The sequence below is a fragment of the Sminthopsis crassicaudata genome, chromosome 1 (assembly GCF_048593235.1).
Source record: "Sminthopsis crassicaudata isolate SCR6 chromosome 1, ASM4859323v1, whole genome shotgun sequence".
NCBI classification, from domain to species: Eukaryota; Metazoa; Chordata; class Mammalia; order Dasyuromorphia; family Dasyuridae; genus Sminthopsis; species Sminthopsis crassicaudata.
The window spans coordinates 385,316,622-385,388,710 of NC_133617.1; the positions used below are offsets into that span (position 1 = coordinate 385,316,622).

Sequence of the window (72,089 nt, forward strand, 5' to 3'; positions counted from 1 at the left end):
AGCAGCAGTCACTATCTTTAACCTGGCCCTCTTCACCCTGGCTCCCTAGCCTGGGTGGCCAAGAAAAGATGGGTAGCCAAAAGAGGTAAGGATTTTGGTAGTGAACATGTGGGTCTTCTGACCAGTAGGTATAATAAAGGCTTTTAAGATTACAGGTGGCTGTTCTTGAGCGTGCTACTGGTTATTAAAGTATAGATTCAAGAGATCATGGCCAGAGACCTTTGAAGGCCTCAGAGGAGGAGAGCCAGGTAGAGTTCACACTGCAAAGGTCAGTGGTCAAAGGTACTCTGTTGGGACTAGGACAGACTAGTAATTGTAACTGCCAGGAGGGCATGTTACATTTCCTGAAATATTTTCCCTCATTGGATGCTGAAGGAAAATACTGAAATATAATTTCTTAGCCCACTGCCTCTTTTCAACATTAAGGTGATTCAAGACAATTACAAGAAGTTTGTGATGGAAATCGTCATGTACAACCAGAAAGAGAACAATGGAGACTGAATGTGGATCATAACATAATATTTTCACTTTTTTTTTGGTTGTTTGCTTCTTCTTTTTTTTTTTTTCTTGTTGTTGTTATTGTTTTTTCCATTTTGGTTTGATTTTTCTTGCACAACATAACAAATATGGATACATGTTTACAAGAATTGCACATGTTTAACCTATATGGGATTGTTTGCTGTCTTGAGGAAGGGGGAGTGAGGAGGAGAGGAAGAAAAACTTGGAACACAAGGTGGTGAATGTTAAAATCTATCTTTGCATATATCTGGAAAAATAAAATATTATTTAAAAAAAAAAGAAAAATTCCTTAGTCCTCTTGTTATTAGCCAAAATAACCAGGTAGATTGAGGTTTTTTAGTTGCTCACTTTTTCCAACTCTTCATGAGCCCATTTGGGGCTTTCTTGAGAAAAATATTGGAATAGTTTTGCCATTCCCTTCTCCATGTCTTTTGCAGATGAGGAAACTGAGGCAAACAGGGTTAAGTGAGTTGCCTAAGGTGACATAGTGTTTGAGGCTGCATTTCACCTCAAGTCTTCTGATTCCAGGCTTGGCTTTCTATCTACTGTGAAACTTAGCTGCCCTGAGACCCTCATTTAAACTGATAGACCCTAAGTGAAGGATGAGGAACTTTCACATTGAGACCACTGGGCAAGCTGCCTCCTTTAGCTCCCACTATGCTGAGCCTATCACCCCAGGCCTGGTGTTGAAATAATCCTTGTGGGGTCTGCCAAGTGTTTTTCCATTCCCAATTAATCTGAGCAAAGTCCTTTTCCTGAAAAGCAAGTCCCACCCCGATCCTCCCTTCCCTTGCCCCGCCCCCCCAGTATAATTAACCACCTAAGAGACCCTCCCTTCTGTGCTCCAAGCTGGTAACAAACCAACACTTTGTTCATAAACCAAGGCTCAGGTTTAACCCAAGTTAAATCATTCTTTCCTAACAGCAAACATAGAGTCATAACAATTTTTTTTAATTTTTAAATTTTTATTTATATTTTAACCCAACACCGAATAAATGTCATGCACAAGTTAACAAATTCACAGGTTATATCATAGAAAATTTTTTGCCATAAAATTCAACCTTTCATTGCCAATTTTTAATTTTCTTTAAATCTACAAATACTCTTCTAAAAGAAACCAAGTCAGTCCAAGCAATCTCATTTCGGGAAGAATCCAGACGAAATGTGGCTTCTTTTACCGACACAATTTAGCTGGAAATGTACAAGATCTTTTCAGGGCAGGCATCTTCTTCAATCCCATTAAGAGGCTGAGACACTCTTCACGAAGTAGACATCTGCATCAGTCAGTGACACTGAAATCGAACAAAACTTCCAGGTTCCAATCATCCTTTTTTTTCTGTTGTGAATGTTCTTGTGCGCGGATATTCTCATGTGCATTCACCAAAAACCTTCATTCCCAAGACAGTCCCATGTCCGCTCACACCCTTTGTAAGGAAATATTCCGGGGATCTTCAAAATGGGACAACAACTTGCCAACAAGATGTTTCAAAAACAGCTTGTCTCCAATTTGCTTCAATCTTCTGGCCATTTCAACAACAACTGCAGAGGAGAAAAAAAGCAATGTAAGCAATTAGGTCATTTGTTGTTTCCTCCAATCAATTAAATTCTACTATTTCTAATCCCCAATGAGATTTCTATCAACTCCCAGCTTTTAGCTCCCGGAAAGGTGCTAAAGATAATTCCTGCTCTTTTTCCTTATAAATGTGTTTCCATGGAAGGCGGAAAGGCGGGGTGAAGGGAATGTGTGCGGTCATTGCCGCGGTCCAGTTAAAAAGTGGCCCAAGAAGGGCAAATTTCCTCCGGCCTTTCTCCCTCTCCAGCCCTTCCCCAACCTAGTCAAGTTCAGCAAGTGATCTCGTCATCCCTCAGCCTCCAGTGCGGACTTCTTCCACAAGGACACATTCGCCTTCCACTCACAGGCCGCTACACCTAGAGGGGAACCCAACTTCTCTTTTCTCGGCCCCGAGTTGTACCAGACCCGGGAATCGGGAAAGGCGCATCGCCATTTCATCCCCTACCAAAGTCATTTCGCATTTGTAAATGCACTGAGGTCCCCCTAAACTAGAGGGATGAGCAGCGGCCTCCGCCTGCAGGCCCGGGGCCCCTGTGGGTCTCCCACGCCCCCTCTGCCTCTTCCCCATCTCAGACCGGCACCTCTCTTACCTGCACGCTGCAGAAGCCCAAGATAGGATTCCTCTGCCGGAAACCACAGTGCGGGTCCATCACTCCCTTCCATCCTGGCCGACCTGGAGCGAGAGTACATACACATGACAGCTCGGACTCTGAGGAAGTCTGGCGAGTCAGGGGCAGCTCGGAGCACCCGCTGGGCACAAAGTCAGAGAGCGCGTCAGCTGGAGATCCGAGCAGTGTCCGGTCGGGACTCACTGGGACCTTCTCTGGCGTTGTGACCCAGGCTGCTGGAGCTCCGGCTTATAAAGGGACTTTCCCAGTGACGTAGGAAAGCTCCTCCCCCTCCTCCCCCCCCCGGCCTCTTGCCACTTCCTTCCCCTCCCCCATGGCATCTTAGTCCTAAGGCACCTAGTTTTCCCGGTACCCACCCCCCACCCCCACCAAGAGGCAACTGAACTAATTGAGGTTAATTTCCCCCCTCCCCCCGCGGGGAAGGAAAGGGAGGTAAGGAGACCCATGGAACTGTTTGCACTCGGGTCTGCAGCCAGATTTGCCCGAACGAGCTCCTGGGCAATGGAAGTATATGGTGCGGGAGAGGCGATGGCAGGAGCTGGACTGGAGCCCCCCCTCCCTCCAGTGCACTGATGCACTAACTGGTTCTTGCACATTCGGAGACCCGGCCTGAACCCTCTACCCCATAACTTCCTTAAATCCAGAGAGATACTGAGGGGAGAAGTGAAAACCTGTCATAGAAGGAAGAAGAATCCCCTGGGGCGGGTGTAGAGGTGTCGGAGGCGGGCAGAGCTCTTTGCCTCCTCCGAGATTTTCTATCTAAGCCTGGGAAGGGAAAAGGGCCACAAAGTCCGGAGAGGAACGGGGGGAGTGGAGGGGGCTCTAGTCACGTGGCTCTGACAAACCAGCGGGTCTTGGGAAGGGGGAGATTCTCGTTACCCGAGAAATGCCTACTAGACAATCAATAATACTGAGAATCAAAGGGGCCGGGTTACAACAATAGTTTAGAAGGGGAAAGCATCAGATCAGATTCTAAGTTAGAAAACGTATAAAAAGGTTTATCAGTGTACTAAAGGGAAGAGTTCTCGTAGCTTTTCTTCCTGTGATTTAAAAATGTTAATCAAACTCTGTCACAGCCACAGACAGCCTAAGGACCTGGTTTGGTGCCATCCCCAAAGCTGACTTGTCAACTTGGGCACCGGAAAGGATCACAGCAGAGTGACAGAAGTCCTGAGGAAGGAGTCAAAGGCGTTCATACTTTCTGCTTTAACTGAAGAATTTTAATAGAAATAAATTTAATTTTGTTCTATTTAGTTCTGAATGAACAATCGTCTCTCCTGGTTTGTGCCATTGTTATTTTTTAACTAGTTCCCAGGCACATGGTGGGTGTGCTGCCAGTTTAAAATGCTTATGGTTTGATGGAGTAATTCAAAATGAATAAATCAGAAATGATGAATGGCTCCTCGAGGTGGGGAATCCAAAGAAAATACTGGAGTGTGTCAACTGTAGAATAATTTTTACTTTAAGAATATTGAATTTTGTTGAATGGTTGATAAACATTTAAAAATAGAGGGAAGCAGACTAATGCAGTTATCACTTAAGAAATATTTAATAAACTCCTGTATCAGGACAATGGAGATACCAATGCAAAGAAAGTTTAATTCAAAATTGGGATCCTGCTGTAAAATACTTTATTTATACACTGTTAGGATGACAAGGTGAAAACTCAGGTTGTCTAAACAATTCTCTAGTTCAGAGTTCACAACTTTGGGAGTTTACACCTTTAGACTTCTGAAAAGGAGTTTACACCTTTAAAAGGAGTTCTGAAAAGGAGTTTACACCACCTTTAAAGGGAGCAAGTTCATTGGTTGAAGGAGTTCCCACAAGCACCTGGGAGTTCCCACAATTCCATTCTCTGGGAGGAAAAAAAGAGGCAACATTGAGCCAGAGGCAGTCTAGACTGGGACATTGGGCCTGGATAAGCAGTCTGGCTTGGGGAAGGACAAGAGCTGGAGGAGATTCAGAGCCAGGATTCAGGAAGAAGAAGAAGAAGAGGCTGGCTGGAGGCTACAGAAGTTTCCAAGACACCTGCACACAGAAGAAAAGATTATACAGAAAAGAAACCTCCTCCCAGAGAAGGATTATAACTTAGAGATGACAAGACATTTACATTTTGGCGCCCAATGTGGGGCAAGGACTGATAATGAGCCCTTCAGAGGAACTAGCCCAGACCTTGAAAGTACACTAGTGCTAGAGATTATTGTCTGTCATTGCACATATCAATTATTGATCAAGACGGCAGTTTTAACAAAAATTAAGACCGAAAAAGAGGCTCTAAAGAAACTGATCCCAGAATGCAAGACCTCAAAATTAAGGCCAAAAACCAGAGCCTTAAGGGTTGGGTGTAAGGATGAGGTTCCCACAACACAAGAGAAGGGAATTGTAAGGGCTCTTTAAATGGGCAGCACCACAGTGCAACAGGACATTCGAGTGGCCCAGAAGTAATCTCTGTGGATATTAGGACTGCCCTGTAGGTGGGATCTTAGACATACTGAGATAGCTTTGTAATGGGTGACCACTGTCTCTATGGTTGGCTGTGTGTGTGACCTCACAGGCCCTTTATAAGCCCACTGCAGACAACAGTCACTCTCTTTAACCTGGTGCTCTTTAACCTGGCTCCCTGAGCCAAGTGGATGGAAAGCCCAGGGAGGTAAGGATTTTGTTAGTGAACATGTGGGTCTTCAGACCAGGTGTTCACTAGGGAGCTACCAAGTCAGGGCATTATGTGAGTAGGTGTAATAAAGGATTTTAAGATAACACGTGGCTGTTCTTGAGCATGCTACCTGTTATTAAAGTATACATTCAAGAGATCATGGCCAGAGACCTTTGAAGGCCTCAGAGGAGGAGACCTGGGTAGAGTTGACATTGCAAAGATCAGTGGTCAAAGGTAACTCAGTTGGGCCTAGGACAGACTAGTAATTGTAACTGCCAGGAGGGCACATTACAGTTGGGACTATTATTAGTCCACTTTCCAGAATCTCAATTTCTGAACAGGGCAATAATTTTTGAAAATGGCACAAGGTAAACACTTTTCAGAAAATCTGGGTAGACACTGGGTTGCTATGAGAAAAATGCTTTGTCAGCTAAAAACATTTGAACTAGAGTAACAAGGTTGCTTGTGGTCTTTCTCAAAGAGGACCAAAATGACATCACTATGTGTGTATGACAGTGGCTGATGAGAGCAATATGAGACCAGAATAGTCTGTCACAGGCTGGACACAAATAGAACCTCTGAGCATTTGGGATGGCTTCTCTGCAATCTAGACTTTTTTTCTGAATTAATTCACTTCTGCTTTGCTCATGGAGCACAGCACCTTCTCTGATGAAGGCACACCGTGCTGGGCAGTCCTGTGCCAGTGTCTCCCAAGTCATACAGTCAAAAGGGAAAACAGTTAATTAGACAGCTAGGTTAGTGTTGTCACTAAATGAAAAGAACAGCCAAACCATGGATAATGACACTTCAATACAGAAAAAGGAGGTCCCCATAGACTAAACAATGCACTTGAAGAAATCTAAAGAACAAGAGGCATCAAGTAGAAACTAAATTAAGTTTACCCTACCCCAGGCTAAGTGTGCTTTGATTTTGCCACTGCTGCTCCTAATCCTCCCATAGCTCTCTTCTATAGTCAGCTCCTGCAGTGTGATCTTATGGGGGTTTGTTCAATGGGAGTGTGGAACTTGTGATCTGTGGATATGTAGCTTAATTCTTCCTGACTCCAGCTTTGACATTCTCATCAACTGAGCTACCCAGCAAAAATATCTAGGCAATTCTAGAAGTGGGTCCCAAGAGATCCCAGATGGATCTCTGCTTCTAGAGTCTAGGAATATCACAGCAAGAGAACAACAAAGTATAAGAAAAATGAGTCCTAGACTTAAACTAAACTGGCATTTATGTCTCAATGTATGTCGCTATTTAACCTTATTGCCTCAGTTTATCTGTGAAATGGAAAAATAATACCTAATATTTTTAGAGTTATTTACTCATGAAATCTTCAGACACTAAAAATATAATATGACTTCTGAAAAGGAGTTTACACCTTTAAAAGGAGTTCTGAAAAGGAGTTTACACAACCTTTAAAGGGAGCAAGTTCATTGGTTGAAGGAGTTCTGACAAGTCCATTCTCTGGGAGGAAAAAAAGAGGCAACATTGAGCCTAGAGGCAGTCTATACTGGAACATTCGGCCGGGAGAAGCAGTCTGGCTTGGGGAAGGACAAGAGCTGGAGGAGATTGAGAGCCAAGATTCAGGAAGAAGAAGAAGAAGAGGCTGGCTGGAAGCTCCAGAAGTTTCCAAGACACCTGATCACAGAAGAAAAGATTATACAGAAAAGAAATCTCCTCCCAGAGAAGGATTATAACTTAGAGATGACAGGACCTTTACATTTTAGCGCCCAACGTGGGGCAAGGACTGATAATGAGCCCTTCAGAGGAGCTAGCCCAGACCTTGAAAGTACACTAGTGCTAGAGATTATTGTCTGGCATTGCACATATCAATTATTGATCAAGGAGGCAGTTTTAACAAAAATTAAGACCCAAAAAGAGGCTCTAAAGAAACTGATCCCAGAATGCAAGACCTCAAAATTAAGGCCAAAAACTAGAGTCTTAAGGGTTGGGTGTAAGGATGAGGTTCCCACAACACAAGAGAAGGGAATTGTAAGGGCTCTTTAAATGGGCAGCACCACAGTGCACCAGGACATTCGAGTGGCCCAGAAGTAATCTCTGTGGATATGAGGACTGCCCTGTAGGTGGGATCTTGGCCATACTGAGATAGCTTTGTAATGGGTGACCACTGTCTCTATGGTTGGCTGTGTGTGTGACCTCACAGGCCGTTTATAAGCCCACTGCAAGCAGCAGTCACTATCTTTAACCTGGCCCTCTTCACCCTGGCTCCCTAGCCTGGGTGGCCAAGAAAAGATGGGTAGCCAAAAGAGGTAAGGATTTTGGTAGTGAACATGTGGGTCTTCTGACCAGTAGGTATAATAAAGGCTTTTAAGATTACAGGTGGCTGTTCTTGAGCGTGCTACCGGTTATTAAAGTATAGATTCAAGAGATCGTGGCCAGAGACCTTTGAAGGCCTCAGATGAGGTGAGCCGCGTAGAGTTCACACTGCAAAGGTCAGTGGTCAAAGGTACTCTGTTGGGCCTAGGACAGACAAGTAATTGTAACTGCCAGGAGGGCATGTTACATTTCCTGAAATATTTTCCCTCATTGGATGCTGAAGGAAAATACTGAAATATAATTTCTTAGCCCACTGGCTCTTTTCAACATTAAGGTGATTCAAGACAATTACAAGAAGTTTGTGATGGAAATAGTCATGTACAACCAGAAAGAGAACAATGGAGACTGAATGTGGATCATAACATAATATTTTCACTTTTTTTTTTGGTTGTTTGCTTCTTGTTTTTTTTGTTATTTTTGTTTTTTCCATTTTAGTTTCATTTTTCTTGCACATCATAACAAATATGGATACATGTTTACAAGAATTGCACATGTTTAACCTATATGGGATTGTTTGCTGTCTTGAGGAAGGGGGAGTGAGGAGGAGAGGAAGAAAAATTTGGAACACAAGGTGGTGAATGTTAAAAACTATCTTTGCATATATCTGGAAAAATAAAATATTATTTAAAAAAAAAAAAAGAAAAATTCCTTAGTCCTCTTGTTATTAGCCAAAATAACCAGGTAGATTGAGGTTTTTTAGTTGCTCAGTTTTTCCAACTCTTCATGAGCCCATTTGGTGCTTTATTGAGAAAAATATTGTAATAGTTTTGCCATTCCTCTCTCCATGTGTTTTGCAGATGAGGAAACTGAGGCAAAGAGGGTTAAGTGAGTTGCCTAAGGTCACATAGTGTTTGAGGCTGCATTTCACCTCAAGTCTTCTGATTCCAGGCTTGGTTTTCTATCTACTGTGAAACTTAGCTGCCCTGAGACCCTCATTTAAACTGATAGACCCTAAGTGAAGGATGAGGAACTTTCACATTCAGACCAGTGGGCAAGCTGCCTTCTTTTGCTACCACTGTGCCGAGCCTATCACCCCAGGCCTGGTGTTGAAATAATCCTTGTGGGGTCTGCCAAGTGTTTTTCCATTCCCAATTAATCTGAGCAAAGTCCTTTTCCTGAAAAGCAAGGCCCACCGCGATCCTCCCTTCCCTTGCCCAGCCCCCCCCAGTATAATTAAGCACCTAAGAGACCCTCCCTTCTGTGCTCCAAGCTGGTAACAAACCAACACTTTGTTCATTGGTATCCCCATAACCCAAGGCTCAGGTTTAACCCAAGTTAAATCATTCTTTCCTAACAGCAAACGTGGAGTCATAACAATTTTTTTTTAATTTTTAAATTTTTATTTATATTTTAACCCAACACCGAATGAATGTCATACACAAGTTAACAAATTCACGGGTTATATCAAAGAAATTTTTTTTTACCATAAAATTCAACCTTTAATTGCCAATTTTTAATTCTTTCTTTAAATCTACAAATACTCTTCTAAAAGAAACCAAGCCAGTCCAAGCAATCTCATTTCGGGAAGAATCCAGACGAAATGTGGCTTCTTTTACCGACACAATTTAGCTGGAAATGTACAAGATCTTTTGAGGGCAGGCTTCTTCTTCAGTCCCATTAAGAGGCTGAGACACTCTTCACGAAGTAGACATCTGCATCAGTAAGTGACACTGAAATCGAACAAAACACTTCTAGGTTCCAAGCATCCTTTTTTTTCTGTTGTGAATGTTCTTGTGCGCTGATATTCTCATGTGCATTCACCAAAAACCTTCATTCCCAAGACAGTCCCATGTCCGCTCACACGCTTTGTAAGGAAATATTCCGAGGATCTTCAAAATGGGACAACAACTTGCCAACAAGATATTTCAAAAACAGCTTGTCTCCAATTTGCTTCAATCTTCTGGCCATTTCAACAACAACTGCAGAGGAGAAAAAAAGCAATGTAAGCAATTAGGTCATTTGTTGTTTCCTCCAATCAATTAAATTCTACTATTTCTAATCCCAGAATGAGATTTCTATCAACTCCCAGCTTTTAGCTCCCGGAAAGGTGCTAAAGATAATTCCTGCTCTTTTTCCTTATAAATGTGTTTCGGGGGAAGGCGGAAAGGAGGGGTGAAGGGAATGTGTGCGGTCATTGCCGCGGTCCAGTTAAAAACTGGCACAAGAAGGGCTGAACGTTGGGTCTCCTCCGGGCAAATTTCCTCCGGCCTTTCTCCCTCTCCAGCCCTTCCCCAACCTACTCAAGTTCAGCAAGTGATCTCGTCATCCCTCAGCCTCCAGTGCGGACTTCTTCCACAAGGACACATTCGCCTTCCACTCACAGGCCGCTACACCTAGAGGGGAACCCAACTTCTCTTTTCTCGGCCCCGAGTGGTTCCAGACCCGGGAATCGGGAAAGGCGCATCGCCATTTCATCCCCTACCAAAGTCATTTCGCATTTGTAAATGCACTGAGCTCCCCCTAAACTAGAGGGATGAGCAGCGGCCTCCGCCTGCAGGCCCGGGTCCCCTGGAGGTCTCCCACGCCCCCTCTGCCTCTTCCCCATCTCAGACCGGCACCTCTCTTACCTGCACGCTGCAGAAGCCCAAGATAGGATTCCTCTGCCGGAAACCACAGTGCGGGTCCGTCATTCCCTTCCATCCTGGCCGACCTGGAGCGAGAGTACATACACATGACAGCTCGGACTCTGAGGAAGTCTGGCGAGTCAGGGGCAGCTCGGAGCACCCGCTGGGCACAAAGTCAGAGAGCGCGTCAGCTGGAGATCCGAGCAGTGTCCGGTCGGGACTCACTGGGACCCTCTCTGGCGTTGTGACCCTGGCTGCTGGCGCTCAGTCTTATAAAGGGACTTTCCCAGTGACGTAGGAAAGCTCCTCCCCCTCGTCCACCCCTGCCCTCTTGCCACTTCCTTCCCCTCCCCCATGGCACCTTACTCCTAAGGCACCTAGTTTTCCTTGTCCCCACCCCCCACCCCACCCTGGGGCAACTGAAATAGTTGAGGTTAATTTTCCCCCTGCTACCCCGGGGAAGGAAAGGGAGGTAAGGAGACCCGTGGCACGGTTGGCACTCGGGTCCGCAGTCAGATTTGCCCGAACAAGCTCCTGGGCAATGCAAGTATATGGAGACGGAGAGGCGATGGCACGAGCTGGACTGGAGCTCCCCTTTTCTTCCCTCCCGTGCACTGATGCACTAACTGGTTCTTGCACATTCGGAGACCCGGCCTGAACCCTCTGCCCCCATAACTTCCTTAAATCCAGAGAGAGACTGAGAGGCGAGAAGTGAAAACCTGTCATAGAAGGAAGAAGACTCCCCTGAGGCGGGTGTAGAGGTGTCGGAGGCGGGCAGAGCTCTTTTCCTCCTCAGAGATTTTCTATCTAAGCCTGGGAAGGGAAAAGGGCCACAAAGTCCGGAGCGGAACGGGGGGAGGGGAGGGGGCTCTAGTCACGTGGCTCTGACAAACCAGCGGGTCTTGGGGAAGGGGAGATTCTCGTTACCCGAGAAATGCCTACTAGACAATCAATAATACTGAGAATCAAAGGAGCCGGGTTACAACAATAGTTTAGAAGGGAAAAGCATCAGATTCTAAGTTCGAAAACACATAAAAAGGTTTAGTAGTGTACTAAAGGGAAGAGTTCTCCTAGCTTTTATTCCTGTGATTTAAAATTGTTAATCAAACTCTGTCACAGCCACAGACAGCCTAAGGACCACGTTTGGTGCCATCCCCAAAGCTGACTTGTCAACTTGGGCACCGGAAAGGATCACAGCAGAGTGACAGAAGTCCTGAGGAAGGACTCAAAGGCGTTCATACTTTGTGCTTTAACTGCAGAATTTTAATAGAAATAAATTTAATTTTGTTCTATTTAGTTCTGAATGAACAATCGTCTCTCCTGGTTTGTGCCATTGTTATTTTTTAACTAGTTCCCAGGCACATGGTGGGTGTGCTGCCAGTTTAAAATGCTTATGGTTTGATGGAGTAATTCAAAATGAATAAATCAGAAATGATGAATGGCTCTTCAGGGTGGGGAATCCAAAGAAAATACTGGAGTGTGTCAACTGTAGAATAGGTTTTACTTTATGAATATTGAATTTTGTTGAATGGTTGATAAACATTTAAATATAGAGGGAAGCAGACTAATGCAGTTATCACTTAAGAAATATTTAATAAACTCCTGTATCAGGACAATGGAGATACCAATGCAAAGAAAGTTGAATTCAAAATTGGGATCCTATTGTAAAATGCTTTACTTGTACACTGTTAGGATGACAAGGTGAAAACTCAGGTTGTCTAAACAATTCTCTAGTTCAGAGTTCACACCTTTAGGAGTTTACACCTTTAGACTTCTGAAAAGGAGTTTAGACATTTAAAGGAGTTTACACCTTTAAAAGGAGTTCTGAAAAGGAGTTTACACCACCTTTAAAGAGAGCAAGTTCATTGGTTGAAGGAGTTCCCACAAGCACCTGGGAGTTCTCACAATTCCTTTCTCTGGAGGAAAAAAAGAGGCAACATTGAGCCTAGAGGCATTCTAGACTGGGACATTGGGTCTGGAGAAGCAGTCTGGCTTGGGGAAGGACAAGAGCTGGAGGACATTCAGAGCCAGGATTCAGGAAGAAGAAGAAGAGGCTGGCTGGAGGCTCCAGAAGCTTCCCAAGAGTCCTGCACACAGAGGAAAAAATTATACAGAAAAGAAACCTCCTCCCAGAGAAGGCTTATAACTTAGAGATGACAAGACCTTTACATTTTGGCGCCCAATGTGGGGCAAGGACTGATAATGAGCCCTTCAGAGGAGCTAGCCCAGACCTTGAAAGTACACTAGCGCTAGAGATTATTGTCTGTCATTGCACATATCAATTATTGATCAAGAAGGCAGTTTTAACAAAAATTAAGACCTAAAAGAGGCTCTAAAGAAACTGATCCCAGAATGCAAAACCTCAAAATTAAGGCCAAAAACTAGAGCCTTAAGGGTTGGGTGTAAGGATGAGGTTCCCACAACACAAGAGAAGGGAATTGTAAGGGCTCTTTAAATGGGCAGCACCACAGTGCACCAGGACATTTGAGTGGCCCAGAAGTAATCTCTGTGGATATTAGGACTGCCCTGTAGGTGGGATCTTAGCCATACTGAGATAGCTTTGTAATGGGTGACCACTGTCTCTATGGTTGGCTGTGTGTGTGACCTCACAGGCCCTTTATAAGCCCACTGCAGACAACAGTCACTCTCTTTAACCTGGTGCTCTTTAACCTGGCTCTCTGAGCCAAATGGATGGATAGCCCAGGGAGGTAAGGATTTTGTTAGTGAACTTGTGGGTCTTCAGACCAGGTGTTCACTAGGGAGCTACCAAGTCAGGGCATTATGTGAGTAGGTGTAATAAAGGCTTTTAATATTACACGTGGCTGTTCTTGAGTGTGCTACCTGTTATTAAACTATACATTCAAGAGATCATGGCCAGAGACCTTTGAAGGCCTCAGAGGAGGAGAGCCGGGTAAAGTTGACATTGCAAAGGTCAGTGGTCAAAGGTACTGAGTTGGGCCTAGGACAGACTAGTAATTGTAACTGCCAGGAGGGCACATTACAGTTGGGACTATTAATAGTCCACTTTCCAGAATCTCAATTTCTGAACAGGGCAATAATTTTTGAAAATAGCACAAGGTAAACACTTTTCAGAAAATCTGGGTAGACACTGGGTTGCTATGAGAAAAATGCTTTGTCAGCTAAAAACACGTGAACTAGAGTCACAAGGTTGGTTGTGGTCCTTTCTCAAAGAGGACCAAAAAGACATCACTATGTGTGTAGGACAGTGGCTGATGAGAGCAATATGAGACCAGAATAGTCTGTCACAGGCTGGACACAAATAGAACCTCTGAGCATTTGGGATGGCTTCTCTGCAATCTAGAGTTTTTTTCTGAATTAATTCACTTCTGCTTTGCTCATGGAGCACAGCACCTTCTCTGATGAAGGCACCCCGTGCTGGGCAGTCCTGTGCCAGTGTCTCCCAAGTCATACAGTCAAAAGGGAAAACGGTTAATGGGACAGCTAGGTTAGTGTTGCCACTAAATGAAAAGAACAGCCAAACCATGGATAATGACACTTCAGTACAGAAAAAGGAGGTCCCCATAGACTACACAATGCACTGGAAGAAATCTAAAGAACAAGAGGCATCAAGTAGAAACTAAATTAAATTTACCCTACCCCAGGCTAAGTGTGCTTTGATTTTGCCACTGCTGCTCCTAATCCTCCCATAGCTCTCTTCTATAGTCAGCTCCTGCAATGTGATCTTTTGGGGTTTTGTTCAATGGGAGTGTGGAACGTGTGATCTGTGGATATGTAGCTTAATTCTTCCTGACTCCAGCTTTGGCATTCTCATCAACTGAGCTACCCAGCAAAAATATCTAGGCAATTCCAGAATTGGGTGCCAAGAGATCCCAGATGGATCTCTGCTTCTAGAGCCTGGGAATATCACAGAAGAGAACAACAAAGTGTAAGAAAAATGAGTCCTAGACTTAAACTAAACTGGCATTTATGTCTCGATGTATGTCCTTAGATAAGTTGTTTAACCTTATTGCCTCAGTTTTCCCGTGAAATGGTAAAATAATACCTAATATTTTTAGAGTTATTTACTCATGAAGTCTTCAGACACTAAAAACATAAGTTTATCATCATCATCATTTTTACTAGGTTATTGTAATTCAGTTGTGTTAAACAGGAGCCAAATTAAAATATAATTGAGATATCTTTGATGAAACAATGTAAAATATAATAAAACATATATACCATTAGTAGGTCATTTTTGAATTCAATAAGAGGTTTTTATGTACAATTTAGTGTTTACTCTCTACCCCCACTTTCTAGTTGAGTTTGACCCCATTGTTGTAAAATCAAAAAGTAATGTCTTCAAATTGTTGAGTTGTTTGTTTGCTTGTTTGTATTTTAACTGGTCTTGATACTTCAAAAATATTTTTCCAGTTACTTTTAAAAACATTTTTCAACATTTATTTTTTTTTAAATAGTGTTTCACATTATCTCCCACTCTTCCCTCCTTCTTATTGAGAAGGCGAGCCATTTGTTTTAAATTGCAAATTGTTTTAAAAATTAAAAAGGACAGGGGGAAAATTGGAACAAAAGGTTTGGCAATTGTCAATGTTGCAAAATTACCCATGCATGTATCTGGTAGATAAAAATTATTAAATAAAAAAAAATTAAAAAGCACAAGTAGTCAGAGGACTTTTTGAGTGTCTAGTACCTCTCTCCTTTTTCCAGCTGTGGTGGTGGATTTCAGTTGTGAGATAAAGCATATATTTTAAAAAAGAATAATCCATAGATTTCTTTTGCTTAATTGTTCCTCTTTGTTCTGTTGAGGAGGGGGGTGGGAAAGGGAATCATTTTAGAGAAATATTAAAAAAGAATAATATCAATAAAAGACACCCTCACATATATTTTGAGCAGAGTTGTGATTTTATGCCTTAGAAGAGAAAATTTCCTCTGAACAGTTTTCCTTTATCTATGCATGTAAAGGGCTAGAACTGAGCAATGCACTTGGATAATGAAACACATGAGACTAATTGCCAGTTGGACAGTTCCCTATTAACTTGTTTGTAGGTTGACCCTCCCCAGCTGTTCTTTGCTGACTTGATTGGTGGGACAAAGAGGGGGGAGGGACGTGTGTGGCAGGAGGAGGTGAAGGAGAAGAAACTTGGGTTGTGGAACTCACATTCTCTTGCACTTGTGACCTGGCGTTGGAGGGGACGGTAAAGATCAAGAATAAAGACATTTAGTGATCCTGACTCCAGCTGATTTCTGGGAAGATAAGAGTTCAAGCATTTGGCGCCCAATGTGGGGCATCAGGAATTATCAGATTTTGAAAATATTTAATATTCAGAATTAAGATTCTGAACGATCCGGTAGAAACGCCACTTAAGGGGGAAGGCAGAGAAGCAATATGGACCCAGGTAACTCTGGGATCAGGCTCAAGGATACAGATGAACACAATGCTTATATAAAGTGGTTAAAGAGCCAGATGGAAGATCTTTTAACAAGATCACCACTGAAGAACAGCAGGAAGCTTGTAATCAAGCTCCCAGAAGGCTATCCCCACACCCAGTAAATATAGCTCGGAAAGGGAGCAACCTAGAGCTAATGTGTATGTATGAGATGATAGGGTATAAAATGCCACAGAAAGAGTTTCTGGAATTGCAGGTTAAACTACAGATTGAGATAGAGAAAGAAGAAAAAGCTAGGTTACTACAGATAGAACAGGAAGAGTTCAAACCAGTGGCTGAAGCTAAGGAGGGAAATAAACGAACCACAGGGACTTCAGTTGGAGAAATTCTTCTTAGCGTTTTGTTGGTTTACCTTGTGCATTATTGTTTTAAGGAATTTATTGATTGCTCTTTCATTGAGAAGAAGTTTAGTTCTTTTCATGTGCAAAGCTCAGGTTGGATTTTAAATCAGCCTTTGGGGAATTTTCCAATTCCTCTTCCCTCAGCCTCACCTTTGTGGGCCAAGGGAGAAAGAGGAGAAGGAAAAGGAAGGGCGATGATATCATCAGCACTGCCCATTTATCCATTCAAAACTCCTGTGTCTTCATTTCAAACTACAGGAGTGGGCTTTATGGCCCAATGCAAAAAGGAATTGTGGGGTATTGAATATAATCAGAAAAGTTTTAAAAATACAGTTCAGTTAATTTCTAAGAAACCTTACAGGGATAAGGCCTTGCAGTTAGAGAGAGTGGAGTTTTATACTTGTAAAACTGCTAGGATAGTCTTTGGAGAGTTGGAACTCCTCTTTTCTTACCTTGTGGATTTTCTACTTCCACAGGTGGGCTTGATTTCCCAAACCCCTACAAGTACTTATAAAACAGTGTTTATGTTTAGAATGGTTTGGAAAATTGCTGTTTTAATCACTAGAATAAATAGACCCAGGAGGAAAAGTAATATCAGATTTATTGATTCACACTCCTGAAGTACAATTTCGGTATCAGAAACTCAAACTTTGATTTTCAGGCAAAAGAATTCAGGGATATAGCTGAGTGTTCTTTTTTCATTAACTGTATGAGTGGCAGACCACTGAAAAGGTATCAGCTCTTTTAAGAACTTCAAGAGCAAGTGAGAAAGCACTCAGATAAATATACCCTACGTGTCCGTTTTCAGAGAGGACCTTCAAATCATTTATAATCAGGCTGCTAGAATCTTATATTTGCAAATTGTGATAACTAAAGAGGAAGCTAAGAGCATGGCAAAAAGGTACTTAGCTTATCTTTCTTTCACTTTCCTATACTCCCTATAGGACAAAACCCTTATGGTTTGAAATTTAATGTTTTAAGACCAATGGACATTATGGCTTCATTCCAATCTGGAGAAGCAGCTAGACATGTGATCAACCATTTTTCCATTGTAGAAATTTCACATGCATTTAAGACAGTTTATGGATTGGCTTACAAATATTTTGCCTTTAAGTGTTTTTGCATTGAATTTGACTTTGCCCATTCCATTGGCATTTCTTATAATCCTACTAGTAAAGTCATTACTGCACAGACTATATCCCCAAGATCTTCTCTTCTAAACAAGAGAAGGGAATTTTGGGATATGCACAAGATGGGGCAATACATATATATGATTGCTTGCAATTTTAAAATTTTGATTTCACATTTTAACACTTTTGATTTTACATCTTTAAAGTGTTTTGATTTTACATTACTAAGTTATTTTGATTTTATATTTTTAAATTATTTTGGTTTTACATTTTTAAATTCTTTGCCTTTTACCTTAGCAATGCACATTGGGCATACACAGAAAGTGCAGCTAAGCGACAGACTGACTAACTTTTGCCTGACTTTTGGTAATCTTTTTGACAACAACTTTGTTTCCACTGTGATGTGGAAAGGCCTGGATGGCATTTGGAAAGGCCCAAGTTGGGCCCCGGGTACATTCCTTCCTAGGTGCAGATCCAGCATCAGAGTTCATCCCCACCAGAGACATTTGTAACCTGGGGATCCAAGACAAGGACCAGACTTCAGCCCAGAGGGACCAGCCAGATGTCAGCAGCCCTCTAGATGCTGATGACAGCAACATCTCTCCTTTCCATGACAACAGGGACATCAGACACAGTTCCAGTGTTGCAGCTGAAATGGACTGTTTTGGGTGACATGCAATATAAAGAATGTGAATGGACAATGGGCCTGCTTGCTCCTCCTGTGACTACTTGCCATATGGTGGCCTGGGGAGAAGCTTTGCCCTAAGCTTTCTATTGAAGGACTATGCTTTTAAATTAGTGGGTGAAAAACCAACACCCCCACCTGCCGTTGTTATGGAGACAATGTTACTGGACATGACTTTGCTTATGTGCACCTGAGAAACTAGAATTGCTCTAGGACTGTGAAAAGTGCAATAGAGAATTGTGATAAGCTAGAATTGCTCTAGAATATTGACAAGTGAAATAGAGAATTCTGAGAAACTAGAATTGGTCTAGAATTGTGATAAATGTAACTAGAATTGTGACAATCTACCTCACTGTTATTTAATAGTTAACTAGAATTGTGATGTTTTACCTTGTTGACTTCCCACATCAGTGTAGACATCCTACCTCATTGGCATCCAGCCTCTTTGGCTTATTATCTCGAGTATGACTTTGATGAATGGGTTGAACACTTGGGCCACTGTTGAACCTGGTTCTCATTGTCATACTTCTGTTTACTAAACTGCTGCTTTGTACCTCCTTGGGCATAACACTCTGTCATCTCATGGATCAAGTGAACTATAGCTGGTGCTAAAAGTTTGGCTTGATGAGATGTGCGGTTCCTGCAAAACAAGAGAAGGGAATTGTAGGAGCCCTTTAAATGGGCGGCGCCACAGCGCATTGGGAGATTTGAGTCCCCCAGGAAGAAATCTCTGTGGATATTAGGACTGCCTTGTAGGTGGGATCTTAGCCACATTGAGATAGCTTTGTAATGGGTGACTCTCTTGCTGATTGGCTGTGTGTGTGACCTCACAGGCCGTTTATAAGCCCACTGGAGGCAGCAGTCACTCTCTTTAATCTGGCGCTCTTTACCCTGGCTCCCTAGCCTGGGTGGCCAAACCAAGATGGATAGCCAAAAGAGGTAAGGATTTTGATAGTGAACACGTGGGTCTTCTGACCAGGTGTTCACTCGGGAACCAACAAGTCAGGGCATCAGTCAGGGCATTATGTGAGTAGGTGTAATAAAGGCTTTTAAGATTACACGTGTCTGTTCTTGAGCGTGCTACCGGTTATTAAGCTATAGATTCAAGAGATTGTGGCCAGAGACCTTTGAAGGCCTCAGAGGAGGCGATCCAGATAGAGCTGACACTGCAAAGGACAGTGGTCAAAGGTACTCTGTTGGGGCTAGGATAGACTAGTAATTGTAACTGCCAGGAGTAAGATTTATATTTTGCATGTCCACTCCCATAGTGGACTTCCAGGTCCTATTTTTGATGGTAATTCAAAGGCAGATAGCCTTCTAACCATCTTGGCCAGTACTCCTTTATTTCAAGAAGCACAAGAATCTCATTCTAAATATCATCAGGCTGCCTGAGCTTTACTTTTGCAATTTGGAATAACAAGAGAAGAAGCTAGGAGCATAGTAAAAGCCTGTACAGCTTGCCTTCCTTTCCATGCTCCTACACTCCCTCCAGGGAAGAACCCTTGTGGTTTGAGACCTAATGAAATTTGGCAAATGGATGTGACCCAGTATAAATCTTTTGGTCATCTATCTTTTATCTATGTTGTGATAGACACCCTTTCAGGATTCACATTTGCAATGCCAGCAGCAAAAGAGACAGCCCTAGTGGTCACTGAATTCCTTATACAAGCATTTGCAATTATGGGTGTACCACAAGCAATAAAAACAGACAATGGACCTGCATATACATCTAAACATTTTACACACTTTTGTGCACAGTATAAGATTTTACATACCACGGGCATACCCTTTAATCCTCAAGGGCAGGCAATAGTAGAGAGAAGAAACAGAGATATTAAGACACTCGTCCAAAAAAAAAAAGAAAGGAGGAGCCATGGGTAACTCTAGAGAACTTCTAAATTTAGTTCTCTATACCATTAATTTTTTAATTTTTTACAAAGATGCACTGGCTCCAGCAAACAGGTTTTATAACCCACTGGAAGGGCAGTGTCCAGTGCGAGCAGCACCAATGTCTTTAGATAATCACCAGGTAATGTGGAGAGACCCAGAAAGTGGTGAATGGAAGGGACCAGATAGGTTAACTGCTTGGGGGAGAGGGTTTGCTTGTATCTCCACAGATGGAGAAGGAATCAGATGGGTGCCAACGAGACGTATTCGCCTTGTCCATCGGAGAGAGACAGAGTAGACCCTTGAAACGAAGGAGAAGACCCAAGAAACATCGGGTGGTTCCGTTGCTGACTGTGCCCACCACTGAAAGAACCTGGCAGTTATGGCGTTTGACCCATGGACATCAAAAATTGTTGGACTTGAAAATCCTCAGGAATCATTGGATTCTCTGAGGCATCATAAGACTGTTGCTGGACTTCAAAACCTGTGGGGATCATTGGATTCCCTAACACGTGAGGCAATGGACAATAGATTGGTTTTGGCTATCTCTTGGTTGCTGAAGAAGGCATGTATGTGTGACTGATGTTTACATACCCCCCCTTCTAGGACTTCTGGAAATCTCTTACAATATCATGTTGATTTATATTGTTTCTTATATCATTACTTGCATCTACAATTCCTGTTTTTTACACCACATCGAATCTGCACTGACTGTGGGGAGAGTCATCACTAATAGCCTCTGCATTATTGGTATGTGCTTCTGTAATACCTCCCATATTGATGAGTTTGTGCATACTTGTCTCTGATAAGGCCCTTCAACTAAGAAACCCGCTAGCAAATCCCCACTTCTCTTTGGTGCTTTTCATCTCCCTTCCTGAGATGTCAGGGAGGGTGTGATTATCTCCTTTTTAGTGCTTTCATCTCCCCTCCTGAGAAATCGGGGGCGGGGGGCGTGATCACCTCCTTTTTGGGGTTCTCACCTCCCTGAAAAGTCAGGGATGGCACGACCACCTGTGGTCTAAAACAAAAGAAAGTAGGAGATGTAAAGAGCTAGAACTGAGCAATACACTTGGATAATGAAACACATGAGACTGCCAATTGGAAAGTACCCTATTAACTTGTTTGAAGGTTGACCCTCCCCAGCTGTTCTGTGCTGACTTGATTGGTGAGACAAAGAGGGGGGAGGGACGTGTGTGGCAGGAGGAGGAGGAGGAGAAAAAACTTGGGTTGTGGAACTCACTCTCTCTAGCACACCTGACCTGGCTTTGGCGGGGATGGTAAAGATCAAGAATAAAGATGTTTAGTGATCCTGACTCCCACTGATTTCTGGGAAGATAGAGTTCCAGCATATGCACATAACAACCTGTTTGGCAACCTCCAGGTTGAAAGTTGCTTGGATCTCAGAAAGATTAAATGACCCTGCCCAGAGTCATACAGCCAGTATTTGCCAGAGGCAGGATGAAATATCAAGTTTTCCTGACTGAGGCTAGCTCTCCATTCCCAAAGCCATGCACATACATCCATGCCTGCATATGCTCATACATATATAGAGATAGAATATATTTACGTGCCTATAAATAGGCATTTATTTAACACTTATTATGGGCACTAGGCTAGGCACTGAGATACAATAGTAAATATGAGTCTCTGTCCTCAGGGAACTTGTATTATTCTCTTTGGGAAGACAGGCTGTACATATACAGATATGTACAAAGTAAAACATACTAGTGATTTATGCAAGAGAGAATTAGGAGGGAAGGGAATCAAGAAAGGCTTCTTGTACAAAGCAGTACATGAGCTGAGGATTTTGAAAGAAAGAAGGAATTCTAAGTGGCATGAAGGATGTATGTGACCTTAGCTTACTAATAAGGTATAATGTTTGGTATGATTTAAAAAAAAAAAAAAAAAAAAGACTTTCCTGAAGTATTTTCCCTCATTGGATGCTTAAGGAAAATGCTGAAATGTACTTTCTGAGCCCACTGGCTCTTTTCAACATTAAGGCGATTCAAGACAATTACAAGAAGTTTGTGATGGAAAGAGTCTTCTACAACCAGAAAGAGAACAATGGAGACTGAATGTGGATCATAACATAATATTTTCACTTTTTTTTTTTGGTCGTTTGCTTCTTGTTTTTGTTTTTGTTGTTATTGTTTTTTCTATTTTGGTTTCATTTTTCTTGCACCTCATAACAAATATGGATACATGTTTACAAGAATTGCACATGTTTAACCTATATGGGATTGTTTGCTGTCTTGAGGAAGGGGGAGTGAGGAGGAGAGGAAGAAACATTTGGAACACAAGGTGGTGTATATTAAAAGCTATCTTTGCATGTATCTGAAAAAATAAAATATTATTAAAAAAACAAATTCCTTGGTCCCCTTGTTATTACCCAAAATAACCAGGTAGATTGAGGTTTTTTAGTTGCTCAGTTTTCCCAACGCTTCATGACCCCATCTGGGGCTTTCTTGAGAAAAATATTGGAATAGTTTTGCCATTCCCCTCTCCATGTCTTTTGCAGATGAGGAAACTGAGGCAAACAGGTTTAAGTGACTTGCCTAAGGTCACATAGTGTTTGAGGCTGCATTTCACCTCAAGTCTTCTGATTCCAGGCTTGGCTTTCTATCTACTTTGAAACTTAGCTGCCCTGAGACCCTCATTTAAACTGATAGACCCTAAGTGAAGAATGAGGAACTTTCACATTGAGAAAGTGGGCAAGCTGCCTTCTTTTGCTACCACTGTGCTGAGCCTATCACCCCATGCCTGGTGTTGAAATAATCCTTGTGGTCAAAGGATATGAACAGACAATTCTCAGAGGAAGAAATTGAAACTATATCCACTCACATGAAAGAGTGTTCCAAATCACTACTGATCAGAGAAATGCAAATTAAGACCACTCTGAGATACCACTACCCACCTGTCAGATTGGCTAAGATGACAGGAACAAATAACGATGAATGTTGGAGGGGCTGTGGGAAAACTGGGACACTGATACATTGCTGGTGGAGTTGCCAAAGAATCCAGCCATTCTGGAGAGCAATTTGGAATTATGCCCAAAAAGTTATCAAACTGTGCATACCCTTTGACCCAGCAGCGCTACTACTGGGATTATATCCCAAAGAAATACTAAAGAGGGGAAAGAGACATATATGTGCCAAAATGTTTGTGGCAGCTCTTTTTGTTGTAGCTAGAAACTGGAAGATGAATGGATGTCCATCAGTTGGAGAATGGTTGGGTAAATTGTGGTATATGAAGGTTATGGAATATTATTGCTCTGTAAGAAAGGACCAGCAGGAGGAATACAGAGAGGCCTGGAGAGACTTACATCAACTGATGCTGAGTGAAATGAGCAGAACCAGAAGATCGCTGTACACTTCAACAACAATAGTGTATGTATTCTGAAGGAAGTGGAAATCTTCAACATAAAGAAAAACCAACTCACTTCCAGTTGATCAATGATGGACAGAGGTAGCTACACCCAGAGAAGAAACACTGGGAAGTGAATGTAAATTGTTAGCACTAATATCTGTCTGCCCAGGTTGCATGTACCTTCGGATTCTAAAGTTTATTGTGCAACAAGAAAATGATATTCACACACATGTATTGTACCTAGACTATATTGTAACACATGTAAAATGTATGGGATTGCCTGTCATCGGGGGGAGGGAATAGAGGGAGAGGGGGATAATTTGGAAAAATTAATACAAGGGATAATATTATAAAATATATATATATATAATAATAAAATTTGCTTTCTATTAAAAAAAAAAAAAAGAAATAATCCTTGTGGGGTCTGCCAAGTGTTTTTCCATTTCCAAGTAATCTGAGCAAAGTCCTTTTCCTGAAAAGCAAGGCCCACCACGATCCTCCCTTCCCTTGCCCCCCCCCCAGTATAATTAACCACCTAAGAGACCCTCCCTTCTGTGCTCCAAGCGGGTAAATAACCAACACTTTGTTCATTGGTATCCCCATAACCCAAGTCTCAGGTTTAACCCAAGTTAAATCATTCTTTCCTAACAGCAAACATGGAGTCATAACAATTTTTTTTTAATTTTTAAATTTTTATTTATATTTTAACCCAACACCGAATGAATGTCATACACAGGTTAACAAATTCACAGGTTATATCAAAGAAATTTTTTTTACCATAAAATTCAACCTTTAATTGCCAATTTTTAATTTTCTTTAAATCTACAAATACTCTTCTAAAAGAAACCAAGTCAGTCCAAGCAATCTCATTTCGGGAAGAATCCAGACGAAATGTGGCTTCTTTTACCGACACAATTTTGCTGGAAATGTACAAGATCTTTTGAGGGCAGGCATCTTCTTCAGTCCCATTAAGAGGCTGAGACACTCTTCACGAAGTAGACATCTGCATCAGTAAGTGACACTGAAATCGAACAAAACTTCCAGGTTCCAAGCATCCTTTTTTTCTGTTGTGAATGTTCTTCTGCGCGGATATTCTCATGGGCATTCACCAAACACCTTCATTCCCAAGACAGTCCCATGTCCGCTCACACGCTTTGTAAGGAAATATTCCGAGGATCTTCAAAATGGGACAACAACTTGCCAACAAGATGTTTCAAAAACAGCTTGTCTCCAATTTGCTTCAATCTTCTGGCCATTTCAACAACAACTGCGGGGGAGAAAAAAAGCAATGTAAGCAATTAGGTCATTAGTTGTTTCCTCCAATCAATTAAATTCTATTTCCAATCTCCGAATGAGATTTCTATCAACTCCCAGCTTTTAGCTCCCGGAAAGGTGCTAAAGACAATTCCTGCTCTTTTTCCTTATAAATGTGTTTCGGGGGAAGGCGGAAAGGCGGGGTGATGGGAATGTGTGCGGTCATTGCCGCGGTCCAGGTAAAAACTGGCCCAAGAAGGGCTGAACGTTGGGTCTCCTCCGGGCAAATTTCCTCCGGCCTTTCTCCCTCTCCAGCCCTTCCCCAACCTACTCAAGTTCAGCAAGTGATCTCGTCATCCCTCAGCCTCCAGTGCGGACTTCTTCCACAAGGACACATTCGCCTTCCACTCACAGGCCGCTACACCTAGAGGGGAACCCAACTTCTCTTTTCTCGGCCCCGAGTGGTTCCAGACCCGGGAATCGGGAAAGGCGCATCGCCATTTCATCCCCTACCAAAGTCATTTCGCATTTGTAAATGCACTGAGCTCCCCCTAAACTAGAGGGATGAGCAGCGGCCTCCGCCTGCAGGCCCGGGGCCCCTGTGGGTCTCCCACGCCCCCTCTGCCTCTTCCCCATCTCAGACCGGCACCTCTCTTACCTGCACGCTGCAGAAGCCCAAGATAGGATTCCTCTGCCGGAAACCACAGTGCGGGTCCGTCATTCCCTTCCATCCTGGCCGACCTGGAGCGAGAGTACATACACATGATAGCTCGGACTCTGAGGAAGTCTGGCGAGTCAGGGGCAGCTCGGAGCACCCGCTGGGCACAAAGTCAGAGAGCGCGTCAGCTGGAGATCCGAGCAGTGTCCGGTCTGGACTGACTGGGACCTTCTCTGGCGTTGTGACCCAGGCTGCTGGCGCTCCGGCTTATAAAGGGACTTTCCCAGTGACGTAGGAAAGCTCCTCCCCCTCCCCCCCCGCCCTCACGCCCCACCCTCCACCCTCCCCCACGGCACTTTAGTCATAAGGCACCTAGCTTTCCCTGTCCCCACCCCCCACCCCACCCTGGGGCAACTGAACTAGTTGAGGTTAATTTCCCCCTCCCCCCCGGGGAAGTAAAAGGAGGTAAGGAGACCGGTGGAACGGTTTGCACTCGGGTCCGCAGCCAGATTTGCTGGAACAAGCTCCTGTGCAATGCACATATGTGGCGAGGGAGAGGCGACGGCACGAGCTGGACTGGAGCCCCCCTTTCCTCCCGTGCACTGATGCACTAACTGGTTCTTGCACATTCGGAGACCCGGCCTGAACCCTCTACCCCATAACTTCCTTAAATCCAGAGAGAGACTGAGAGGCGAGAAGTGAAAACCTGTCATAGAAGGAAGAAGACTCCCCTGAGGCGGGTGTAGAGGTGTCGGAGGCGGGCAGAGCTCTTTTCCTCCTCAGAGATTTTCTATCTAAGCCTGGGAAGGGAAAAGGGCCACAAAGTCCGGAGCGGAACGGGGGGAGGGGAGGGGGCTCTAGTCACGTGGCTCTGACAAACCAGCCGGTCTTGGGAAGGGGGAGATTCTCGTTACCCGAGAAATGCCTACTAGACAATCAATAATACTGAGAATCAAAGCAGCCGGGTTACAACAATAGTTTAGAAGGGAAAAGCATCAGATTCTAAGTTCGAAAACGTATAAAAAGGTTTAGCAGTGTACTAAAGGAAAGAGTTCTCGTAGCTTTTCTTCCTGTGATTTAAAATTGTTAATCAAACTCTGTCACAGCCACAGACAGCCTAAGGACCACGTTTGGTGCCATCCCCAAAGCTGACTTGTCAACTTGGGCACCGGAAAGGATCACAGCAGAGTGACAGAAGTCCTGAGGAAGGAGTCAAAGGCGTTCATACTTTGTGCTTTAACTGCAGAATTTTAATAGAAATAAATTGTTCTATTTAGTTCTGAGTGAACAATCGTCTCTCCTGGTTTGTGCCATTGTTATTTTTTAACTAGTTCCCAGGCACATGGTGGGTGTGCTGCCAGTTTAAAATGCTTATGGTTTGATGGAGTAATTCAAAATGAATAAATCAGAAATGATGAATGGCTCCTCGAGGTGGGGAATCCAAAGAAAATACTGGAGTGTGTCAACTGTAGAATAGGTTTTACTTTAAGAATATTGAATTTTGTTGAATGGTTGATAAACATTTAAAAATAGAGGGAAGCAGACTAATGCAGTTATCACTTAAGAAATATTTAATAAACTCCTGTATCAGGACAATGGAGATACCAATGCAAAGAAAGTTGAATTCAAAATTGGGATCCTATTGTAAAATACTTTATTTATACACTGTTAGGATGACAAGGTGAAAACTCAGGTTGTCTAAACAATTCTCTAGTTCAGAGTTCACACCTTTGGGAGTTTACACCTTTAGACTTCTGAAAAGGAGTTTAGACATTAAAGGAGTTCTGAAAAGGAGTTTACACCACCTTTAAAGGGAGCAAGTTCATTGGTTGAAGGAGTTCCCACAAGCACCTGGGAGTTCTCAAAATTCCATTCTCTGGGAGGAAAAAAAGAGGCAACATTGAGCCTAGAGGCATTCTAGACTGGGACATTGGGCCTGGAGAAGCTGTCTGGCTTGGGGAAGGACAAGAGCTGGAGGAGATTCAGAGCCAGGATTCAGGAAGAAGAAGAAGAAGAGGCTGCCTGGAGGCTCCAGAAGTTTCCAAGACACCTGCACACAGAGGAAAAAATTATACAGAAAAGAAACCTCCTCCCAGAGAAGGATTATAACTTAGAGATGACAAGACCTTTACATTTTGGCGCCCAACGTGGGGCAAGGACTGATGAGCCCTTCAGAGGAGCTAGTCCAGACCTTGAAAGTACACTAGTGCTAGAGATTATTGTCTGTCATTGCACATATCAATTATTGATCAAGGAGGCAGTTTTAACAAAAATTAAGACCCAAAAAGAGGCTCTAAAGAAACTGATCCCAGAATGCAAGACCTCAAAATTAAGGCAAAAAACTAGAGCCTTAAGGGTTGGGTGTAAGGATGAGGTTCCCACAACACAAGAGAAGGGAATTGTAAGGGCTCTTTAAATGGGCAGCACCACAGTGCAACAGGACATTCGAGTGGCCCAGAAGTAATCTCTGTGGATATTAGGACTGCCCTGTAGGTGGGATCTTAGCCATACTGAGATAGCTTTGTAATGGGTGACCACTGTCTCTATGGTTGGCTGTGTGTGTGACCTCACAGGCCCTTTATAAGCCCACTGCAGACAGCAGTCACTCTCTTTCACCTGGTGCTCTTTAACCTGACTCCCTGAGCCAAGTGGATGGATAGCCCAGGGAGGTAAGGATTTTGTTAGTGAACATGTGGGTCTTCAGACCAGGTGTTCACTAGGGAGCTACCAAGTCAGGGCATTATGTGAGTAGGTGTAATAAAGGCTTTTAAGATTACACGTGGCTGTTCTTGAGTGTGCTACCTGTCATTAAACTATACATTGAAGAGATCATGGCCAGAGACTTTTGAAGGCCTCAGAGGAGGAGAGCCGAGTAAAGTTGACATTGCAAAGGTCAGTGGTCAAAGGTATTCAGTTGGGCCTAGGACAGACTAGTAATTGTAACTGCCAGGAGGGCACATTACAGTTGGGAGTATTATTAGTCCACTTTCCAGAATCTCAATTTCTGAACAGGGCAATAATTTTTGAAAATAGTATAAGGGAAACAGTTTTCAAAAAACCTGGGTAGACACTGGGTTGCTATGAGAAAAATGCTTTGTCAGCTAAAAACATGTGAACTAGAGTCACAGGGTTGGTTGTGGTCCTTTCTCTCTCTCTTTTTTTTAAATTTTTATTTTATTTTATACTTATAACTTTTTTTTTGACAATACATATGCATGGGTAATTTTTTACAACATTATCCCTTGCACTTACTTCTATTCAGATTTTTTCCCTTTCTCCCCCAACCTCCTGCCCCAGATGGCAGGCAGTCTTATACATGTTAAATATATTACAGTATATTCCAGATACAATATATGTGTGTAGAACCGAATTTCTTGTTTCACAGGAAGAATTGGATTCAGAAGGTAAAAATAACAGTTTACACTCATTTCCCATTGTTCCTTTTCTGGATGTAGCTGATTCTGTCCATCATTAATCAAATGGAATTGGATTAGCTGTTCTCTATGTTGAAGATATCCACTTCCATCAGCATACATCTTCGTACAGTATCATTGTTGAAGTGTATAATGATCTTCCAGTTCTGCTCGTTTCACTTAGCATCAGTTGATGTAAGTCTCTCCAAGCCTCTCTGTATTTCTCCTGTTGGTCATTTCCTACAGAACAATAATATTCCATAACATTCATATACCATAATTTACCCAACCATTCTCCAATGGATGGACATCCATTCATCTTCCAGCTTCTAGCCACTATGAAAAGTGCTGCCACAAACATTTTGGCACATACAGGTCCCTTTCCCTTCTTTAGTATTTCCTTGGGATATAAGCCCAGTAGTAGTATGGCTGGGTCAAAGGGTATGCACATTTTGATAACTTTTTGGGCATAATTCCAGATTGCTCTCCAGAATGGTTGGATTCTTTCACAACTCCACCAACAATGCATCAGTGTCCCAGTTTTCCCACAGCCCCTCCTACATTCATCGTTATTTGTTCCTGTCATCTTAACCAATCTGACAGATGTGTAATGATATTTCAGAGTTGTCTTAATTTGCATTTCTCTGATCAATACTGATTTGGAATACTCATAAGAGTGGAAATAGTTTTAATTTCATCATCTGAAAATTCCCTGTTCATATCCTTTGAGGTTGTGGTCCTTGATCAAAAAGGACCAAAATGACATCACTATGTGTGTAGGACAGTGGCTGATGAGAGCAATATGAGACCAGAATAGTCTGTCACAGGCTGGACACAAATAGAACCTATGAACATTTGGGATGGCTTCTCTGGAATCTAGACTTTTTTTCTGAATTAATTCACTTCTGCTTTGCTCATGGAGCACAGCACCTTCTCTCATGAAGGCACACCGTGCTGGGCAGTCCTGTGGCAGCGTCTCCCAAGTCATACAGTCAAAAGGGAAAACGGTTAATGGGATAGCTAGGTTAGCGTTGTCACTAAATGAAAAGAACAGCCAAACCATGGATAATGACACTTCAGTACAGAAAAAGGAGGTCCCCATAGACTAAACAATGCACTGGAAGAAATCTAAAGAACAAGAGGCATCAAGTAGAAATTAAGTTAAGTTTACCCTACGCCAGGCTAAGTGTTCTTTGATTTTGCTACTGCTGCTCCTAATCCTCCCATAGCTCTCTTCTATAGTCAGCTCCTGCAATGTGATCTTTTGGGGGTTTGTTTAATGGGAGTGTGGAACTTGTGATCTGTGGATATGTAGCTTAATTCTTCCTGACTCCAGCTTTGGCATTCTCATCGACTGAGCTACCCAGCAAAAATATCTAGGCAATTCTAGAAGTGGGTCCCAAGAGATCCCAGATGGATCTCTGCTTCTAGAGCCTGGGAATATCACAGCAAGAGAACAACAAAGTATAAGAAAAATGAGTCCTAGACTTAACTAAACTGGCATTTATGTCTCGATGTATGTCCTTAGATAAGATGTTTAACCTTATTGCCTCAGTTTATATATGAAATGGAAAAATAATACCTAATATTTTTAGAGTTATTTACTCATGAAGTATTAAGACACTAAAAATATAAGTTTATCATCATCATCATTTTTGCTAGGTTATTGTAAGTCAGGGATGTTAAACAGGAGCCAAATTAAAATATAATTGAGATATCTTTGATGAAACAATGTAAAATATAATAAAACATATATACTGTTAGTAGGTCATTTTTGAATTCAATAAGAGGTTTTTATGTACAATTTAGTGTTTACTGTCTACCCCCACTTTCTAGTTGAGTTTGACATCATTGTTGTAAAATCAAAAAGTAATGTCTTCAAATTGTTGGGTTGTTTGTTTGCTTGTTTGTTTGTTTGGTTTTTTTGTTTTGTTTGTTTGTTTTTTAACTGGTCTTGATACTTTTAAAATATTTTTCCAGTTACTTTTAAAAACAATTTTTAACATTTTTTTAAAAGTTGTGTTTATCACTGTGCATACCCTTTGACTCAGCATTGCTGTTATTGGGATTATATCCCAAAGAAATACTAAAGAGTGGAAAGGGTCCTGTATGTGCCAAAATGTTTGTGGCAGCTCTTTTTGTTGTAGCTAGAAACTGGAAGATGAATGGATGTCCATCAATTGGAGAATGGTTGGGTAAATTGTGGTATATGAATGTTATGGAATATTATTGCTCTGTAAGAAATGACCAACAGGAGAAATACAGAGAGGCTTGGAGAGACTTGAATCAACTGTTGCTGAGTGAAATGAGCAGAACCAGAAGATCACTGTATACTTCAACAACAATACTGTATGAGGATGTATTCTGATGGAAGTGGAAATCTTCAACATAAAGAAGATCCAACTCACTTCCAGTTGATCAATGATGGACAGAAATAACTATACCCAGAGAAGGAACACTGGGAAGCTAATGTAAATTGTTAGCACTACTGCATTGTGTGGGTAATGTATAAAAATGCTGAGGATTTCTGTGGATTTATTTTGTATCCTGCAACTTTACTAAAATTCTGAATTATTTCTAATAGTTTTTTAGCAGAGTCTTTGGGGTTCTCTAAGTATACCATCATGTCATCTGCAAAGAATGATAATTTGATTTCCTCATTTCCTACTCTAATTCCTTGAATCTCTTTCTCGGCTCTTATTGCCAAGGCTAGAGTTTCTAGTACTATATTGAATAGTAATGGTGATAGTGGGCAACCTTGTTTCACCCATGATCTTACAGGGAAAGTTTCTAGTTTATCGCCATTATATATGATGTTAACTATTTTAGAGAAATATTAAAAAAGAATAATAGCAATAAAAGAAACCCTCACATATATTCTGAACAGAGTTGTGATTTTATGCCTTAGAAAAGAAAATTTTCTCTGAACAGTCTTCCTTTATCTATGCACATAACAACCTGTTTGGCAACCTCCAGGTTGAAAGTTGCTTGGATCTCAGAAAGATTAAATGACCCTGCCCAGAGTCATACAGCCAGTATTTGCCAGAGGCAGGATGAAATATCAAGTTTTCCTGACTAAGGCTACTTCATTCCCAAAGCCATGCACAGACATCCATACCTGCATAGGCTCATATAGAGAGAGAGATAGAATATATTTACGTGCCTATAATTAGACATTTATTTAACACGTATTATGGGCACTAGGCTAGGCACTGAGATATAATAGTAAATATGAGTCTCTGTCCTCAGGGAACTTGTATTATTCTCTTTGGGAAGACAGGCTGTACATATACAAATATGTACAAAGTAAAACATACTAGTGATTTATACAAGAGAGAATTAGGAGGTAAGGGAATCAAGAAAGGCTTCTTGTAGAAAGCAGCACATGAGCTGAGGGTTTTGAAAGAAAGAAGGAATTCTAAGTGACATGAAGAATATATGTGACCATAGGTGACTAATAAGGTATTATGTTTTGTATGATAAAAAACAAAACAAACAAAAAAAAAACTTTCCTTGTAAGGATGCAGTTCCCATAAAAAAAGAGAAGGGAATTGTAAGGATGCGGTTCCAGCAAAACAAGAGAAGAGAATTGTAAGGGCCCTTTAAATGGGCGGGCACAGTGCAACAGGAGATTTGAGTCCCCCAGGAAGTAATTTCTGTGGATATTAGGACTGCCCTTGGGTGGGATCCTGGCCATATTGAGATAGCTTCATAATGGGTGACTCTCTCGCTGATTGGCTGTGTGTGTGACCTCACAGGCCGTTTATAATCCCACTGCAGGCAGCAGTCCCTCTCTTTAAGCTGGCCCTATTCACCCTGGCTCCCTAGCCTGGGTGGCCAAGACAAGATGGGTAGCCAAAAGAGGTAAGGATTTTGGTAGTGAACATGTGAGTCTTCTGACCAGTAGGTATAATAAAGGCTTTTAAGATTACAGGTGGCTGTTCTTGAGCGTGCTACTGGTTATTAAAGTATAGATTCAAGAGATCATGGCCAGAGACCTTTGAAGGCCTCAGAGGAGGAGAGCCGGGTAGAGTTCACACTGCAAAGGTCAGTGGTCAAAGGTACTCTGTTGGGCCTAGGACAGACTAGTAATTGTAACTGCCAGGAGGGCATGTTACATTTCCTGAAATATTTTCCCTCATTGGATGCTGAAGGAAAATGCTGAAATGTACTTTCTTAGCCCACTGGCTCTTTTCAACATAAGGTGATTCAAGACAATTACAAGAAGTTTGTGATGGAAATAGTCATGTACAACCATAAAGAGAACAATGGAGACTGAATGTGGATCATAACATAATATTTTCACTTGTTTTTTTTTGGTTGTTTGCTTCTTGGTTTTTTTGTTATTTTTGTTTTTTCCATTTTAGTTTCATTTTTCTTGCACATAATAACAAATATGGATACATGTTTACAAAAATTGCACATGTTTAACCTATATGGGATTGTTTCCTGTCTTGAGGAAGGGGGAGTGAGGAGGAGAGGAAGAAAAATTTGGAACACAAGTGGTGAATGTTAAAATCTATCTTTGCATATATCTGGAAAAATAAAATATTATTAAAAAAAAAAGAAAAGAAAAATTCCCTGGTCCCCTTGTTATTACCTAAAATAACCAGGTAGATTGAGGTTTTTTAGTTGCTCAGATTTTCCAACTCTTCATGACCCAATTTGGGGCTTTCTTGAGAAAAATATTGGAACAGTTTTGCCATTCCCCTCTCCATGTCTTTTGCAGGTGAGGAAACTGAGGCAAACAGGGTTAAGTGACTTGCCTAAGGTCACATAGTGTTTGAGGTTGCATTTCACCTCAAGTCTTCTGATTCCAGGCTTGGCTTTCTATCTACTTTGAAACTTAGCTGCCCTGAGACCCTCATTTAAACTGATAGACCCTAAGTGAAGGATGAGGAACTTTCACATTCAGACCAGTGGGCAAGCTGCCTTCTTTTGCTACCACTGTGCTGAGCCTATCACCCCATGCCTGGTGTTGAAATAATCCTTGTGGGGTCTGCCAAGTGTTTTTCCATTCCCAAGTAATCTGAGCAAAGTCCTTTTCCTGAAAAGCAAGGCCCACCGCGATCCTCCCTTCCCTTGCCCCGCCCCCCCAGTATAATTAAGCACCTAAGAGACCCTCCCTTCTGTGCTCCAAGCGGGTAAATAACCAACACTTTGTTCATTGGTATCCCCATAACCCAAGGCTCTGGGTTTAACCCAAGTTAAATCATTCTTTCCTAACAGCAAACATGGAGTCATAACAATTTGTTTTAATTTTTTAATTTTTATTTATATTTTAACCCAACACCGAATAAATGTCATACAGAAATTAACAAATTGACAGGTTATATCAAAGAAATTTTTTTTACCATAAAATTCAACCTTTAATTGCCAATTTTTAATTTTCTTTAAATCTACAAATACTCTTCTAAAAGAAACCAAGTCAGTCCAAGCAATCTCATTTCGGGAAGAATCCAGACGAAATGTGGCTTCTTTTACCGACACAATTTAGCTGGAAATGTACAAGATCTTTTGAGGGCAGGCTTCTTCTTCAGTCCTATTAAGAGGCTGAGACACTCTTCACGAAGTAGACATCTGCATCAGTAAGTGACACTGAAATCGAACAAAACACTTCTAGGTTCCAAGCATCCTTTTTTTCTGTTGTTAATGTTCTGTGCGCGGATATTCTCATGGGCATTCACCAAAAACCTTCATTCCCAAGACAGTCCCATGTCCGCTCACACGCTTTGTAAGGAAATATTCCGGGGATCTTCAAAATGGGACAAAAACTTGCCAACAAGATGTTTCAAAAACAGCTTGTCTCCAATTTGCTTCAATCTTCTGGCCATTTCAACAACTGCGGGGGAGAAAAAAAGCAATGTAAGCAATTAGGTCATTTGTTGTTTCCTCCAATCAATTAAATTCTACTATTTCTAATCCCCGAATGATATTTCTATCAACTCCCAGCTTTTAGCTCCCGGAAAGGTGCTAAAGACAATTCCTGCTCTTTTTCCTTATAAATGTGTTTCGGGGGAAGGCGGAAAGGAGGGGTGAAGGGAATGTGTGCGGTCATTGCCGCGGTCCAGTTAAAAACTGGCCCAAGAAGGGCTGAAGGTTGGGTCTCCTCCGGGCAAATTTCCTCCGGCCTTTCTCTCTCTCCAGCCCTTCCCCAACCTAGTCAAGTTCAGCAAGTGATCTCGTCATCCCTCAGCCTCCAGTGCGGACTTCTTCCACAAGGACACATTCGCCTTCCACTCACAGGCCGCTACACCTAGAGGGGAACCCAACTTCTCTTTTCTCGGCCCCGAGTGGTTCCAGACCCGGGAATCGGGAAAGGCGCATCGCCATTTCATCCCCTACCAAAGTCATTTCGCATTTGTAAATGCACTGAGCTCCCCCTAAACTAGAGGGATGAGCAGCGGCCTCCGCCTGCAGGCCCGGGTCCCCTGTGGGTCTCCCACGCCCCCTCTGCGTCTTCCCCATCTCAGACCGGCACCTCTCTTACCTGCACGCTGCAGAAGCCCAAGATAGGATTCCTCTGCCGGAAACCACAGTGCGGGTCCGTCATTCCCTTCCATCCTGGCCGACCTGGAGCGAGAGTACATACACATGACAGCTCGGACTCTGAGGAAGTCTGGCGAGTCAGGGGCAGCTCGGAGCACCCGCTGGGCACAAAGTCAGAGAGCGCGTCAGCTGGAGATCCGAGCAGTGTCCGGTCTGGACTGACTGGGACCCTCTCTGGCGTTGTGACCCAGGCTGCTGGCGCTCCGGTTTATAAAGGGACTTTCCCAGTGACGTAGGAAAGCTCCTCCCCCTCCGTTCCCCCCTGCCCTCTTGCCACTTACTTGCCCTCCCCCATGGCACCTTAGTCCTAAGGCACCTAGTTTTCCCTCTCCCCACCCCCCACCCCCACCCAGGGGCAACTGAACTAATTGAGGTTCATTTCCCTATCTCCCCCGGGGAAGAAAAGAGAGATAAATAGACCCGTGGCACGGTTTGCACTCGTGTCCGCAGCCAGATTTGCCCGAACAAGCTCCTGGGCAATGCAAGTATATGGTGAAGGAGAGGCGATGGCAGGAGCTGGACTGGAGGCCCCCCTCCCTCCCGTGCACTGATGCACTAACTGGTTCTTGCACATTCAGAGACCCGGCCTGAACCCTCTACCCCATAACTTCCTTAAATCCAGAGAGAGACTGAGAGGCGAGAAGTGAAAACCTGTCATAGAAGGAAGAAGACTCCCCTGAGGCGGGTGTAGAGGTGTAGGAGGCGGGCAGAGCTCTTTTCCTCCTCAGAGATTTTCTATCTAAGCCTGGGAAGGGAAAAGGGCCACAAAGTCCGGAGCGGAACGGGGGGAGGGGAGGAGGCTCTAGTCACGTGGCTCTGACAAACCAGCGGGTCTTGGGAAGGGGGAGATTCTCGTTACCCGAGAAATGCCTACTAGACAATCAATAATACTGAGAATCAAAGGAGCCGGGTTACAATAGTTTAGAAGGGAAAAGCATCAGATTCTAAGTTCGAAAACGTATAAAAAGGTTTAGCAGTGTACTAAAGGGAAGAGTTCTTGTAGCTTTTATTCCTGTGATTTAAAAATGTTAATCAAACTCTGTCACAGCCACAGACAGCCTAAGGACCACGTTTGGTGCCATCCCCAAAGCTGACTTGTCAACTTGGGCACCGGAAAGGATCACAGCAGAGTGACAGAAGTCCTGAGGAAGGACTCAAAGGCATTCATACTTTCTGCTTTAACTGCAGAATTTTAATAGAAATAAATTTAATTTTGTTCTCTTTAGTTCTGAGTGAACAATCGTCTCTCCTGGTTTCTGCCATTGTTATTTTTTAACTAGTTCCCAGACACATGGTGGGTGTGCTGCCAGTTTAAAATGCTTATGGTTTGATTGAGTAATTCAAAATGAATAAATCAGAAATGATGAATGGCTCCTCGAGGTGGGGAATCCAAAGAAAATGCTGGAGTGTGTCAACTGTAGAATAGTTTTTACTTTAAGAATATTGAATTTTGTTGAATGGTTGATAAACATTTAAAAATAGAGGGAAGCAGACTAATGCAGTTATCACTTAAGAAATATTTAATAAACTCCTGTATCAGGACAATGGAGATACCAATGCAAAGAAAATTTAATTCAAAATTGGGATCCTATTGTAAAATACTTTACTTGTACACTGTCAGGATGACAAGGTGAAAACTCAGGTTGTCTAAACAATTCTCTAGTTCAGAGTTCACACCTTTGGGGGTTTATGCCTTTAGACTTCTGAAAAGGACTTTACACCTTTAAAGGAGTTTACACCTTTAAAAGGAGTTCTGAAAAGGAGTTTACACAACATTTGAAGGGAGCAAGTTCATTGGTTGAAGGAGTTCCCACAAGCACCTGGGAGTTCTCACAAGCCCATTCTCTGGGAGGAAAAAAAAGAGGCAACATTGAGCCTAGAGGCAGTCTAGACTGGGACATTGGGCCTGGAGAAGCAGTCTGGCTTGGGGAAGGACAAGAGCTGGAGGAGATTCAGAGCCAGGATGCAGGAAGAAGAAGAAGAAGAGGCTGGCTAGAGGCTCCAGAAGTTTCCAAGACACCTGCACACAGAGGAAAAAATTATACAGAAAAGAAACCTCCTCCCAGAGAAGGATTATAACTTAGAGATGACAGGACCTTTACATTTTGGCGCCCAATGTGGGGCAAGGACTGATAATGAGCCCTTCAGAGGAGCTAGCCCAGACCTTGAAAGTACACTAGTGCTAGAGATTATTGTCTGTCATTGCACATATCAATTATTGATCAAGGAGGCTGTTTTAACAAAAATTAAGACCCCAAAAGAGGCTCTAAAGAAACTGATCCCAGAATGTAAGACCTCAAAATTAAGGCCAAAAACTAGAGCCTTAAGGGTTGGGTGTAGGGATGAGGTTCCCACAACACAAGAGAAGGGAATTGTAAGGGCTCTTTAAATGGGCAGCACCACAGTGCAACAGGACATTCGAGTGTCCCAGAAGTAATCTCTGTGGATATTAGGACTGCCCTGTAGGTGGCATCTTGACCATACTGAGACAGCTTTGTAATGGGTGACCACTGTCTCTATGGTTGGCTGTGTTTGTGACCTCACAAGCCCTTTATAAGCCCACTGCAGACAGCAGTCACTCTCTTTCACCTGGTGCTCTTTAACCTGACTCCCTGAGCCAAGTGGATGGATAGCCAAGGGAGGTAAGGATTTTGTTAGTGAACATGTGGGTCTTCAGACCAGGTGTTCACTAGGGAGCTACCAAGTCAGGGCATTATGTGAGTAGGTGTAATAAAGGCTTTTAAGATTACACGTGGCTGTTCTTGAGTGTGCTACCTGTTATTAAACTATACATTCAAGAGATCATGGCTAAAGACCTTTGAAGGCCTCAGAGGAGAAGAGCTGGGTAGAGTTGACATTGCAAAGGTCAGTGGTCAAAGGTACTCAGTTGGGCCTAGGACAGACTAGTAATTGTAACTGCCAGGAGGGCACATTACAGTTGGGACTATTATTAGTCCACTTTCCAGAATCTCAATTTCTGAACAGGGCAATAATTTTTGAAAATAGCACAAGGTAAACACTTTTCAGAAAATCTGGGTAGACACTGGGTTGCTATGAGAAAAATGCTTTGTCAGCTAAAAACATGTGAACTATAATCACAGGGTTGGTTGTGGTCCTTTCTCAAAGAGGACCAAAAAGACATCACTATGTGTGTAGGACAGTGGCTGATGAGAGCAATATGAGACCAGCATAGTTTGTCACAGGCTGGACACAAATAGAACCTATGAGCATTTGGGATGGCTTCTCTGGAATCTAGACTTTTTTTCTGAATTAATTCACTTCTGTTTTGCACATGGAGCACAGCACCTTCTCTGATGAAGGCACACCGTGCTGGGCAGTCCTGTGGCAGCGTCAACCAAGTCATACAGTCAAAATGGAAAACTGTTAATGGGACAGCTAGGTTAGTGTTGCCACTAAATGAAAAGAACAGCCAAACCATGGATAATGACACTTCAGTACAGAAAAAGGAGGTCGCCATAGACTACACAATGCACTGGAAGAAATCTAAAGAACAAGAGGCATCAAGTGGAAGCTAAATTAAATTTACCCTACCCCAGGCTAAGTGTGCTTTGATTTTGCCACTGCTGCTCCTAATCCTCCCATAGCTCTCTTCTATAGTCAGCTCCTGCAGTGTGATCTTTTGGGGGTTTGTTCAATGGGATGTGGAACTTGTGATCTGTGGATATGTAGCTTAATTCTTCCTGACTCCAGCTTTGACATTCTCATCAACTGAGGTACCCAGCAAAAATATCTAGGCAATTCCAGAAGTGGGTCCCAAGAGATCATAGAAGGATCTCTGCTTCTAGAGCCTGGGAATATCACAGCAAGAGAACAACAAAGTATAAGAAAAATGAGTCCTAGACTTAAACTAAACTGGCATTTATGTCTCGATGTATGTCCTTAGATAAGATGTTTAACCTTATTGCCTCAGTTTATATATGAAATGGAAAAATAATACCTAATATTTTTAGAGTTATTTACTCATGAAGTATTAAGACACTAAAAATATAAGTTTATCATCATCATCGTTTTTGCTAGGTTATTGTAAGTCAGGAGTATTAAACAGGAGCCAAATTAAAATATAATTGAGATATCTTTGATGAAACAATGTAAAATATAATAAAACATATATACCATTAGTAGGTCGTTTTTGAAGTCAATAAGAGATTTTTATGTACAATTTAGTGTTTACTGTCTACCCCCACTTTCTAGTTGAGTTTGACACCATTGTTGTAAAATCAAAACCTAATGTCTTCAAATTGTTGGGTTGTTTGTTTGCTTGTTTGTTTGTTTTTTTGGTTTTGTTTGTTTGTTTTTTAACTGGTCTTGATACTTTTAGAATATTTTTCCAGTTACTTTTAAAAACAATTTTTAACATTTTTTTAAAATTGTGTTTATCTTCCACTCTTCCATCCTTCTTATTGAGAAGGCTAGCCATTTGTTTTAAATTAAAAATTGTTTTAAAAATTAAAAAGCACAGGGGGAAAATTGGAACCAAAGGTTTGGCATTTTTCAATGTTGTAAAATTGCCCATGCATGTATGTGGTAGATAAAAATTATTAAATAAAAAAAATTAAAAAGCACAAGTAGTCAGAGGACTTTTTGTGTGTCTAGTACCTCTCTTCTTTTTCCAGCTGTGGTGGTGGATTTCAGTTGTGAGATAAAGCATATATTTTCAAAAAGATTAATCTATAGATTTCTTTTGATTAATTTTTCCTCTTTGTTCTGTTGAGGAGGGGGGTGGGAAAGGGAATCATTTTAGAGAAATACTAAAAAAGAATAATATCAATAAAAGACACCCTCACATATATTCTGAGCAGAGTTGTGATTTTATCCCTTAGAAGAGAAAATTTTCTTTGAACAGTCTTCCTTTATCTATGCACATAACAACCTGTTTGGTAACCTCCAGGTTGAAAGTTGCTTGGATCTCAGAAAGATTAAATGACTCTGCTGAGAGTCATACAGCCATGCCAGAGACAGGATGAAATATCAAGTTTTCCTGACTGAGGCTAACTCTCCATTCCCAAAGCCATGCCTGCATATGCTCATACATATGTAGAGATAAAATATATTTACGGGCCTATAAGTAGGCATTTATTTAACACTTAATATGGGCACTAGGCTAGGCACTGAGATACAATAGTAAATATGAGTCTCTGTCCTCAGGGAACTTGTATTATTCTCTTTGGGAAGACAGGCTGTACATATACAAAGAAGTACAAAGTAAAACATACTAGTGATATATACAAGAGAGAATTAGGAGGGAAAGGAATCAAGAAAGGCTTCTTGTAGAAAGCAGCACATGAGCTTAGGGTTTTGAAAGAAAGAAGGAATTCTAAGTGGCATGAAGGATGTATGTGACCATAGGTGACTAATAAGGTATTATGTTTGGTATGATTTAAAAAAAAAAAAAAACTTTCCTGAAGTATTTTCCCTCATTGGATGCTTAAGAAAAATGCTGAAATGTACTTTCTGAGCCCACTGGCTCTTTTCAACATTAAGGAGATTTAAAACAATTACAAGAAGTTTGTGATGGAAATAGTCATGTAAAACCAGAAAGAGAACAATGGAGACTGAATGTGGATCATAACATAATATTTTCACTTTTTTTTTGGTTGTTTGCTTCTTCTTTTTTTTTTTTTTTCTTGTCGTTGTTATTGTTTTTTCCATTTTGGTTTGATTTTTCTTGCACAACATAACAAATATGGATACATGTTTACAAGAATTGCACATGTTTAACCTATATGGGATTGTTTGCTGTCTTGAGGAAGGGGGAGTGAGCAGGAGAGGAAGAAAAACTTGGAACACAAGGTGGTGAATGTTAAAATCTATCTTTGCATATATCTGGAAAAATAAAATATTATTAAAAAAAAAAAAAAGAAAAATTCCTTAGTCCTCTTGTTATTAGCCAAAATAACCAGGTAGATGGATGTTTTTTAGTTGCTCAGTTTTTCCAACACTTCATGAGCCCATTTGGGGCTTTCTTGAGAAAAATATTGGAATAGTTTTGCCATTCCCCTCTCCATGTGTTTTGCAGATGAGGAAACTGAGGCAAACAGGGTTAAGTGAGTTGCCTAAGGTCACATAGTGTTTGAGGCTGCATTTCACCTCAAGTCTTCTGATTCCAGGCTTGGCTTTCTATCTACTGTGAAACTTAGCTGCCCTGAGACCCTCATTTAAACTGACAGACCCTAAGTGAAGGATGAGGAACTTTCACATTCAGACCAGTGGGCAAGCTGCCTTCTTTTGCTACCACTGTGCTGAGCCTATCACCCCATGCCTGGTGTTGAAATAGTCCTTGTGGGGTCTGCCAAGTGTTTTTCCATTCCCAATTAATCTGAGCAAAGTCCTTTTCCTGAAAAGCAAGGCCCACCCCATCCTCCCTTCCCTTGCCCCCCCCCCAGTATAATTAAGCACCTAAGAGACCCTCCCTTCTGTGCTCCAAGCTGGTAACAAACCAACACTTTGTTCATTGGTATCCCCATAACCCAAGGCTCTGGGTTTAACCCAAGTTAAATCATTCTTTCCTAACAGCAAACATGGAGTCATAACACTTTTTTTTAATTTTTCAATTTTTATTTGCTTTAACCCAACACCGAATGAATGTTATACACAAGTTAACAAATTCACAGATTATATCAAAGAAAAATTTTTTGCATTAAAATTCAACCTTTAATTGCCAATTTTTAATTTTCTTTAAATCTACAAATACTCTTCTAAAAGAAACCAAGCCAGTCCAAGCAATCTCATTTCGGGAAGAATCCAGACGAAATGTGGCTTCTTTTACCGACACAATTTTGCTGGAAATGTACAAGATCTTTTCAGGGCAGGCTGCTTCTTCAATCCCATTAAGAGGCTGAGACACTCTTCACGAAGTAGACATCTGCATCAGTCAGTGACACTGAAATCGAACAAAACACTTCCAGGTTCCAAGCATCCTTTTTTTCTGTTGTGAATGTTCTTCTGCGCGGATATTCTCATGTGCATTCACCAAAAACCTTCATTCCCAAGACAGTCCCATGTCTGCTCACACCCTTTGTAAGGAAATATTCCGGGGATCTTCAAAATGGGACAACAACTTGCCAACAAGATGTTTCAAAAACAGCTTGTCTCCAATTTGCTTCAGTCTTCTGGCCATTTCAACAACAACTGCGGGGGAGAAAAAAAGCAATGTAAGCAATTAGGTCATTAGTTTACAATCGCCTTCCACTCACAGGCCCCTACACCTAGAGGGGAACCCAACTTCTCTTTTCTCGGCCCCGAGTGGTTCCAGACCCGGGAATCGGGAAAGGCGCATCGCCATTTCATCCCCTACCAAAGTCATTTCGCATTTGTAAATGCACTGAGCTCCCCCTAAACTAGAGGGATGAGCAGCGGCCTCCGCCTGCAGGCCCGGGTCCCCTGCAGGTCTCCCACGCCCCCTCTGCGTCTTCCCCATCTCAGACCGGCACCTCTCTTACCTGCACGCTGCAGAAGCCCAAGATAGGATTCCTCTGCCGGAAACCACAGCGCGGGTCCGTCATTCCCTTCCATCCTGGCCGACCTGGAGCGAGAGTACATACACATGACAGCTCGGACTCTGAGGAAGTCTGGCGAATCAGGGGCAGCTCGGAGCACCCGCTGTGCACGAAGTCAGAGAGCGCGTCAGCTGGAGATCCGAGCAGTGTGTGGTAGGGACTCACTGGGACCCTCTCTGTCGTTTTGACCCCGGCTGCTGTCGCTCCGGCTTATAAAGGGACTTTCCCAGTGACGTAGGAAAGCTCCTCCCCCTCCTCCCCCCCCCCTGCCCTCTTGCCACTTCCTTCCCCTCCCCCATGGCACCTTAGTCCTAAGGCACCTAGTTTTCCTTGTCCCCACCCCCAACACCCACCCTGGGGCAACTGAACTAATTGAGGTTTATTTCCCCCCTCGCCCCCGGGGAAGGAAAGAGAGATAAATAGACTCGTGGCACGGTTTGCACTCGTGTCCGCAGCCAGATTTGCCCGAACAAGCTCCTGGGCAATGCAAGTATATGGTGAGGGAGAGGCGATTGCAGGAGCTGGACTGGAGCTCCCCCTTCCTCCCGTGCCCTGATGCACTAACTGGTTCTTGCACATTCGGAGACCCGGCCTGAACCCTCTGCCCCCATAACTTCCTTAAATCCAGAGAGAGACTGAGAGGCGAGAAGTGAAAACCTGTCATAGAAGGAAGAAGAATCCCCTGAGGCCGGTGTAGAGGTGTCGGAGGCGGGCAGAGCTCTTTTCCTCCTCAGAGACTTTCTATCTAAGCCTGGGAAGGGAAAAGGACCACAAAGTCCGGAGAGGAACGGGGGGAGGAATGGGGGCTCTAGTCACGTGGCTCTGACAAACCAGCCGGTCTTGGGGAAGGGGAGATTCTCGTTACCCGAGAAATGCCTACTAGACAATCAATAATACTGAGAATCAAAGGAGCCGGGTTACAACAATAGTTTAGAAGGGAAAAGCATCAGATTCTAAGTTCGAAAACGTATAAAAAGGTTTAGCAGTGTACTAAAGGGAAGAGTTCTCGTAGCTTTTATTCCTGTGATTTAAAATTGTTAATCAAACTCTGTCACAGCCACAGACAGCCTAAGGACCACGTTTGGTGCCATCCCCAAAGCTGACTTGTCAACTTGGGCACCGGAAAGGATCACAGCAGAGTGACAGAAGTCCTGAGGAAGGACTCAAAGGCATTCATACTTTCTGCTTTAACTGCAGAATTTTAATAGAAATAAATTTAATTTTGTTCTATTTAGTTCTGAGTGAACAATCGTCTCTCCTGGTTTGTGCCATTGTTATTTTTTAACTAGTTCCCAGGCACATGGTGGGTGTGCTGCCAGTTTAAAATGCTTATGGTTTGATGGAGTAATTCAAAATGAATAAATCAGAAATGATGAATGGCTCCTTGAGGTGGGGAATCCAAAGAAAATACTGGAGTGTGTCAACTGTAGAATAGGTTTTACTTTAAGAATATTGAATTTTGTTGAATGGTTGATAAACATTTAAAAATAGAGGGAAGCAGACTAATGCAGTTATCACTTAAGAAATATTTAATAAACTCCTGTATCAGGACAATGGAGATACCAATGCAAAGAAAGTTTAATTCAAAATTGGGATCCTATTGTAAAATACTTTATTTATACACTGTTAGGATGACAAGGTGAAAACTCAGGTTGTCTAAACAATTCTCTAGTTCAGAGTTCACACCTTTAGGAGTTTACACCTTTAGACTTCTGAAAAGGAGTTTAGACATTTAAAGGAGTTTACACCTTTAAAAGGAGTTCTGAAAAGGAGTTTACACCACCTTTAATGGGAGCAAGTTCATTGGTTGAAGGAGTTCCCACAAGCACCTGGGAGTTCTCACAAGCCCATTCTCTGGGAGGAAAAAAAGAGGCAACATTGAGCCTAGAGGCAGTCTAGACTGGGACATTGGGCCTGGAGAAGCAGTCTGGCTTGGGGAAGGACAAGAGCTGGAGGACATTCAGAGCCAGGATTCAGGAAGAAGAAGAGGCTGGCTGGAGGCTCCAGAAGCTTCCCAAGAGTCCTGCACACAGAGGAAAAAATTATACAGAAAAGAAACCTCCTCCCAGAGAAGGATTATAACTTAGAGATGACAAGACCTTTACATTTTGGCGCCCAATGTGGGGCAAGGACTGATAATGAGCCCTTCAGAGGAGCTAGCCCAGACCTTGAAAGTACACTAGTGCTAGAGATTATTGTCTGTCATTGCACATATCAATTATTGATCAAGAAGGCAGTTTTAACAAAAATTAAGACCCAAAAAGAGGCTCTAAAGAAACTGATCCCAGAATGCAAGACCTCAAAATTAAGGCCAAAAACTAGAGCCTTAAGGGTTAGGTGTAAGGATGAGGTTCCCACAACACAAGAGAAGGGAATTGTAAGGGCTCTTTAAATGGGCAGCACCACAGTGCACCAGGACATTCGAGTGGCCCAGAAGTAATCTCTGTGGATATTAGGACTGCCCTGTAGGTGGCATCTTGACCATACTGAGATAGCTTTGTAATGGCTGACCACTGTCTCTATGGTTGGCTGTGTGTGTGACTTCACAGGTCCTTTATAAGCCCACTGCAGACAGCAGTCACTCTCTTTCACCTGGTGCTCTTTAACCTGGCTCCCTGAGCCAAATGGATGGATAGCCCAGGGAGGTAAGGATTTTGTTAGCGAACTAGTGGGTCTTCAGACCAGGTGTTCACTAGGGAGCTACCAAGTCAGGGCATTATGTGAGTAGGTGTAATAAAGGCTTTTAAGATTACACGTGGCTGTTCTTGAGTGTGCTACCTGTTATTAAACTATACATTCAAGAGATCATGGCCAGAGACTTTTGAAGGCCTCAGAGGAGGAGAGCCGGGTAGAGTTGACATTGCAAAGGTCAGTGGTCAAAGGTACTCAGTTTGGCCTAAGACAGACTAGTAATTGTAACTGCCAGGAGGGCACATTACACTTGGGACTATTATTAGTCCACTTTCCAGAATCTCAATTTCTGAACAGAGCAATAATTTTTGAAAATAGTACAAGGTAAACACTTTTCAGAAAATCTGGGTAGACACTGGGTTGCTATGAGAAAAATGCTTTGTCAGCTAAAAACATGTGAACTATAATCACAGGGTTGGTTGTGGTCCTTTCTCAAAGAGGACCAAAAAGACATCACTATGTGTGTAGGACAGTGGCTGATGAGAGCAATATGAGACCAGAATAGTCTGTCACAGGCTGGACACAAATAGAACCTATGAGCATTTGGGATGGCTTCTCTGCAATCTAGAGTTTTTTTCTGAATTAATTCACTTCTGCTTTGCTCATGGAGCACAGCACCTTCTCTGATGAAGGCACACCGTGCTGGGCAGTCCTGTGCCAGTGTCTCCCAAGTCATACAGTCAAAAGGGAAAACTGTTAATGGGACAGCTAGGTTAGTGTTGCCACTAAATGAAAAGAACAGCCAAACCATGGATAATGACACTTCAGTACAGAAAAAGGAGGTCGCCATAGAGTACACAATGCACTGGAAGAAATCTAAAGAACAAGACGCATCAAGTAAAAACTAAATTAAATTTACCCTACCCCAGGCTAAGTGTGCTTTGATTTTGCCACTGCTGCTCCTAATCCTCCCATAGCTCTCTTCTATAGTCAGCTCCTGCAATGTGATCTTTTGGGGTTTTGTTCAATGGTGTAACGTGCTCTCCTGGCAGTTACAATTACTAGTCTGTCCTAGACCCACCAGAGCACCTTTGACCACTGTCCTTTGCAGTGTGAGCTCTACCCGGCTCGCCTCCTCTGAGGCCTTCTAAGGTCTCTGGCCACAATCTCTTGAATCTATAGCTTAATAACCGGTAGCACACTCAAGAATAACCACGTGTAATCTTAAAAGCCTTTATTATACCTACTCACATAATGCCCTAGCTGATGCCCTGACTTGTTGGTTCCCGAGTGAACACCTGGTCAGAAGACCCACGTGTTCACTACCAAAATCCTTACCTCTTTCGGCTACCCATCTTGGCTTGGCCACCCAGGCTAGGAGCCAGGGTGAACAGCACGAGGTTAAAGAGGGCGGTTGCTGCCTGCAGTGGGCTTACATAGGGCCTGTGAGGTCACACACACAGCTAATCAGCGAGAGAGTCACCCATTACGAAACTATCTCAATATGGCCAGGATCCCGCCCAAGGGCAGTCCTAATATCCACTGAAATTATTTCTGGGCCTCAATCTCCCGATGCACTGTGTCCGCCCATTTAAAGGGCCCTTACAATTCCCTTTCTCTTGTTTTGCGGGAACCGCACATCTCACCAAGCTAAACTTTTAGCACCAGCTATAGTTCACTTGATCCATGAGATGACAGAGTGTTATGCCCAAGGAGGTACAAAGCAGCAAATCAGTAAACAGAAGTATGACAATAAGAACCAGGCTCAACAGTGGCCCAAATGTTCAACCCATTCATCAAAGTCATACTCGAGATAAGCCAAAGAGATTGGATGCCAATGAGGTAGGATGTCAACACTGAGGTGGGAAGTCAACAAGGTAAAACATCACAATTCTAGTTAACAAATATCATTAGGTAGGTTGTCACAATTCTAGTTACATTTATCACAGTTCTAGACCAATTCTAGTTTCTTACAATTTTCTGTTGCACTTTTCACACTCCTAGAACAATTCTAGCTTATCACAATTCTCAATTGCACTTGTCACAATCCTAGAACAATTCTAGTTTATCACAATTCTCAATTGCACTTTTCACAATTCTAGAACAATTCTAGCTTATCACAATTCTCTATTGCACTTTTCACAATCCTAGAACAATTCTAGTTTATCACAATTCTCTATTGCACTTTTCACAATTCTAGAACAATTCTAGATTCACAGGTGCACATAAGCAATCATGTCCAGTAACATTGTCTCAATAACAATGGCAGGTGGGTGTGTTGGTTTTTCACCCACTAATTTAAAAGCATAGTCCTTCAATAGAAAGCATAGGGCAAAGCCTCTCCCCAGGCCACCATATGGCAAGTGGCCACGGGAGAAGCAAGCAGGCCCATTGTCCATTTACAGTCTTTATATTGCGTATCACCCAAAACAGTCCATTTCAGCTGCAACACTGGAACTGTGTCTGGTGTCTCTGGTGTCACGGTCAGGAGGGGCATTGCTGCCATCAGCGTCTGAAGGGCTGCGGACATCTGGCTGGTCTCTCTGGACTGTTGTCTGGTCCTTCTCTTGGATCCCCAGGTTACAAATGTCTCTGGTGGGGATGAACTCTACTGCTGGATCTGCACCTAGGAAGGAATGTCCCCGGGGCCCAACTTGGGCCTTTCCAAATGCCATCCAGGCCTTTCCACATCACAGTGGAAACAAAGTTGTTGTCAAAAAGAGATTAACAAGTCAGACAAAAGTCAGTCTGTCACTTAGCTGCACTTTCTGTGTATGCCCAAAGTGCATTGCTAAGGTAAAATGCAAAGAATTTAAAAATGTAAAACCAAAATAGATTAAAAATATAAAACCAAAATAACTTTAAAATGTAAAATCAAAATACTTTGAAGATGTAAAATCAAAAATGTTTAAAAATGTAAAATCAAAATTTAAAATTGTAAGCAATCACATATCCCAAAATTCCCTTCTCTTGTTTAGAAGAGATCTTGGGGATAGTCTGTGCAGTAATGACTTTACTAGAACACTCTGGCTATATCCCTGAATTCTTTTGCCTAAAAATCAAAGTTTGAGTTTCTGATACCGAATTGTACTCCAGGAGTGTGAATCAATAAATCTGATATTTTCCTCCTGGGTCAAAGATCACACACTGTCTATTTATTCTAGTGATTAAAACAGCAATTTTCCAACCCATTCTAGACATAAACACTGTTTTATAAGTACCCGTAGGGGGTTGGGAAATCAAGCTCACCTGTGGAAGTGGAAAATCCACGAGGTAAGAAAAGAGGAGTTTCAACTCTCCAAAGACGATCCTAGCAGTTTTATAAGTATAAAACTCCACTCTCTCTAACTGCAAGGTCTTATCCCTGTAAGGTTTCTTAGAAATTAACTGAACTGCATTTTTAAAACTTTTCTGATTATACTCAATACCCCACAATTCCTTTTTGCCTTGGGGCATAAAGCCTACTCCTGTCCTTTGAGATGAAGACACAGGAGTTTTGAATGGATTAATGGGCAGTGCAGATGGTATTATCGCCCTTCCTTTTCCTCCTCCCCCTTCTCCCTTGGCCCAAGAAGGTGAGGCAGAGGGAAGAAGAATTGGAAAATCCCCCAAAGGCTGATTTAAAATCAAACCTGAGCTTTGCACATAAAAAGAACTAAACTTCTTCTCAATGGAAGAGTAATCAATAAATTCCTCAAAACAACAATGCAGGAGGTAAACCAACAAAATGCTAAGAAGAATTTCTACAACTGAAATCCATGTGGTTCCTTTATTTCCTTCCTTAGTTTCAGCCACTGGTTTGAACTCTTCCTGTTCTATCTGTAGTAACCTAGCTTTTTCTTCTTTCTCTAGCTCAATCTGTAGTTTAACCTGCAATTCCAGCAACTCTTGCTGTGGCATTTTATACTCTATACTGTCATACATACGCACTAGCTCTAGGTTGCTCCCTCTCCGAGCTATATTTAATGGGTGTGGGGATAGCCTTCTCGGAGCTTGATTACAAGCTTCCTGCTGTTCTTCAGTGGCGATCTTTGTTAAAAGATCTTCCATCTGGCTCTTTAACCTCTTGATATAAGCATTATGTTCAGCTGTGTCCTTGAGTCTGATCCCAGATTTAACTGGGTCCATATTGCTTCTCTGTCTTCCCTCTTAAGTGGCGTTTCTACCGGATCTTTCAGAATCTTAATTCTGAATATTAAATATTTTCAAAACCTGATAATTCCTGATGCGTCCACCACGTTGGGCGCCATATGTAACGTGCTCTCCTGGCAGTTACAATTACTAGTCTGTCCTAGACCCACCAGAGCACCTTTGACCACTGTCCTTTGCAGTGTGAGCTGTACCCGGCTCGCCTCCTCTGAGGCCTTCTAAGGTCTCTGGCCACAATCTCTTGAATCTATAGCTTAATAACCGGTAGCGCACTCAAGAACAACCACGTGTAATCTTAAAAGCCTTTATTATACCTACTCACATAATGCCCTAGCTGATGCCCTGACTTGTTGGTTCCCGAGTGAACACCTGGTCAGAAGACCCACGTGTTCACTACCAAAATCCTTACCTCTTTCGGCTACCCATCTTGGCTTGGCCACCCAGGCTAGGAGCCAGGGTGAACAGCACGAGGTTAAAGAGGGCGGTTGCTGCCTGCAGTGGGCTTACATAGGGCCTGTGAGGTCACACACACAGCCAATCAGCGAGAGAGTCACCCATTACGAAACTATCTCAATATGGCCAGGATCCCGCCCAAGGGCAGTCCTAATATCCACTGAAATTATTTCTGGGCCTCAATCTCCCGATGCACTGTGTCCGCCCATTTAAAGGGCCCTTACAAATGGGAGTGTGGAACGTGTGATCTGTGGATATGTAGCTTAATTCTTCCTGACTCCAGCTTTGGCATTCTCATCAACTGAGGTACCCAGCAAAAATATCTAGGCAATTCCAGAATTGGGTGCCAAGAGATCCCAGATGGATCTCTGCATCTAGAGCCTGGGAATATCACAGCAAGAGAACAACAAAGTATAAGAAAAATGAGTCCTAGAGTTAAACTAAACTGGCATTTATGTCTCGATGTATGTCCTTAGATAAGTTGTTTAACCTTATTGCCTCAGTTTTCCTGTGAAATGGAAAAATAATACCTAATATTTTTAGAGTTATTTACTCATGAAGTCTTCAGACACTAAAAACATAAGTTTATCATCATCATCATTTTTACTAGGTTATTGTAATTCAGGGTGTTAAACAGGAGCCAAATTAAAATATAATTGAGATATCTTTGATGAAACAATGTAAAATATAATAAAACATATATACCATTAGTAGGTCATTTTTGAATTCAATAAGAGGTTTTTATGTACAATTTAGTGTTTACTCTCTACCCCCACTTTCTAGTTGAGTTTGACCCCATTGTTGTAAAATCAAAAGTAATGTCTTCAAATTGTTGAGTTGTTTGTTTGCTTGTTTGTATTTTAACTGGTCTTGATACTTCAAAAATATTTTTCCAGTTACTTTTAAAAACATTTTTCAACATTTATTTTTTTTTAAATAGTGTTTCACATTATCTCCCACTCTTCCCTCCTTCTTATTGAGAAGGCGAGCCATTTGTTTTAAATTGCAAATTGTTTTAAAAATTAAAAAGGACAGGGGGAAAATTGTAACCAAAGGTTTGGCAATTGTCAATGTTGCAAAATTACCCATGCATGTATCTGGTAGATAAAAATTATTAAATAAAAAAAATTAAAAAGCACAAGTAGTCAGAGGACTTTTTGAGTGTCTAGTACCCCTCTCCTTTTTCCAGCTGTGGTGGTGGATTTCAGTTGTGAGATAAAGCATATATTTTCAAAAAGACTAATCCATAGATTTCTTTTGCTTAATTGTTCCTCTTTGTTCTGTTGAGGAGGGGGGTGGGAAAGGGAATCATTTTAGAGAAATATTAAAAAAGAATAATATCAATAAAAGACACCCTCACATATATTCTGAGCAGAGTTGTGATTTTATGCCTTAGAAGAGAAAATTTCCTCTGAACAGTCTTCCTTTATCTATGCATGTAAAGGGCTAGAACTGAGCAATGCACTTGGATAATGAAACACATGAGACTAATTGCCAATTGGACAGTTCCCTATTAACTTGTTTGAAGGTTGACCCTCCCCAGCTGTTCTTTGCTGACTTGATTGGTGGGACAAAGAGGGGGGAGGGACGTGTGTGGCAGGAGGAGGTGAAGGAGAAGAAACTTGGGTTGTGGAACTCACATTCTCTTGCACTTGTGACCTGGCGTTGGAGGGGATGGTAAAGTTCAAGAATAAAGACGTTTAGTGATCCTGAATCCGGCTGATTTCTGGGAAGATAGGAGTTCAAGCATTTGGCGCCCAATGTGGGGCATCAGGAATTATCAGGTTTTGAAAATATTTAATATTCAGAATTAAGATTCTGAACGATCCGGTAGAAACGCCACTTAAGGGGGAAGGCAGAGAAGCAATATGGACCCAGGTAACTCTGGGATCAGGCTCAAGGATACAGATGAACACAATGCTTATATAAAATGGTTAAAGAGCCAGATGGAAGATCTTTTAACAAGATCACCACTGAAGAACAGCAGGAAGCTTGTAATCAAGCTCCCAGAAGGCCATCCCCACACCCAGTAAATATAGCTCGGAAAGGGAGCAACCTAGAGCTAATGTGTATGTATGAGACGATAGGGTATAAAATGCCACAGCAAGAGTTGCTGGAATTGCAGGTTAAACTACAGATTGAGATAGAGAAAGAAGAAAAACCTAGGTTACTACAGATAGAACAGGAAGAGTTCAAACCAGTGGCTGAAGCTAAGGAGGGAAATAAACGAACCACATGGACTTCAGTTGGAGAAATTCTTCTTAGCGTTTTGTTGGTTTACCTTGTGCATTATTGTTTTAAGGAATTTATTGATTGCTCTTTCATTGAGCAGAAGTTTAGTTCTTTTTATGTGCAAAGCTCAGGTTGGATTTTAAATCAGCCTTTGGGGAATTTTTCAATTCCTCTTCCCTCAGCCTCACCTTTGTGGGCCAAGGGAGAAAGAGGAGGAGGAAAAGGAAGGGAGATAATATCATCAGCACTGCCCATTAATCCATTCAAAACTCCTGTGTCTTCATTTCAAAAGACAGGAGTGGGCTTTATGGCCCAATGCAAAAAGGAATTGTGGGGTATTGATTATAATCAGAAAAGTTTTAAAAATACAGTTCAGTTAATTTCTAAGAAACCTTACAGGGATAAGGCCTTGCAGTTAGAGAGTGGAGTTTTATACTTGTAAAACTGCTAGGATAGTCTTTGGAGAGTTGGAACTCCTCTTTTCTTACCTTGTGGATTTTCTACTTCCACAGGTGGGCTTGATTTCCCAAACCCCTACAAGTACTTATAAAACAGTGTTTATGTTTAGAATGGTTTGGAAAATTGCTGTTTTAATCACTAGAATAAATAGACCCAGGAGGAAAAGTAATATCAGATTTATTGATTCACACTCCTGAAGTACAATTTCGGTATCAGAAACTCAAACTTTGATTTTCAGGCAAAAGAATTCAGGGATATAGCTGAGTGTTCTTTTTTCATTAACTGTATGAGTGGCAGACCACTGAAAAGGTATCAGCTCTTTTAAGAACTTCAAGAGCAAGTGAGAAAGCACTCAGATAAATATACCCTACATGTCCATTGTCAGAGTGGACCTTCAAATCATTTATAATCAGGCTGTTAGAATCTTATATTTGCAAATTGTGATAACTAAAGAGGAAGCTAAGAGCATGGCAAAAAGGTACTTAGCTTATCTTTCTTTCACTCTCCTATACTCCCTATAGGACAAAACCCTTATGGTTTGAAATTTAATGTTTTAAGACCAATGGACATTATGGCTTCATTCCAATCTGGAGAAGCAGCTAGACATGTGATCAACCATTTTTCCATTGTAGAAATTTCACATGCATTTAAGACAGTTTATGGATTGGCTTACAATTATTTTGCCTTTAAGTGTTTTTGCATTGAATTTGACTTTGCCCATTCCATTGGCATTTCTTATAATCCTACTAGTAAAGTCATTACTGCACAGACTATATCCCCAAGATCTTCTCTTCTAAACAAGAGAAGGGAATTTTGGGATATGCACAAGATGGGGCAATACATATATATGATTGCTTGCAATTTTAAAATTTTGATTTCACATTTCAACACTTTTGATTTTACATCTTTAAAGTGTTTTGATTTTACATTACTAAGTTATTTTGATTTTATATTTTTAAATTATTTTGGTTTTACATTTTAAAATTCTTTGCCTTTTACCTTAGCAATGCACTTTGGGCATACACAGAAAGTGCAGCTAAGTGTCAGACTGACTAATTTTTGCCTGACTTTTGTTAATCTTTTTGACAACAACTTTGTTTCCACTGTGATGTGGAAAGGCCTGGATGGCATTTGGAAAGGCCCAAGTTGGGCCCCGGGTACATTCCTTCCTAGGTGCAGATCTAGCAGCAGAGTTCATCCCCACCAGAGACATTTGTAACCTGGGGATCCAAGACAAGGACCAGACAACAGCCCAGAGGGACCAGCCAGATGTCAGTAGCCCTCTAGATGCTGATGACAGCAACGTCTCTCCTGTCCATGACAACAGGGACATCAGACACAGTTCCAGTGTTGCAGCTGAAATGGACTGTTTTGGGTGATATGCAATATAAAGACTGTGAATGGACAATGGGCCTGCTTGCTCCTCCTGTGGCTACTTGCCATATGGTGGCCTGGGGAGAAGCTTTGCCCTATGCTTTCTATTGAAGGACTATGCTTTTAAATTAGTGGGTGAAAAACCAACACCCCCACCTGCCGTTGTTATGGAGACAATGTTACTGGACATGACTTTGCTTATGTGCACCTGTGAAACTAGAATTGCTCTAGGACTGTGAAAAGTGCAATAGAGAATTGTGATAAGCTAGAATTGCTCTAGAATTGTGACAAGTGAAATAGAGAATTCTGAGAAAGTAGAATTGTAGAATTGGTCTAGAATTGTGATAAATGTAACTAGAATTGTGACAACCTACCTCACTGATATTTAATAGTTAACTAGAATTGTGATGTTTTACCTTGTTGACTTCCTCAGTGTTGACATCCTACCTCACTGGCATCCAACCTCTTTGGCTTATTATCTCAAGTATGACTTTGATGAATGGGTTGAACACTTGGGCCACTGTTGAGCCTGGTTCTCATTGTCATACTTCTGTTTACTGAACTGCTGCTTTGTACCTCCTTGGGCATAACACTCTGTCATCTCATGGATCAAGTGAACTATAGCTGGTACTAAAAGTTTGGCTTGATGAGATGTGCGGTTCCTGCAAAACAAGAGGAGGGAATTGTAGGAGCCCTTTAAATGGGCGGCGCCACAGCGCATTGGGAGATTTGAGTCCCCCAGGAAGAAATCTCTGTGGATATTAGGACTGCCTTGTAGGTGGGATCTTAGCCACATTGAGATAGTTTTGTAATGGGTGACTCTCTTGCTGATTGGCTGTGTGTGTGACCTCACAGGCCGTTTATAAGCCCACTGGAGGCAGCAGTCACTCTCTTTAATCTGGCGCTCTTTACCCTGGCTCCCTAGCCTGGGTGGCCAAGCTAAGATGGATAGCCAAAAGAGGTAAGGATTTTGATAGTGAACACGTGGGTCTTCTGACCAGGTGTTCACTCGGGAACCAACAAGTCAGGGCATCAGTCAGGGCATTATGTGAGTAGGTGTAATAAAGGCTTTTAAGATTACACGTGTCTGTTCTTGAGCGTGCTACCGGTTATTAAGCTATAGATTCAAGAGATTGTGGCCAGAGACCTTTGAAGGCCTCAGAGGAGGCGATCCAGGTAGAGTTGACACTGCAAAGGACAGTGGTCAAAGGTACTCTGTTGGGGCTAGGATAGACTAGTAATTGTAACTGCCAGGAGTAAGATTTATATTTTGCATGTCCACTCCCATAGTGGACTTCCAGGTCCTATTTTTGATGGTAATTCAAAGGCAGATAGCCTTCTAACCATCTTGGCCAGTACTCCTTTATTTCAAGAAGCACAAGAATCTCATTCAAAATATCATCAGGCTGCCCGAGTTTACTTTTGCAATTTGGAATAACAAGAGAAGAAGCTAGGAGCATAGTAAAAGCCTGTACAGCTTGCCTTCCTTTCCATGCTCCTACACTCCCTCCAGGGAAGAACCCTTGTGGTTTGAGACCTAATGAAATTTGGCAAATGGATGTGACCCAGTATAAATCTTTTGGTCATCTATCTTATATCTATGTTGTGGTAGACACCTTTTCAGGATTCACATTTGCAATGCCAGCAGCAAAAGAGACAGCCCTAGTGGTCACTGAATTCCTTATACAAGCATTTGCAATTATGGGTGTGCCACAAGCAATAAAAACAGACATTGGACCTGCATATAGGTCTAAACATTTTATACACTTTTGTGCACAGTATAAGATTTTACATACCACGGGCATACCCTTTAATCCTCAAGGGCAGGCAATAGTAGAGAGAAGAAACAGAGATATTAAGACATCCTCCAAAAAAAAAAAAAAAAGAAAGGGGGAGCCATGGGTAACTCTAGAGAACTTTTAAATTTAGTTCTCTATACCATTAATTTTTAAATTTTTGACAAAGATGCACTGGCTCTGGCAAACAGGCTTTATAACCCACTGGAAGGGCAGTGTTCAGTGTGAGCAGCACCAATGTCTTTAGATAAACACCAGGTAATGTGGAGTGACCCAGAAAATGGTGAATGGAAGGGACCAGATAGGTTAACTGCTTGGGGAAGAGGGTTTGCTTGTATCTCCACAGATGGAGAAGGAATCAGATGGGTGCCAACGAGCCATATTCCCCTTGTCCATCGGAGAGAGACAGAGCAGACCCTTGAAACGAAGGAGAAGGCCCAAGAAACATCGGGTGGTTCCGTTGCTGACTGTGCCCACCACTGAAAGAACCTGGCAGTTATGGCGTTTGACCCATGGACATCAAAAACTGTTGGACTTGAAAATCCTCAGGAATCATTGGATTCTCTGAGACATCATAAGACTGTTGCTGGACTTCAAAAACTTGTGGGGATCATTGGATTCCCTAACACGTGAGGCAATGGACAATAGATTGGTTTTGGCTATCTCTTGGTTGCTGAAGAAGACATGTATGTGTGACTGATGTTTACATACCCCCCTTCTAGGACTTCTGGAAATCTCTTACAGTATCATATTGATATATATTGTTTGTTATATCACTACTTGCATGTACAATTCCTGTTTGTTACACCACATCGAATCTGCACTGACTGAGGGGAGAGTCATCACTAATAGCCTCTGCATTATTGGTATGTGCTTCTGTAATACCTCCCATGTTGATGAGTTTGTGCATACTTGTCTCTGATAAGGCCCTTCAACTCAGAAACCCACTAGCAAATCCCCACTTCTCTTTGGTGCTTTTCATCTCCCTTCCTGAGATGTCAGTGAGGGTGTCATTATCTCCTTTTTAGTGCTTTCATCTCCCCTCCTGAGAAATCGGGGGGGGGCCGTGATCACCTCCTTTTTGGGGTTCTCACCTCCCTGAAAAGTCAGGGATGGCACGACCACCTGTGGTCTAAAACAAAAGAAAGTAGGAGATGTAAAGAGCTAGAACTGAGCAATGCACTTGGATAATGAAACACGTGAGACTAATTGCCAATTGGACAGTTCCCTATTAACTTGTTTGAAGGTTGACCCTCCCCAGCTGTTCTGTGCTGACTTGATTGGTGAGACAAAGAGGGGGGAGGGACATGTGTGGCAGGAGGAGGAGGAGAAAAAACTTGGGTTGTTGAACTCACTCTCTCTAGCACACCTGACCTGGCTTTGGCGGGGATGGTAAAGATCAAGAATAAAGATGTTTAGTGATCCTGACTCCCACTGATTTCTGGGAAGATAGAGTTCCAGCATATGCACATAACAACCTGTTTGGCAACCTCCAGGTTGAAAGTTGCTTGGATCTCAGAAAGATTAAATGACCCTGCCCAGAGTCAAACAGCCAGTATTTGCCAGAGGCAGGATGAAATATCAAGTTTTCCTGACTGAGGCTAGCTCTCCATTCCCAAAGCCATGCACATACATCCATGCCTGCATATGCTCATACATATGTAGAGATAGAATATATTTACGTGCCTATAAGTAGGCATTTATTTAATGCTTATTATGGGCACTAGGCTAGGCACTGAGATACAATAGTAAATATGAGTCTCTGTCCTCAGGGAACTTGTATTATTCTCTTTGGGAAGACAGGCTGTACATATACAAATATGTACAAAGTAAAACATACTAGTGATTTATGCAAGAGAGAATTAGGAGGGAAGGGAATCAAGAAAGGCTTCTTGTACAAAGCAGCACATGAGCTGAGGGTTTTGAAAGAAAGAAGGAATTCTAAGTGGCATGAAGGATGTATGTGACCTTAGGTTACTAATAAGGTATTATGTTTGGTATGATTAAAAAAAAAAAAAAAAAAAAAGACTTTCCTGAAGTATTTTCCCTCATTGGATGCTGAAGGAAAATACTGAAATGTACTTTCTGAGCCCACTGGCTCATTTCAACATTAAGGTGATTCAAGACAATTACAAGAAGTTTGTCATGGAAAGAGTCTTCTACAACCAGAAAGAGAACAATGGAGACTGAATGTGGATCATAACATACTATTTTCACTTTTTTTTTGGTTGTTTGCTTCTTGTTTTTGTTTTTGTTCTTATTGTTTTTTCTATTTTAGTTTCATTTTTCTTGCACATCATAACAAATATGGATACATTTTTACAAGAATTGCACATGTTTAACCTATATGGGATTGTTTGCTGTCTTGAGGAAGGGGGAGTGAGGAGGAGAGGAAGAAACATTTGGAACACAAGTGGTGAATGTTAAAAACTATCTTTGCATATATCTGGAAAAATAAAATATTATTAAAAAAAGAAAAGAAAAATTCCCTGGTCCCCTTGTTATTACCCAAAATAACCAGGTAGATGGAGGTTTTTTAGTTGCTCAGTTTTTCCAACTCTTCATGACCCCATTTGGGGTTTTCTTGAGAAAAATATTGGAACAGTTTTGCCATTCCCCTCTCCATGTCTTTTGCAGATGAGGAAACTGAGGCAAACAGGGTTAAGTGAGTTGCCTAAGGTCACATAGTGTTTGAGGCTGCATTTCACCTCAAGTCTTCTGATTCCAGGCTTGGCTTTCTATCTACTGTGAAACTTAGCTGCCCTGAGACCCTCATTTAAACTGACAGACCCTAAGTGAAGGATGAGGAACTTTCACATTCAGACCAGTGGGCAAGCTGCCTTCTTTGGCTACCACTGTGCTGAGCCTATCACCCCATGCCTGGTGTTGAAATAATCCTTGTGGGGTCTGCCAAGTGTTTTTCCATTCCCAAGTAATCTGAGCAAAGTCCTTTTCCTGAAAAGCAAGGCCCACCGCGATCCTCCCTTCCCTTGCCACGCCCCCCCAGTATAATTAAGCACCTAAGAGACCCTCCCTTCTGTGCTCCAAGCTGGTAACAAACCAACACTTTGTTCATTGGTATCCCCATAACCCAAGTCTCAGGTTTAACCCAAGTTAAATCATTCTTTCCTAACAGCAAACATGGAGTCATTTATAACAATTTTTTTTAAATTTTTAAATTTTTATTTATATTTACCGCAACACCGAATAAATGTCATACACAATTTAAAAAATTCACAGGTTATATCAAAGAAATTTTTTTACCATAAAATTCAACCTTTAATTGCCAATTTTTAATTCTTTCTTTAAATCTACAAATACTCTTCTAAAAGAAACCAAGTCAGTCCAAGCAATCTCATTTCGGGAAGAATCCAGACGAAATGTGGCTTCTTTTACCGACACAATTTAGCTGGAAATGTACAAGATCTTTTGAGGGCAGGCTTCTTCTTCAGTCCTATTAAGAGGCTGAGACACTCTTCACGAAGTAGACATCTGCATCAGTAAGTGACACTGAAATCGAACAAAACTTCCAGGTTCCAAGCATCCTTTTTTTCTGTTGTGAATGTTCTTCTGCGCGGATATTCTCATGGGCATTCACCAAAAACCTTCATTCCCAAGACAGTCCCATGTCGGCTCACACGCTTTGTAAGGAAATATTCCGAGGATCTTCAAAATGGGACAACAACTTGCCAACAAGATGTTTCAAAAACAGCTTGTCTCCAATTTGCTTCAATCTTCTGGCCGTTAAAGCAGCAACTAGGGGGGAAAAAAAAAAAAAAAAAAAAGCAATGTAAGCAATTAGGTCATTAGTTGTTTCCTCCAATCAATTAAATTCTACTATTTCCTGATCCCCGAATGATATTTCTATCAACTCCCAGCTTTTAGCTCCCGGAAAGGTGCTAAAGATAATTCCTGCTCTTTTTCCTTATAAATGTGTTTCGGGGGAAGGCGGAAAGGCGGGGTGATGGGAATGTGTGCGGTCATTGCCGCGGTCCAGTTAAAAACTGGCCCAAGAAGGGCTGAACGTTGGGTCTCCTCGGGCCAATTTCCTCCGGCCTTTCTCTCTCTCCAGCCCTTCCCCAACCTAGTCAAGTTCAGCAAGTGATCTCGTCATCCCTCAGCCTCCAGTGCGGACTTCTTCCACAAGGACACATTCGCCTTCCACTCACAGGCCGCTACACCTAGAGGGGAACCCAACTTCTCTTTTCTCGGCCCCGAGTGGTTCCAGACCCGGGAATCGGGAAAGGCGCATCGCCATTTCATCCCCTACCAAAGTCATTTCGCATTTGTAAATGCACTGAGCTCCCCCTAAACTAGAGGGATGAGCAGCGGCCTCCGCCTGCAGGCCCGGGTCCCCTGTGGGTCTCCCACGCCCCCTCTGCGTCTTCCCCATCTCAGACCCGCACCTCTCTTACCTGCACGCTGCAGAAGCACAATATTGTATTCCGGTGACTGAAGCAATAAGTATGCGGGTTCCTCGTTCCTAGCCATCCTGGCCGACCTGGAGCGAGAGTACATACACATGACAACTCGGACTCTGAGGAAGTCTGGCGAGTCAGGGGCAGCTCGGAGCACCCGCTGGGCACAAAGTCAGAGAGCGCGTCAGCTGGAGATCCGAGCAGTGTCCGGTCGGGACTGACTGGGACCTTCTCTGGCGTTGTGACCCAGGCTGCTGGCGCTCCGGCTTATAAAGGGACTTTCCCAGTGACGTAGGAAAGCTCCTCCCCCTCCCCCCCCCGCCCTCACGCCCCACCCTCCACCCTCCCCCACGGCACCTTAGTCATAAGGCACCTAGCTTTCCCGGTCCCCTCTCTCCTTTCGCGCACCCCCCGAGGCTGAGCTAGTTTAGGGTTAATTTCCCTTCTAGCCTGGGGGAAGAAAAGGGAAACAAGTAGACTCGGGGCCGGGGTCCACTTAGATCACCAAAAGCTGACTTTGTGCATAGGAGAGTAATAAAAGTTTTGAAGAAGATGTTTAATACCATTGGCAAAAATGTCACCTTTAATGACAGAATTTTAATAGAAATAAATCTTTTATTCCTTGTTTAATGCTTAGTAAACAATTGTCTCTTATCGTTTCTGCCACAGTTATCTTTTAAATAAACAATGCACTGACACATAGTAGATATGCAGCTAGTTTAAAATGCTTTTTCTTAAATAGATTTAAAATTAATAAATTAGTCAATGACGAATGGCAACTCTGGGTGGAAAATCCAAAATGCTAGAATGTGACAACTGTGGAATAATATTTACTTTAAGAATATTGAATTTTGTTAAATGATGATAAATATGTAAAATAGAAGGAAGCAGACTAATGCAATTATCACTTAATCAATCAACAATTATTTATTAAACTCCCTATTAGGAACACTTGTCCCAGATACAAGATATAAATGTTAAAAAAAAAAAAAAAAAAAAAAGCTTAATTCAAAATTGGGATCCTACTTTAAAATACTTTATTTGAACACTAGTGTAACAGATTATTGTCTTTTATTCTACATATCAATTATTGATGAAGTAGACAGTTTTAACAAAAGATCCAAGGGCCCAAAAGAACAGTCTGATCCCAGATTACAGGATCTCAAAGTCAAGACCAAAAACTTAAGGGGTGGGACTATTTTTAGTCCAAATTTTCAGTACCTCAATTTATGAATAGGGTGATCCCTTCTGGCTCTTTTCAACAGCAAGATGATAGTGTCTGACAAACTCAAAGATCCCAACTTTTGAGATAAGAACTCATTATTTGACAAAAACTGCTGGGAAAACTGGAAATTAGTATGGCAGAAACTAGGCATGGACCCACATTTAACACCACATACTAAGATTAGATCAAAATGGGTCCATGATTTAGGCATAAAGAATGAGATCATAAATAAAGTAGAAGAACATAGGATAGTTTACCTCTCAGATTTGTGGAGGAGGAAGGAATTTGTGACCAAAGGAGAACTAGAGATGATTATTGATCACAAAGTAGAAAATTTTGATTATATCAAGTTAAAAAGCTTTTGTACAGACAAAACTAATGCAAACAAGATCAACAGCAAGATGATTCAGACCACTTCCAATGATCCATTATGGTAGTAAGGGTGATATCATACATAAGGCTATTAGCTCACTTGAGTCTATAGTCCATAAAAACCCTAAAGACTTTTTTTTTTTCTGGACAAATGGTATACCTAACAAATTCTCCCCCATCTTACACTTGTGAAGATGAATTATTGAACCCAAATGTAAGACTTTGCTGTTTTCCTTATTGAATTGCATTAGGTTTAGTCCAGTTCTCTGGACTATGGAGCTCTTGATCTCATGCAATGTTAGCTAGCTTTCCTAGATAACGTCCTATCCGAATATTAGATAAGTACGTTTTAATCTAATTAGTTGATAACCAGGTTAAGGAAGTCTTAGAACACTCAGAATGAAATCTCTATGGTAGTGAATATGTCTTTTTGTCTTTTTAAGTACCTAGCACTTAGCAGTTACTTTATAAATCCTTGTTGATTCACAAATTGGAGATAGAACAAGAACAATACTTTCTTTTTTAAACTTCAGATTAAGTACATTTTTAGAGTTAGATTTAGTACAATCTAATTGGGGACTATAAACTCCTGGAGGGCAAGAGCTGGCTTTCCTTTTCAAATTTGTGTCTTTAGCACTTAGGTTTAGTACTTTGTGCTTAATCAGCACTTAATTTGATTAATAATTGAATTGATCTAGTCTGCAACTCTCCTACTCCACAAAAATAACCTGGAAGACTTTGCTAAATGTTTTACTAAAATGGAGATCAATTACACACAACAAACAAGTCATACCATGATCAATTCTGGTGGATGTGGCCCTCTTCAATAATGAGATGATACTGGCCAGTTCCCATGGTCTTATGATGAAGAGGCCTTCCAGAGAAGATTGTGAGAACTGAGGTGTGATTCACACTGTAGCAATTTCATTCTTTTTGTTGTTGTTTGCTTGCATTTTTTTTCTCATTTTTTTTCCTGGTTTGACTTGATTTTTCTTGTGCAGCAAGATAATTGTATAAATATGTATGCATATATTGGATTTAACATATATTTCTATCATGTTTAACATATATTGGACTACTTGACATCTAGGAGAGGGGGAGGGGGAAGGAGGGAAGAATTAGAACTCAAGGTTTTGTAAAGGTTAATGTTAAAGAATTATCCATACATATATTTTGAAAAATAAAAAGCTTGAATAAAAATAAATAACAAAAATAAATAAGTAAAGTGGAGATCAATGATATCTATAGTATGGATTCTTAATCTTTTTTAGTGTCATGGACCACTCTGGTAGTCTAGTAAAGACTGGGGATTCCTCAAAATATTGTTTTTAAATCAGTTATATTAAAATGCAATTATCAAACTATTTGAAGACAAGTTAATGGAATCCAAAGTAAGAAGTAATGATTTATATCATTCTCTGGCATGAAGTTTTGTCACTTTGAGGGAAATGATGTAAAATAGCAAAATAATTTTTTTGTTTTCCTCCAGCAGTTATCAATTGTGTCCACAGGAACCATTAAAACTGGCCAACAATCAGGGGATCTGACTATACATGATAGGAAAGTTCCACTTCATTTCTTACATATATACATACCAGGAAGACAGCATGTTTCTCTATTGTTTTAAGGTGACAAATAGCTGCCTCAGTACTTATAAGTAGAATGAATCATCAATCAAACACTATTACTCATTCAGGATTTATCTTAACATATACTTATAGCTAGTTCCAACAGAATAGAGATTACTTTACACTTTTGTTGCCCACAGAGTTTAGCACTACTGAAAAATCCTGCCCTCCCACAGCATAATGGTCTACCATGATTAGACCAATGAATGGTCTGATCTAAGATGAATGTTTCTTATTGCCCATTAGATAACATTATCGTATGTAAGCCTACAAGGACAGTTGAAGAGGGGAGACACACATGGGATCTATCAATCTAAGAGCATTTATTAAGCATCCATTATGTAGCAGGCACTATGATAGGTTCCCAGGATGCAGAGACTGAAAAAAGAAATAGATCCTGTCCTCAAAGAGCTTATTTTCTATTTAGAAGAAACAATGTGGGGGTAGCTAGGTGGTGCATGGATAGAACACCAACCCCTAAATCAGGAAGATCTGAGTTCAAATCTGGCTTCAGACACTTAATGCTTCCTAGTGTGACCCTGGGCAAGTTACTTAATTGCCTAAACAAAAAAAGAAAGAAAGAAAGAAAGAAAGAAAGAAAGAAAGAAAGAAAGAAAGAAAGAAAGAAAGAAAGAAAGAAAGAGAAAGAAAAGAAATAATATGAATATAAATAAGTAAATATGAAATCTATAAAAAGTAGTATTAGGGATGGAAAATAAAAAAGAGTATAGAAAAAAATGAATAAGAACCAAACTTGTCCTCAGGAGATTTATCTCTTATTGCTCTTCAGTAATAATATTGTCTTAGCCACTTTATCCAAAGATATACATTTCCAGCTAGGTGGTATAATTGAATGCAGCACTGAGCCTAGTCAGGAAAATGAGTTCGATCCCATATTAGACAGTATCTATGCATATGACTCTGAACAAGTCTATAACAGAGACTACCAAAACTGGTAGTGGTAGCCAAACTCAAAAGATTAACTTGAGTGATTCAGTCTATCCGTAGATTGACTTATCAGCAAAGACATTATATCTTGCAATAATTAAGTCAATTGATCAGTGAAGCAACTGTTGAATATACCACACTCAGAAGCAAACTGAATGATTGTTGTTTTTTTTTTAATTTTTTATTATATATATATTTTTTATAATATTATCCCTTGTATTCATTTTTCCAAATTATCCCCCCTTCCCTCTATTCCCTCCCCCCGATGACAGGTAATCCCATACATTTTACATGTGTTACAATATAGTCTAGGTACAATACATGTGTGTGAATATCATTTTCTTGTTGCACAATAAACATTAGAATCTGAAGGTACATGCAACCTGGGCAGACAAATATTAGTGCTAACAATTTACATTCACTTCCCAGTGTTCCTTGTCTGGGTATAGTTATTTCTGTCCATCATTGATCAACTGGAAGTGAGTTGGATCTTCTTTATGTTGAAGATTTCCACTTCCATCAGAATACACAGGATGATTGTTTTAAGAGAAAAGAAAAGAATTCTGGGAACTAGAAATCACAAAGTATCCCTCATAGTGCTTATGTGAGTTCCTTTAAATTTGAGCCCAGTTTTCAGGAATTGAGTGTGATCACAGGGATTTCCCTGTGTTTCTGTTTTGTGGGACATATGTGTAACTTCTGTCTTTCATATACATTTTAATAATTTCATAATTCAAGATCACCACATAATGTCATTGGTCCTCTTCAAAATTTAAAGATGAACAATAATCTTTTAAATAAATATCCACTTGTAAAAACTAATTGGTGTTAACTGGGGAACACACTTAGATGAGTACCTGTGAATGGATAGTGTTACAAGTCTCTATGCCATCAGAGTTACTTAATGATTGAAGTCCAAGGGGAGAAGTAACCAGCCTACAAGGAGTTGAGGGAATTAGCCCAGAATAGGTCCTACATTGTAAAGGATTGTAAAAAGGTTTAAATGTCAAACAGAGGAATTTATATTTTATCTTAGAAGTAATCGGGCTTCCCTGGAGTTCTCTGAGTAGTTTTTTGACATAGTCATACCTGCCCTTTAGAGAAATAATTTTGGCAGGTGAATGGAAGAGGGATGGGAGTGGGGAAGAGTTTTGTGGTAAGCTGGCCAACTAGCAGGATATTGCAATAATCTAAGTGTGAGGAAATGAGGTCCCACACCAGGGCAGTGGCAGTATTGAAGAGGAGGAATAGTCAAGAGATGTTGCAGAAGTAAAATCAACAGGTATGGCAACAAATAACATATGAAAGGTGACAGATAGTGAGGAATCAAGGATGATACCTAGATTGTCAGGGCTGGCAAGATGGTGTGCCCTTAACAATAAGACAGAAATTTGGGGGGAGAGAATGTTTTAGGAGGAAAGACAAAAAGTTAAATTTTGGACATGTTGAATTTAATGTTTATTGGACACCCAATTCAATATGTCTAAAAAGCAATTTGAGATGAGAAACTAGAAGTTAGTGGAGAGATTAAAATAGGAGAAGTAGATTTGAGATCAACATAGACATGATATTTAAATCCATGGAAACATGAATATAGAGTCCAAAGTGGACTTTGTGCGCTCTCTCTCTCTCTCTCTCTCTCTCTCTCTCTCTCTCTCTCTCTCTCTCTCAGTACAGGTAATTATGGAAAAGATAGTAACATAGAAGGAGACTATAATAATATAAATGAAAAGAGCCAAACTAAATTCAAATCTGAATGCTTTGAATTCTAATGACTAAACTTGATCCAAGAATGAAATGAGAAAAAAAACAGAAACAAAACCAAACTATCTTCCTTTATAGAGGTAGTATGATTAAGTGTCAAGAAGTGCACATAATATTAGATGATAGTATGCGTTGTTTAGTTTTGTTGAATTCTTTTAAAATTTTGTCTTTTCATTCTGTGCTATAAGAGATGCTTCTCTAGATAGAGAAGAAAATTAAAAGATTTTTAGAAATAAAGCTAATACAACATGACTTATATAGAAATGTTTTTTACATAATTATACATATATAAACTATATCAAATTGTTTGCCTTCTCAATGAGGAAAAGAAAGAGGGAGAAAGGGAAAGCATTTGGAAATCAAAACATTTTTTTAAAAGTTAAAAATTTTTTTTTTTACATATAATTGGGGGAAAATAAAATATATCATAAAAACGAAAATTATATAAAAGAACAAAATTTATCAATGAAATTTTTTAAATTATTGAGCTTTTTTTGAGGTATCAGTTCATAGGTTGATGAATGACTAAAAATTCATTGTGGGACACATGTCTTTGTCATAAGAAATTATGAATATAAAGGAATCAGCGAAGATATAGGAAGACTTTTTGTAAATTGATGTAAAGTGAAGAAAGTAGAAACCAGAAAAAAATACAATCATAATGACTACAGCAATGTATATCAAATTTTAAAAATCAATAAACTACAAAGCTAACAATAATATAATCATAATTATGAAGCTTAACAATGAAAAACATGAGAAACTGTATCACAGTCTATTTTCTTTGTAGTAATGGGGATTGTATTTATATATGGAAGATTGTATTTATTACTAATCTCAGTTACTGTTGGTAAATTTTGCTGAACTCATTTTATTCTCTTTTTTATTTTTTGTTACAAGAAATGGTTCTCTGAGCAAGATGGGACATAAAAAGAATGAAGATAATGAATGCAAAACCAAAAGATGCCAATAATATTAAAATTTTTAACTCTTCCTGTTGCAATAATTGCCATATTTGCCTTAAGAGGAAAATGCACTTCTAGAAATGAAAAGAAGGGAGATTAGATTTGAAGATGACTGTGATGTTTTTAAAATGTCCATTAAAGAAAAAAAGGTATCTACAAAGTTTTAAAAAGTAACATGTAATTCTTCCTTCACTTTTCACAGTGTTGCCATGGAAACATAAGATTCAAAAAGTCACTATATCAACTGAGACACTTTTCTCCCCAGAGATCCTAAGGATGAACAATATTAAACTTGTATTCGGAGAAGAATGTGGGGATTGAAATAAGCAAAATGGGGGAGAGATATTTTAGTTACTTGGAGGATCAGAACTGACAGGAAGTCAAGGGGAAGAATCCTATCCCCATCATGGCCTCTTTGGGGTATTTGAAGAGAACAAATGGAAGGTGAGAGCCAGAGACTGCCTGATAACAATATTGGTTATTGCTTAACTTCCAAGATGATCAGAACTATTTTCCATTCCCTTCTCTGTCTCGTTTCCATTTAATTGGCAGATAACTCACTTGATTTTCTGTAAGGGCCCTTTAAATGGGCGGGAACAGCGCAACAGGACATTCGAGTGGCCCAGAAGTAATCTCTGTGAATATTAGGACTGCCCTGTGGGTGGGATCCTGTCCATATTGAGATAGCTTCGCAATGGGTGACGGCTCTCTCACTGGCTGGCTGTGTGACCTCACAGGCCCTTTATAAGCCCACTGCAGACAGCAGTCGCTCTCTTTAACCTGGCTCCCTAACCTGGAGTAGCCAAGCCAAGCTGATGGATAGCTGAGAGGTAAGAAGTCTGGTAGTGAACATGTGGATCTTCAGAACAGGTGTTCACTAGGGAGCTGACAAGTCAAGGCAACAAGTCAGGGCATTATGTGAGTAGGTATAATAAAGGCTTTTAAGATTACACATGGCTGTTCTTGAGCATGCTACTGGTTATTAAACTATAGATTCAAGAAATCGTGGCCAGAGACCTTTGAAGGCCTCAGAGGAGGCGAGCTGGGTAGAGTTGACACTGCAAAGGTCAGTGGTCAAAGGTACTCTGTTGGGCATAGGATTTCTCTTGTTTAGAAGAGAAGAATTTTCTGTCTGATAAGGGAAAAGGTGAAAAAGAGAGAAGCTGATTATACATTATTGGCTACTATTCAGGAGTTATGGAGACTAAGCTTTTTTCCTAAGAGTTAACAATTTTTAAATTCTATAAAATTTCAATTGCTTGATAAAACTGGTAGCCACCATCCCTGACTGATGTAGTGGCAGGTCTTGATTGGGAGAGAGATGAAGTTTTTTTTCCTTAAAGAAATAGAAGGTCCCTCCCCACTCCCAAATACAAACTGAAAAGGTAGACCCTAGAACCAACAAGCAATCAAGATTATATGAGCTCAGATTGCTCTATAGATCCACAAACATAGTGGGAAATTCATAGGGAAAAGTGGGCTAAGGGAAAACCCAGACAGTAAAGTTCTCTGTACCCAAAAGTGTTATAAGAGATTCAGTCCATAGAAAATATTGGTCTACCCAGTTCCAGGTCTGCCCCAAAACCTTCTGGAAGACTGAATTCAGAAAAAAACAAAAAGACAAACAAACAAATGAACAAAAAAAGCCCCACTGAATTTAGATAATTATGATGAACCAAAAATACTCCTTACTTATCTCCATCTTTTTTCCTTTTCTTTCACCCAATTTCCATTTCTTATCTGAGTTGCATGGAATATGAATGTTCTGTCCACATGTCAAACTCAACAATGACAAAACTAGGATCATTTTCTACTTTCCTACATGTCATCCCCTCCTCAACTTCCTTATTTATAAAAAGTTATTTCATTCTCCCAGGTTAAAATTGTCGAGTCATCTTTATTTCTTCATTTTTCTTTCATTCTCTATATTCAAACTATTACCAATTCCAGTTTATTCTTTCTTCCAAATGCCTCTAAGATTATAGAATCTTGGATAGATTTAGAGAAATTTTGGAAGATTTGTATGAACTGATACAAAATAAAATGAGCAGAATTAAGAAGAATGATTTATACAATCACTACAATAATGCTAAGGAAAACATCTAAAATTCTAAAGAATTCTGATCACTGTAATGAACAATCATGACTTCCCCAACCATTGCAAAAAGGTGATGAGCTAGATGTATAGAACTAGAACTAGAAAACATGATATACATAGTCAGACATGGCGATGTGTAAATTATTTTTGAGAAGAGTATTTTTATCTGAAGAAGCAATAATTTGTGGGGATAGGTGACAGAAATAGGAGCTGGACCCATTTGTATAGTGTAAAATTGAAAATTGATTTTTATTTTATTTTGCTAGGATTTAAGCTAGATTTAATATTTCTTTTCAAGATTTCAAGATTCTTCCTTTGTAGATTTACCTGTCAGATCTTAGGAGAAAGAAGGAATTTATGGCCAAAGAAGATTTAGAGAACATTATAAAATACAAAATGGACAATTTTGATTACATTAAATTTAAAAGGTTTTGTACAAACAAAACCAACAAATAAGATTAAAAGAGAATCACAAAGCTGGTTGGAAATTTTTTTTTTTTTTTATAGCCAGTGTTTCTGATAAAGACCTCATTTTTAAAATATGCAAAGAACTGATAAGATTGATAAGAATTGATAAGAATATGTCAGTCTCCAATTTTCAGATGATGAAATTAAAGCCATCCAGAGTCATAAGAAAAAATGCTGTAAATCACTTTTGATTAGAGAAATGCAAATTAGAACAATTCCGAGTACCACAACTTCTCAAATTGACTAAGATGGCAGGAAAAGATAATGAAAAATTTTGGAGGGGGTGTGGGAAAACTGGGACACTAATGCATTGTTGATGGAGTTGTGAAATGATCAGACCATTTCACAGAGCAATTTGAAATTATGTTCAAAAATTTGAAATTATGTTCAAAAGGCTATCAAACTGTGCATACCCATTCAGCAGTGTCACTACTACTACACTGTATCCCAAGGAAATCGTATAGGAGGGAAAATGACCCACATGTGCAAAAATGTTTGCAGTAGCTCTTTTAATGGTGGCAAAGAATTGGAAAATAAGGAGATTCCCATCAGTTGGGGAATGGCTGAATAAGTTATAGTATATAAAAGTAATGGAATATTATTGTTCTCTTAAAAATGATGAACAAGCCAATTTTAGAAAGGCCTGGAAAGATTTACACAAACTGAAGCTGAGTGAAATAAGCAGAACCAGGAATATATTGTACACAGCAACAGCAAGATTATATGATGATCAACTATGAAAGACTTGGTTCTTCTCAGTGGTTCAGTGACCCAAGGCAATTCCAATAGATTTAGGACAGAAAATGCCATCTACATCCAGAGAGAGAATTATGGAGACTAAATGCAATATCAACACATAATATTTTCATTTTTTTCTTTTTTTTCTGTTTTTTTTTTTTACTCTTGTAGTCTTCCCCTTTTGTTCTGATTTTTCTATTCCAACATAATTCATAAAAAAGGGTATTAGAAAATTAATGTACATGTATAACCAAATTTAAAAAAAATTTTCAAAAATAGATTTTTTTCTTTGTAAACTTTATCCTCTACCCATATCCCTGGAAAAACTTGATTAATGGTCAAGTTTTTGTTATCTAATTGCCTCTAGCTTTGCAAGTTCACCCATTAACCACTTTCCCGAGAAACTTAATTAACCTAAAAGATCAAATCTTAACAATTTAAACTATTTACCCATTCCCAAGCCTGCAGGCTACTCAGATCATTAGAGATCTTCTGACTAGAATCACATTTCTGAGCTGTGGTTGAAAGGGTTTCAGAAAGGGGAAGTCCAAATGATGTAATCTCAATTATGTCATCCAGAGGCACTCAGAAAAAAACATACATTTGAGGCATGAGTTTTCCTCTGTCATCTTGATAATTGTTATAAAAGACCTTGTCAGCCCTTAAGGATGTCTTGGTCATAACCAGAGGTCATCATCTCCACTCATTTATAATTGCTATTCTTACTGATCACGATCAGGCAGTTAGGTGGATCAGCGAATAGAGCACTTGGCCTAGAGTCCAGACTACTTCAAGATTAATTCAAATCTTGACCTAGGCAAATCACCTATTCCTGTTTGCCTCAGTTTCTTCATCTGTAGAAGGAGCTGAAGAACAAAATGGCAAAACACTTCAGTATCTTTGCCAAGAAAACTCCAAATGTGGTCATGAACAGTCAAATGACTGAAAAACAACAGCAGCCTTGCTAATAAATGGATCATGCTTGGAATTTTTGGTATTTCCCACTCATGATGGAAAATGCTATTCACATCCAGAGAAAAAACTGATGTGATGGTGTCTGAATGCAGATAGAAGCCTATTATTTTCATTTTCTTTATGTTTTCCATTTTCTTCCCCAGCTCACTTTATAAGTGAGGAAGCTGAGTCAAAAGTGACTTGCTCAGGATCCCAAAGCTAGTATGGGTCTGAGATCAGGTTTGAATTCAGGAAGATGAGTTCTGACTCCAGATCTGGCACTTTATCCACTGCATCATCTAGCAGTTAAAGTTATTACATATTTAAATTATGTTAAATGGAGATTCGTGCTTCCTTCTGTTCACTTAGCTAAATGGAGATTGTATAGAGCCCTAGCCTATATTATAAATTCAATATATTAGTAGTGTCAAAAAGACCTGAGTCCAAATCTAGTCTCATATTTACTAGCTGTGTAACCCTCAGCAAGTCACTTAACCTAAGTCTACCTTTGTTTCCTTGACTATAAAATTGGGATAATAATTGCACATAACTCCCAAGGTTGTTGTGGGGATTAAATGACACAATATTTGTAAAGTGCTTAGCACAGGCCCTGGCACATAATAGATGCTAAATATATGCTTGTTCCATTCATCTTTCCTTTATATACGGTAATATCAATAAAATGTGATGTTTATTAAGTTAATTAAAAGTGAAACTTCAATATAGTCATCCTCATTCACCATCTCCATCTCTATAATTATCACTTTGGTATAGAGCTTCATCATCTCATACCTGCATTACAACAGCAGCTCTTAATGTTCTCTTTGTTTTCCTGGCAAAAATTGTTTGGCAGAAACAAGGGAAAGTACTTTGTGAGTGCAAGGAATTCTACCTTCAAAATCCACACATT

At 41.0% G+C, this 72,089-nt stretch overlaps 4 long non-coding RNA genes across 4 annotated transcripts; all 4 read right to left on the reverse strand.

Annotated features, from left to right (window-relative positions):
• Positions 1–9,130: 9,130 nt before the first annotated feature.
• Positions 9,131–12,766, reverse strand: LOC141554409 (uncharacterized). The gene is made up of 2 exons (XR_012485865.1): positions 10,285–12,766; positions 9,131–9,636 (listed from the first exon to the last, which is right to left on the reverse strand). It is a non-coding gene; the product is annotated as an uncharacterized LOC141554409 (long non-coding RNA).
• An 11,117-nt stretch (positions 12,767–23,883) lies between these two features.
• Positions 23,884–27,475, reverse strand: LOC141549697 (uncharacterized). The gene is made up of 2 exons (XR_012484425.1): positions 25,029–27,475; positions 23,884–24,383 (listed from the first exon to the last, which is right to left on the reverse strand). It is a non-coding gene; the product is annotated as an uncharacterized LOC141549697 (long non-coding RNA).
• A 6,310-nt stretch (positions 27,476–33,785) lies between these two features.
• On the reverse strand, positions 33,786–37,410 carry LOC141549699 (uncharacterized). The gene is made up of 2 exons (XR_012484427.1): positions 34,932–37,410; positions 33,786–34,283 (listed from the first exon to the last, which is right to left on the reverse strand). It is a non-coding gene; the product is annotated as an uncharacterized LOC141549699 (long non-coding RNA).
• Positions 37,411–41,544: 4,134 nt separating this feature from the next.
• Positions 41,545–44,930, reverse strand: LOC141549698 (uncharacterized). The gene is made up of 2 exons (XR_012484426.1): positions 42,451–44,930; positions 41,545–42,139 (listed from the first exon to the last, which is right to left on the reverse strand). It is a non-coding gene; the product is annotated as an uncharacterized LOC141549698 (long non-coding RNA).
• Between the last annotated feature and the right edge of the window lie 27,159 nt (positions 44,931–72,089).